This window comes from Crotalus tigris, unplaced genomic scaffold (assembly GCF_016545835.1).
Source record: "Crotalus tigris isolate CLP2741 ecotype Arizona unplaced genomic scaffold, ASM1654583v1 scf7180000017950.1190679, whole genome shotgun sequence".
NCBI classification, from domain to species: domain Eukaryota; kingdom Metazoa; phylum Chordata; class Lepidosauria; order Squamata; family Viperidae; genus Crotalus; species Crotalus tigris.
Genome location: NW_024096740.1, coordinates 36,009 through 89,522, shown reverse-complemented (window position 1 = coordinate 89,522; position 53,514 = coordinate 36,009). Strand labels below are relative to the sequence as shown.

The 53,514-nt window shown below is 46.9% G+C and overlaps 2 protein-coding genes across 10 annotated transcripts; both read right to left on the bottom strand.

Moving 5' to 3' along the window:
- Positions 1-2,413: 2,413 nt before the first annotated feature.
- LOC120308812 (zinc finger protein 496-like) lies at positions 2,414-11,900 on the bottom strand. 6 transcript variants are annotated; one of them, XM_039345326.1, is made up of 4 exons: positions 11,581-11,900; positions 6,682-6,779; positions 4,382-5,475; positions 2,414-2,967 (listed from the first exon to the last, which is right to left on the bottom strand). In XM_039345326.1, exons 3-4 carry the CDS (start codon positions 5,141-5,143, stop codon positions 2,821-2,823), a joined length of 909 nt encoding a protein of 302 aa, XP_039201260.1. In that variant the 5' UTR covers positions 5,144-5,475; positions 6,682-6,779; positions 11,581-11,900; the 3' UTR covers positions 2,414-2,820. The 6 variants fall into 6 exon arrangements, with proteins under 6 accessions (XP_039201260.1, XP_039201258.1, XP_039201259.1 ...); XM_039345324.1 differs by lacking the exon at positions 11,581-11,900 and adding an exon at positions 8,434-8,498; XM_039345325.1 differs by lacking the exon at positions 11,581-11,900 and adding an exon at positions 8,035-8,410.
- An 8,252-nt stretch (positions 11,901-20,152) lies between these two features.
- LOC120308795 (zinc finger protein 2-like) lies at positions 20,153-49,361 on the bottom strand. Of its 4 annotated transcripts, XM_039345287.1 has the most exons (8): positions 49,199-49,361; positions 41,345-41,388; positions 35,992-36,417; positions 32,483-32,609; positions 31,283-31,375; positions 27,732-27,896; positions 25,487-25,603; positions 20,153-21,607 (listed from the first exon to the last, which is right to left on the bottom strand). In XM_039345287.1, the coding sequence occupies exons 3-8, from the start codon at positions 36,250-36,252 to the stop codon at positions 20,451-20,453; spliced, it is 1,920 nt and encodes a 639-aa protein (XP_039201221.1). In that variant the 5' UTR covers positions 36,253-36,417; positions 41,345-41,388; positions 49,199-49,361; the 3' UTR covers positions 20,153-20,450. The 4 variants fall into 4 exon arrangements, with proteins under 4 accessions (XP_039201221.1, XP_039201223.1, XP_039201224.1 ...); XM_039345289.1 differs by lacking the exon at positions 31,283-31,375; XM_039345290.1 differs by lacking the exon at positions 31,283-31,375 and having other exon boundaries at positions 27,732-27,893.
- Between the last annotated feature and the right edge of the window lie 4,153 nt (positions 49,362-53,514).

The window sequence follows — 53,514 nt, the reverse complement described above, 5'->3', positions numbered from 1 at the left end:
AATGGGAGGGAAAACAGCCGTGTGCCAGGATGAATCCACCCACAAGGGACCTCGGAAGTTAGCAGGCAGATGGTTGAGATGGCAGTTGTCATCTCCAAGGAATGGCGTTGTGTGCCCACAGAAAGAGCTCGTAGTGCCGCCTTTGGCACAGCGTGCCATAGGTCGCTACACCATGGCCTTAGATCATTGATGGCGAGCCTTTTAGAGGGATCCGAGTGCCCAAACTGCAACCCAAACCTTACTTATGTATCGTGGGTGCAGGGGGATGTGGCCTCCCATGGGCTGGGTGCTGGCCCCCCCATTGGTGGGGATGCTGCGTGGTAACGGCAGGCTGGGTGGTGGGACTCAAGGTTCAATAATCCCTTCCAACTTTCGAGATCTTTTTTTACCACGAAAGTTGAAAATTGATTGATTGATTGAACAACCTTTTTTTTTTTGTTTCTTGCACACGGCCTGGTGTGAGGCCAAGCGAAAAGGTTTTATAAAACCCAAGCTGCAAGGCATAGGATGGCGATGGCACGCGTGCGCAGAGAGGGACTCGGCATGCCACCTGTGACGTTCAACACTATCGGCGTAGATTCAGCTATCATGCTTATCTTACTCACAGTTTACTCTAAAGGAAAATTCTAACCCTGATTGTCTTTCGAAGGACAGATAGTAAAGCTGAAGTCAAATATTCGGGGGCACCTAACTAATAATAGAGGATCAATAGAAAAGACCCTTAATGTGGGAAGATGGAAGGCAAATGGAGAAGGAGACGCAGAGGATGATATGATTAGTGTGGTGGCATAATGAATAAGATTTGGGAAACATCTGGAAGACAGTGGAGGATAAGGGTGTGTGGAATGCTAGAGTCCAGGGGTCCCCAACCTATTGGCCCTGGCCCAGTACCAGGCTGTACGGGTCTTGTACAGCGGGCCGCAGAAATGGGCGGCCCTGGGTGCGCCATGTGATAGGGTACGCATTCCCCCTCGCGCTAGCCCCGACGGGCCGTTGCACATGGGGCGCATGCGTGGAACAAGAACGCTAGCGCAGGGGGGCGGCATTCCCCGTTTGTGCATGATGCAAACAGGCCCGCTAGCCGCGGCTGTGTGTCCGAGGGCCCATTTGGCTTGCACAAATGGGGCCGCCACCGCAGGGGGGTCTGCACGGTCAATTCCATGCACTTGCGCAAATGGGGCTAGCAGACCGTGGGGGTGCAAGCCATCGGCATGTCGCATGCTAGCCAGCGCAGCTGCATGCGCGAACTCGGCCACTAGTACTGCAATAGGAGACGTGTGGCCCTGTTGGGTGGTGCACACACGCAGAACTTGGAAGCTGGCTCTCCCCTCCGGGCCGTGAGCCCGGAAAAGTTGAGAACTCGCTATATCCACAGGGTCACAAAGAGGCAGACATGAGTAGCAACTGAGTCCATTAACGATAGCCTTATATATAAGTAAACAATTTCCTTGTGCTCTTTCCCCTACAGAACTTTCTAATATCAGATAACATCTAAGGACAGAGATCGAACGATGAAATACAGACTGCGCTCAAGGTTGACTCAGCCGTCAATCCTTCCTGAGGTCGGTGAAATGAGGACCCAGATGTTGGGAGGCAATAGGCATGACTCTGTAAACCACTTAGAGAGGGCTGTGAAGCACCGTGAAGCGTATATAAGCTAATTGCTATTTATATGCCCAGAGGTAGGCCCACCTGGCTCTTTTATGACTCATGAAATCAACTCCAGAATTCCTGAGCCAGCCATGCTGAGGGGAAAGGAGAGGTTTCCAAGCTGAGCCAGGCTGTTCCTCAGGAATTCTGGGAGTTGAAGTCCCACGAGTCATAAAAGAGCCAAGGTGGCCTACCCCTGGTCTAAGGGCTATTCTAAGTGCTATTTATATGGCCCAGGGGTAGGCCACCTTGGCTCTTTTATAACTTGTGGACTTCAACTCCCAGAATTCCTGAGCCAGCCATGCTGAGGGGAAAGGGAGAGGTTTCCAAGCTGAGCCATGCTGACTGAGGAATTCTGGCAGTTGAAGTCCACGAGTCACAAAAGAGCCAAGGTTGCCTACCCCTGGATTAGAGTATATACATCCCATCAAGAGAGTAGAAGAGTTCAACTCCCGGAATTCCTGAGTCAGCCATGCTGAGGGGAAAGGGAGAGATTTCCAAGCTGAGCCATGCTGGCTCAGGAATTCTGGGAGTTGAAGTCCACGAGTCACAAAAGAGCCAACGTTGCCTACCCCTGGTATGGCTCACCCATCAGCTGCTGCCCTCTCAGCTTCTCCACCTATCTTCTCCCTTTCCCAAGAGGTCAATCTTTGGGTATAGGTGGTCCTCTTTTAACGACTCGTCAGTTAGCAACTGTTTGAAGTTACAATAGACCTCTGCAGACCTATCGTTTAGTCCTCGGCCTACAACCACAACTGCTCTTAGCCGACACATTTTGTTAAGTGAGTTTTGCCCCATTTTAAGACCTTTCTTGCCACGGTTGTTAAGCGAGTCAATGAGGCTGATCAATTAGTATCATGATTGTTAAATGAATTCGACTTCCTTGTTGACTTTGCTTGTCAGAAGATCGCAAAAGGTGATCATGTGACCACGTGCAACCACCGATAGAAATGAGTCGCCAAGCGTCTGAATTTTGATCACTTGACCACCGGGATGCTGCAACGGTCGTAAGTGTGAAACACGGCCGTAAGTCACTTTTTGGGCGCTATTGTAACTTCGGTCGATAAATAACTGTCGTAAGTCAAGGACCATCTGTATTCGATATACATAAGGACTGCTTGTACGCTTCCAGCATCCAATCAACGTAGAAGTGCTCTCTCCCGCCCTTTACTACAGTGAGTACCTACCCACTCCGTTGGGATCCTGACTGTCTTTCAGTTCAGCTTCTCCACACAGGTGGCTGTTGGATCCAGAGTCTGCCAGGGAGTCTCCGGCCTCAGGGGAGATCACCACCACCGCGGCGCACGGTTCCAGCACCTAAGACAGAAGAGGCAGCTCCCATAAGCCAGAACTCAGCATCTTTTTTACACCAGTTTTGGTCACCACGATGTAAAAAAGATGCTGAGACTCTAGAAAGAGTACAGAGAAGAGCAACAAAGATGATCAGGGGACTGGAGGCTAAAACATATAAGGAACGGTTGCTAGAATTGGGTATGCTAGTTTAACGAAGAGAAGGACAAGGGGGGACACGAAAGCAGTGTTCCAGTATCTCAGGGACTGCCCCAAAGAAGAGAGAGTCAAGCTATTCTCCAAGGCTCCTGAAGGCAGGACAAGAAGCAACGGATGGAAACTAATCAAGGAGAGAAGCAACCTAGAACTGAGGAGAAACTTCCTGACAGTTACAACAATTAACCAGTGGAACCACCTGCCTCCAGAAACAGTGAATGCTCCAACACTGGAAGTTTTTAAGAAGAGACTGGACAGCCATTTCTCCAAAATGGTGTAGGGTTTCCTGCCTGAGCAGGGGGTTGGACTCGATGACCTCCAAGTCCCTTCCAACATTATTATTATCATTATTATTATTATTATTATTATTATTATTATTATTATTATTATTATAGTTGTCACTTAACAAAACAGAAATAAGCCTGAGCAGCAGTGCAGCAATACATTTGTAAAGTGCGGCATCGCACGACTATGCCGGCTTAACAGAAGTCACAACAGTTTTGATTGCTGTCCTTAAGCCAGTGGTTCTCAACTTTTTTAATGCCGCGCCCCCCAACCGGTCGTAAGTTGAGGACTACTCAACCGGTCGTAAGTCGAGGACTAAACTGGTGCAGCACCGTTTGCAGAATGGGACTTTTGGCGGGCTCAGCAGGGCAGAGACAGCCTGGACAATTCCTATTGGCTTTTGAAAGCCAATAGAATTAGACTCTATTCAAGAGGGTCTATTCTATTGGCTTTCAAAAGCCAATAGAATAAAAGGGAGCAGCACAGCTAAGGAAAAGAGGGGGAAAAATGGCGGACTGCGTTGTTTGGCGACCCCCGTGAAATGGTCGTTCGACCCCAAATGGGGTTCCGACCCACAGGTTGAGAACCGCTGCCTTAAGCGAACCCCACAGGGTAGTCAATGCGCAAATGTCACATATCTGGCTTTGATCGCAGAAACCCAGCCTGAAGCCAGCAGCCAGCATTTCCTCCCAAAGGGGAAATATTGCATCGTAACAGTTAAGGGGCCACAGCAGGAGTGAGAGATTCTGGTCCCCCTCCAGCTGGGGGACTCTGGACCAGTTCCTCTCATCCAGTCCACCCTGCTTGCAGTGGGTGGTGGTGGGAAGAAAAATGGGAGGAGATAATTTCTGAATGAAAGTCGGGTTACACACCTAATAAATTAAAAAAAAAACATTGGAGTTGATGCCGATTCTCGACTCCCACATCAGAGAGAGATTACCTTGATCTCTTGTTGCTGGATCCTGAGGAAGTCTTCCGCGAGGCCCACTGCCTGGGAACAAGCTTGAGGACAGCGGTCCCTGACCCAGCCCTGCATCCCTGGAGGTAGGACGGCCAGGAACTGCTCCAGGATCACCTGCTCCAGGATCTGCTCTTTGGAGTGCTTCTCTGGCATCAGCCACTGACAGCAACATTCCCGGAGTCTCTTGCAAACTTCTTGAGGTCCTTCAGCTTCCTGGTAACTGTACTGCCGAAAACGTTGGCGCTTAGCTTCGGTCAAGAGAGCCTCTTCATCCACATCCTTCATCGGCCTGTTTTCTTCAGCCTCGGGACCGTAAAGGATCGGAGGGGGGAAGTCACCGTGGTTGACCACCAAGAACTGGGGAACCCCTTCTCCGTTCGACCACTGGCTGGTGTTGGCGACAGACTCGTAGGAGTCCCAGGGAAAAGGCTTGGACTGGTGTGGAGTCCCAAACCCGGAAGGTAAAGGCTGGATCGCCTTCAAGAATTCCTGCCACTGGGCTTCCCAGCGTTGAGCCAAACCCTCCTCTGATCCTTGGATCATCTCTTGGGGAGCCATCCAGCCCAAGAACTCTCCTATGGTCCCGACCTGAATGACCCGAGGGACCGTCCGTTCCCCATCGGCTTCTAGGGGCCTCACTTGGGCTTCCTCCTCGGGCTTCCTCGTAGGGTTCATGCCGTGCCCCAGAACATTCTGGAAGGAGAGACAGGCGGCTTCCCCAGCCCTCAGTTCAGTAGCCATCTTTGTGGCTAACGTTTCCCAAAGGGCAACGTCCACATAGAGTGGAGGAAAGGTCCCCGTTTGAGGCCGACGGGAGCTTTTCAGAGCTGCAACGATGAGGATTTCCAAGCCAAGTTAAGTTCCCTAGACAACCGTGGGCCTCTTCTTTGAAAGATCGCTTTAAAAAGAAAGGTAAATGATTCCAAAAAGGATGAACCGGATGGATCTTCTGGTGAGGCCCACAAGCTTTGGAAGATTTCAGTCACACACACACAAAAAATCACTGGAGGAAGGGACCAACAGCATTTCTGATCAGCAGAGAGACTGTTTTTCCTTCAAGAAAGCAGCTGGTTCTAAAAGAGAAACCGTACTTTAAAATGTTGGAATATAAACTCTGATCATCCCCAGATATTTTAAGTACATATTAATCGCATTTACCTAGCCACCCGCCTCACGTGAGCTGAGTGAACCGTGGCACTCCTTTTGTGAGTTCGGGAAAATTCAACAGCATGCGTACTTTTTTAGACAAATTCACCAGCTTCTAATCCACATATTATTCTACAACGTGATGTTAGATTTCTTTAGTCTTCGACCAACAGAACAATTATTGCTTATTTATTCGTTTTTTTAAAAAACGGTGTGGCTGCCCGGCTTAAAATGGCATTTTAAGGCAGTCCTCGACTTATGACCACAATTGAGCCCAAAATTTCCACTGCTAAACAAGACAGTTGCTGAGCGAGTTTTGCCTCATTTTATAACCTTTCTTGAATCACTTAAGGGCTGTTAAGGGAATCTGGCTTCCCCATTGACTTTGCTTGTCAAAAGGGGATCACATCATCCCCGGGACAACTGCAACCATCATAAATATGAGTCAGTTGCCAAGCATCCAAATTTTGATCACATGACCATGGGGGTGCGGCAATGGTCATAAGTTTGAAAAAATGGTCATAAGTCACTTTTTCCAGTACTCTTGTAATTTCTAACGGTCAGTAAACAAATGGTTCTCTTTCCTTCCCTTTTTCTCTTGTAATTTGACTGCAAAATCTTATGGAAAGAACTACCTTACTATTGCAGGGGTAGGTAACCTTGGCTCTTTTATGACTCATCGACTTCAACTCCCAGAATTCCTGAGCCAGCATGGCTCAGCTTGGAAACCTCTCCCTTTCCCCTCAGCATGGCTGGCTCAGGAATTCTGGGAGTTGAAGTCCACGAGTCACAAAAGAGCCAAGATGGCCTACACCTGCCCTAGGCTATATAAATAACACTTAGAATAGCCCTTAGACCAGGGGTAGGCAACCTTGGCTCTTTTATGACTCGTGGACTTCAACTCCCAGAATTCCTGGGTGAGCATGGCTCAGCTTGGAAACCTCTCCCTTTCCCCTCAGCATGGCTGGCTCAGGAATTCTGGGAGTTGAAGTCCACCAGTCATAAAAGAGCCAAGGTGGCCTACCCTCGTTCTAGTGTAGTCTATGCATCTCCCTTCCCAATAATGAATTAAATGGGATTCACTCCCAAGTAAATGAACCAAGGAATGTAAAACGTTAACCTGAAATATTTACAAGAATGATCTTGTTGCCTTCCTGTCCTCTCAGTTCCTCCAGAATTTCAAGACAGGCAATAATGGGTCCCTTCTCAGCTGCTTCTCCCCGAAACAACTCTGCAGGGTAGGTTAGATCAAAAAAGGAATAGCTCTTTTAAATTCCAGTCTCGCTGGTCTAAGTCGAACAATTTAAACATGTTGAGAAACAGATACAATCCTTCCTGTTCAGGCTCTTCAGTTTAAGATGCATCACCCGCCAAGATTTTGATCTTTTTATAACGTTTTTTTTTAAACAAACTACTTAATGTTTTAAAGTTATTTTTAGAGGTTTACAGCATCCTGTGTAAACGGTTAACATTTTTTAAAAAATAAATTTTACTCCCCACTGGGATTTTTTTCTAATAGGAGAAAAAGTTGACTGCACCATTTCTAAATATATAAATCAGGGTCTAGAGGAAAAAAGGACTAGGGGTGACATGACAGCACTATTCCAGTATTTGAGGGGCTGCCATATTGAAGAGGAAAGAGGAAAGAAAGAAAGAAAGAAAGAAAGAAAGAAAGAAAGAAAGAAAGAAAGAAAGAAAGAAAGAAAGAAAGAAAGAAAGAAAGAAAGAAAGAAAGAATCAAGGAAAGAGGCAATCTGGAATTAAGGAGAAACTTTCTAACAGAGAACAATTAACCAGTGGAACAGCTTGCCACCAGAAGTTGTGGGTGCTGCATCACTGGAAGTTTTTAAGAAAAGACTGGACAGCCATTTGTCTGAAATGGTATAGGCCAGGGGAGGCAACCTTGGCTCTTTTATGACTCGCGGACTTCAACTCCCAGAATTCCTGAGCCAGCCGTGCTGAGGGGAAAGGGAGAGGTTCCCAAGCTGAGCCATGCTGGCTCAGGAATTCTGGGAGTTGAAGTCCATGAATCATAGAAGAGCCAAGGTTGCCTACCTCTGGTATAGGCCCTATAGCAATGTTTCTCAACCTTGACAATTTTAAGGCATGTGGACTTCAACTCCCAGAATTCCACAGCCAGCAATGCTGGCTGTGGAATTCTGGGAGTTGAAGTCCACATGCCTTAAAATTGTCAAGGTTGAGAAACACTGCCCTATAGGGTCTCCTGCTTGAACAGAGAGTTGGACTACAAGACCTCCAAGGTCCCTTCCAGCTCTATTGTGCTTGAAATTGAAAATCTTAAAACATAACATTTTAGGTACCTCATCTCCAGCACACCCTGGCAAACTTCCTCTCACCAGCAACCAAGACCATTTTTAATACAGCCTGTAAATGCTATTCTTTTTCTTGTTGTTTTATTTGGGTGTTAACTTTAAAGATCTGCTTCTCCACAGCTAGAAACAAATTCTGAAGCATGCATAGCTTACCCCACTGCAACTGAGGTGTCAAGGAAGGATGGGAAATTACGAAAAAGCATTTTAAGCTCCTCTTGCTGTGGTCTTCAAGCCCGTGGCTGCCCTTGCCTTGCCCGCATCCCAATTCATAGCGGCAAGGAGATAATTCTATAACTTTCTATCAGGGCAAGCACCTCAGCCTGTTGCGGCAGGAAGAGAAGTCTGGTTTTAAAAAGCCGCGGAATCAAGGAGAAAACGGGAAAATAAAAGGTACCCGGGAGAGAAACTGAAGCTGCCGGGATAGACTGCCAGCTGAAAATGTATCTAAGCAACGCACAAAAGAGTGCAAGAGAGTGCAAGGATCCCAGGTAAGCGAGACCAGACTCTGCAAAAACCCTGAAGGTCTAGTTTTGCCCGCAGCATGATTCTCACCTGCGCATTATGCTTCTTCCCACAATCTGTGAGACCCTTGGCGGAGATGTGGGGGCGGGTGGGGGGGGGAGTTGGCTGTTGTCTCTTGTTGGTCTGATAGTTTCCTACAAGGCAGGGTGGCTGAGCACAGGAAGAGGCCTTGCCGAGTTTTATGCCCACCCATCCTCCAGCCCCAAGGTTACTCCAGCCTCTCTAGGAAGTAGGAGTGGCTGTGGTGTAACCCTTTAGTGTGCTTTCCTACGCACCGCCAAGGGAGAGCAATCCCATGGCCTCCTATTGAGATGCACACGGAGAACAGTTTGACTGGGATCCTTTTCTTTGAAGAGAGGGACAATTCCATAAGGCCAGGGGACAATAGAGACCTGAGCAATTAGGCTCCTGGGATTTCTAGCACAGCTGGAGAAGAGGGTCCCCTGGATCAGGGGTAGGCAACCTTGGCTCTTTTGATGACTCGTGGACTTCAACTCCCAGAATTCCTGAGCCAGCCATGCTGAGGGGAAAGAGAGAGGTTTACAAGCTGAGCCATGCTCACCCAGGAATTCTGGGAGTTGAAGTCCACGAGTCATAAAAGAGCCAAGGCTGCCTATCTCTGGCCTAGGCTGCTTTATGACTCGTGGACTTCAACTCCCAGAATCCCTGAGCCAGCATGGCTCAGCTTAGAAACCTCTCCCTTTCCCCTCAGCATGGCTGTCTCAGGAATTCTGGGAGTTGAAGTCCACGAGTCATAAAAGAGCCAAGGTAGCCTACCCCTGCCCTGGACAATCAAAAAGAGAAGAGCTTTTAATTTCCCAAGCATCTCTCAGAGGGATCGGCATCAGGAGGAACATTGCACCTCCTTCTAGTTCAGGGTTTCCCAGCCTTTAAGACACGTGGACTTCAACTCCCAGAATTCCTTGGCCGGCGAAGCTGTAACAAGATTGGCTTGCTTCTCAAGAGTGTTAGCATTTTCAACTAAACTGTTGTATCCTTTAATTAAAGCTCTCCAGAGGACAACTAGTTTTGCCTGACACTTCATAGTATTTTTGATCACATTAGATGCTCATTGAGATTTAAATAGCAGAGTTGGAAGGGACCTTGGAGGTCTTCTAGTCCAACCCCCTGCTCAAGCAGGAGAACGGTCCTATGGCTCTTGAAAGCCTCCAGCGATGGAGCACCCAACCAGCCATTCCACTAGTTTATTGTTCTCACTGTTAGGAAGTTGCTCCTTAATTCCAGGTTGCTTCTGTCTTGATTACTTTCCATCCATTGTTTCTTGTCTTGCCTTCCGGAAAGTAGATTGAACAGTCCCCCCTCCCCTTTCTTTGTGGCAGCCCCTCAAATATGCTATGTTATCCTTAGTCCTTCTTTTCACCAGTGCAACTGAATACTCTGTGGTGTGCAGAGATTCAAAGCATGGCAGCTATGCAGCTTTATTCTATTTTTTTTTAAAAAAAATTCTCCTAGGTCAGTGGTTCTCAACCTTTTTAATGCTGCGACCCCTAACCGGTCATAAGTCAAGGACTCCTCAACTGGTGCAGCACCGTTTGCAGAATGGGACTTTTGGCAGGCTCAGCAGAGCAGAGACAGCCCGGACAATTCCTATTGGCTTTTGAAAGCCAATAGAATTTGACTCTATTCAAGAGAGTCTATTCTATTGGCTTTCAAAAGCCAATAGAATAAAAGGGAGTAGCACAGCTAAGGAAAAAGGGGGGGAAATGGCGGACTGCGTTGTTTGGCGACCCCCGTGAAATGGTCGTTTGACCCCAAATGGGGTCACGACCCACGGGTTGAGAACCGCTGTTCTAGGTGCATCTTTCCAGATGTGTTGGAGTAGAGCAGTCCCCCCCCCCCAATTTAGGCAACTTTAAGCCATGTGGAGTTCAAGTCCTAGAATTCTCCAGGCAGCATGGCTGGCTGAGGAATTCTGGGAATTGAGTCCACACAGTTTAAAATTGCCAAGGTTGAAAAACATGGAATAGTTTTCCTATTCAGCCAAGTGGACCATATAGAAGGCGCCCAATTCAGAAGCCTGCAAGCATGTTGCTCATTCAACCACAGCACCCTTTAAAATCTACCTTCCAATGATCACAACTCCTTGGGAGTGATGGTATTTGTAGTCCACCGCATTTGGCAATTTAAGGAAACCCAGTGTTTGATGAATTCCTAAGCGTGGAACTGCAAGGGTTACATTGCAGAGCTATTAGTACCCTACCTGTGAAAAATGTGGGCCTTAGCTGAGGTTATTATTATTACATTTATTTACCACCCATCTTGCATAGCACATGGCTGGTGTGTGGCTTCCTCCCTCAACACATTTTTTTTATATTTTCTATTATTTCATGATTGTTATACTCCTTCATTTTTAACTTTGTTCCCCCCCCTCCAAAGTCTCAGGTGAGATGGATAGCTATATACAATTATTAAATGAATTAAGAAGCACAATGATCCAGTCCAGAATTGCTTCTGCCCCCTGCAAAAATATTGGGGGGGGGGGAAATACAGATTTGCAATCCAAGTTTGCACTCCTAGCATTCAGCAGGATTGCAACTCGCAGCTCCACACTCCTAAGTAATGATCAGTCCGGCGGGGCAGAAATTGCATGCCTCACGCTGAATCCATTGCGGCTCTCTAGTTTCCAGATAAAGCAGCAACGGCAGGATCCTTGAACACGTGCAGAGTATTCCTTGACACGACACGGCTGAAGCAAAGCTGAACCGCTCTGCTATCTTCTCTTAGCGGCATTCCCGCGCAAGGCCCGCGGGGGTTCTCCAATCTGGGAGACTCATGGACTTCAACTCCCAGAATTCCTGAGCCAGCCATGCTGAGGGGAAAGGGAGAGGTTTCCAAGCTGAGCCATGCTGACTGAGGAATTCTGGCAGTTGAAGTCCACGAGTCACAAAAGAGCCAAGGTTGCCTACCCCTGGATTAGAGTATATACATCCCATCAAGAGAGTAGAAGAGTTCAACTCCCGGAATTCCTGAGTCAGCCATGCTGAGGGGAAAGGGAGAGATTTCCAAGCTGAGCCATGCTGGCTCAGGAATTCTGGGAGTTGAAGTCCACGAGTCACAAAAGAGCCAACGTTGAGCTTCCTGCTCAGAGTCACAGACGAAAAAAGACGCCAGCGCTCTCCTAAGCGCGAGGTCGCCCGCGAGCCGAAGATAACTTACCATCCGCAGCGGAGCTCCAAAGGGTTAAACCAACTGCACCGCGATGCCTAGAGAGGCCCAGAACGACAAGGCACATGGTGGCATGGAAATAACGAGGCAACTTCCGGTCCAGCCGCCTTTCTTTGATCTGTGACGTTATAATTCCAGGGTTGGTTTTTGTTGTTGTTGTTGTTTACTATTTTATTTACGGTGCGCATTGCCATCAGGGAAGCTGAGGCACAAGCCTTAGAGCTATAATATGAATTCAGGCAAATCTAAGCAAAAAAAAAGTTTAAACCTCATGGGAGTTGATTAGAGGACTGGAAGCTAAAGCATATAAGGAACGGTTGCTGGAATTGGGTATGTCTAGCTGAACGAAGAGAATAGTAATAGTAGTAAAGTTGGAAGTGACCTTAGAGGTCATCTAGTCCAACCCCTTGCTCAGGCAGGAAACCCTACACCATTTCGGAGAAATGGCTGTCCAGTCTCTTCTTAAAAACTTCCAGTGTTGGAGCGTTCACCGCTTCTGGAGGCAGATTGTTCCACTGGTTAATTGTTCTCACTGTCAGGAAGTTTATCCTTAGTTCTAGGTTGCTTCTCTCCTGGATTAGTTTCCACCCGTTGCTTCTTGTCCTGCCTTCAGGTGCTTTGGAAAATAGCTTGATTCCCTCTTCTTTATGGCAGCCCCTTAGATATTGGAATACTGCTATCATATCCCCCCTTGTCCTTCTCTTCGTTAAACTAGGGATGAGAGGGGACATGATAGCAGTGTTCCAATATCTCAGGGGCTGCCACAAAGAAGTGGGAGTCAAGCTATTCTCCAAAGCGCCTGAAGGCAGGACAAGAAGCAACGGATGGAAACTAATCCAGGAGAGAAGCAACCTAGAACTAAGGAGAAACTTCCTGACAGTTAGAACAATTAACCAGTGGAACAACCTGCCTCCAGAAGCGGTGAATGCTCCAACACTGGAAGTTTTTAAGAAGAGACTGGACAGCCATTTGTCTGAAATGGTATAGAGTTTCCTACCTGAGCAGGGGGTTGGACTAGGAGACCTCCAAGGTCCCTTCCAACTTTACTATGATGATAATGATGATGATGCAACCAGAACTCACATCAGAAGCATCCTTAACCTCAGAAAGCTGATTAGCAACACTTACTTAAATTTCCTCAACCTTCCGTCATTAAACGGAAGGTTTGGGTTCTTGCTTATTTATGCAAAGCGTTCCTTCAGTAATTGCAACGCCCTGCTTTTGCGTTCTTGCTGCGATATTTTCCCGCTCAGCAGTTTTGAAAAGCTGTCACGGCAATCTACCATTTTCTACCCCCCCCCCAAAAAAAGATTCAAGAATGACTTCTGTAGCTGTGAGCTATGTCCATCATTGGCTGCAGAAGGCTGAACCAGGGAGACTGCCTACCTTCACGCGATGTAATAATGTTGTGTTTGTTGTCATTGTGAGTTGGGGGGGGGGAATGCACGAAGGGAGGCTTAGCCAATCTCATTGTACACATGTTGTACTTTGACAATAAAAGTTATTATTATTATTATTATTTTTAAAATTTATAAGCCGCCCCACTCCCGAAGGACTCTGGGCGGCTAACAATAAAAAACACATAAAACATAACAAACAACAATACAAAAACAATCATCCAGGGGTAACGTTTTATAAACCCCAGGCCTGCTGGAAAAGCCAGGTCTTAAGTAGCTTACGGAAGACCAACAGGGTGGGAGCGGTCCTAATCTCCGGGGGGAGCTGATTCCAAAGCGTGGGTGCCATCACAGAGAAGGCCCTCCTGCGCGGCCCCGCCAAATGGCACTGCTTGGCCGACGGGGCCCGAAGGAGGCCCAGCCTGTGGGATCTAACCGGACGTAGGGAACTATGAGGTAGTAGGCGGTCTCGCAAATAGCCTGGCCATGGGCCATATAGGGCTTTAAAGGTAATGACCAACACCTTGAATTGGACCCGGAGACCAATAGGCAACCAGTGCAGCTCACGGAGGATAGGTGTAATGTGGGTGTATTGAGGAGCACCCACTATCACTCGCGCGGCTGCATTCTGGACCAACTGTAGTCTCCGAATACTTTTCAAGGGTAGCCCCATGTAGAGCGCATTGCAGTAGTCCAAAGTTGATTTGATTTGCACCATATCCCTACTGCACTATATCGCTACCTATGGCATGGGTGCCGGACGCGGCACTCGGAGCCCTCTCTGTGGGCACATGTGCCGTTGCCCCAGCCTTACCTCCCTCTGTGACCCCCTCCTCTCCAGCAGCCCCCCTGAAGGAGAGTCACCCCTGAGCATGGCCACATGGAGCAGCACAGCCAAGGACATGGCAAGCAGGCAGAGTAGATAAGACTCTGCCCTCACACCCCATCATGCAGTTGATGCTGCAGGGTGCGGGCAGAGGGTGTGGCCGCCATAGCGCTGCTGGGCTGCCTGGGCGATCTGCGGAGGGCCCTGCAGGTGGTGAGTGGTCCTGTGGGCAGGCAGGGCAGGGGATGTGGGGGGCAGAGCAGGCGGGTGGAGCAGGGGCGGGGCCAGTTTTTGGGCACTCAGTCTCTTAAAGGTTTGCCATCACTGCCGTAGTGCATGCAATGTAGTTCAGAAGGGAGGGAAGGAGAAAGGAAGGGAAAGGAAGAGGAGAGGAGAGCAGGAGGGAGGGAAGAGAAGAAAGGAAAAGAGAAGATAGGGAAGAAGAGAAGAAAAAGGGAAGAGAAGGGTGGAAGAGAAAGGGAGAAAAAGGAAAGAGAAGGAAGGAAAAGAGGAAGAGAAGAGGAAAAGGGGTGGGAAGGAAGAGAAGGGAGAGAGAAAGGGAAGGAGGAAAAGAGATAAGGAAAGAAGGGAGGGAGAATGAGGGAAGAAGGTGAGAGGAGGAAGAGAAGGAAAAAAGGGAAGAGGGGAGGAAGGGAGGAGAGGATGAACATGAGGGAGGCAGGAACGAAGAGGAGGAAGAGAGGGAGGGAGGAAGGATTTTTGATGACCTTGGCCTGATTCCACAAGGAATGGGGAAGCTGGCAGGAAGTTAGAAGTTGCTCCGGCTCCCATTGCTTGTTGGCTGGCTCATGCTCATTCTGTTCTCTGTTTAGAAATGAAATCACAGCTCCCCCAAACAGGGGCCGAATTGTCGAGTTAGTACAGAGGTGTCAAACTCAATTTCATTGAGGGCCCCATCAGCATTGCGGTTGTCCTGGGGGAGGCGGGTAGGTGTGGCCAGGGTGGGCACGGCCTACTGGGTGGGCATGGCTGGAGTGGGTGTGGCCTACTGGGTGGGCACGGCCAGCTCTACATCGTTCGCATCAAGGGTGCCTGTGGGGGCCTGGGCAGGAGTGGGACAGATCTGAGGGTCTCTGGCAGAAGGGGGTGAGACCAGGGCAAGCGCCAAGGCATGGTCCACTGGAAGAGCCTGCCGAAACCCGTCCCCCGGTCCATCAAGCCGGATATGTGAAGTAGGCGAGGGCCATTTGCTGGCCACTTCCAGGCGATGGTGCATTTCTTCATTCCTCACAAAGGGTGACATCTCCCCAGCATGCACCCAGGGGACGGGGCCAATGCAGGAGGGGCTGGTTCCTCGCTGTTTCCAGACAGCCTTGTGGAGCTAAGACTGAATGCATTTCAGCATAGATGGTCACCACAAAATTGTACATTGGCTCCTGGCCGGCCTGGGCCGGGGCCAAGGCAGCGGGGGTCGTTCCCTCACTGTTTCCAGGATGACTTCACGGGCCACATGAAACCACATCGCGGGCCGCATCTGCCCCCCCCCCCCGGCCTTGTGTTTGACATGTCTGAGTTAGTAGAACATACAAATGTTAAAACTGTGGACAGAAATGACCATTTCATTACTCTTTTATTTGCAAAGCATCTTCCCTTTACACTGAAAGATGATTACCATACAATCCTTTTAAAGCTGCCCATGCATATGAAAGGCAATCAGCTACAAGAACCAGCTACTTTCGAAAAAGCACAGATTTGACACAATTCCTACAAAAGAGCAAAATCAAGGGACAAGTTTAAGAGGAGGGGGATCTCTTTACGTTTGGGAAACTGAGCAGACTTGTTGCTCAGAAGCAATTCTCTTTGCATTCTCACATTACGCCACGTCACTTGTTTTAAAAGATCCTTCCATTTGCAAGTCCCTTTAAAAAAAAAAAATCTGGTAGTCCTTGACTTATAACCCAAAATTTCTGTGGCTAAATGCGAGAGTTGTTAAAATGAGTTTTGCCCCATTTTATGAGATTTCCTGCCGCTCTTGTTAAGTAAATCGTTGCTGTTGTTAAGTTAGTAACACGGTTGTTACGTGAATCTGGCTTCCTCATTGACTTTGCTCGCCCTGGGACACGGCAACCGTCATAAGTATAAATCAGTTGCCAAGCAGCTGAATTTTGATCATGTGACTGTGAGGATGCTCCAACAGTCGTAAGTGTGAATGGCCATAAGTCGCTTTCTTTTCCAGTGCCGTTGTAATTTTGAACCGTCACTAAACGAACGGTTGTAAGTTGAGGACTATCTGCATTGCAACATTTTCAGAATAGACTCTCTCCATCCAAGATCTTTCCCCTTCCACTGCGAGTTTTTCAGAAGGGTTACAGTGATTAGTTTTCAGTTGCCTTTTTTTCAAAATCCAAAATTAACTTGCACATTCAAGGTAATCAAAGTGCTGGATTTTACACTGTAACTAAGGAGCTTATCATGCTGGAAAGACCTCAGGGTTACAATAAAAGAGAGAGAGAGACTAACGTAATATAAATAGCAAAAACCTAAAACTAAATATGGATAACAAACGCAATCTAAAATTAAAATATACATAACGTACAATAGAATCAGAAACTCAATGTCAGGGTTTAAAACTCAGAAGAGGTTGGATGAACATGACAGCGATTTGAGAAAAATTCTGTTCATAGATTTAAAATTTCAAGTACCTTTGGTAAATGACCCAAATCCACCCTTCTGTCAAAATCCAATTATATTTCATCTCTAGCTCTTTAGAAGGCCAGATCCTGAAGTTGAAATTCCAGTACTTTGGCCACCTAATGAGAAGCAAGGACTCACTGGAGAAGGGCCTAATGCTGGGAAAGATCGAGGGCAATAGAAGAAGGGGACGACAGAGAATGAGGTGGCTGGAGGAGTCCCTGAAGCAGTAGGCGTGGGCTTAAACGGACTCCAGAAGATGGTAGAGGACAGGAAGGCCTGGAGGAACGTTTTCCATGGGGTCGTGATGGGTCGGACAGGACTTCGCAACTAACAACAGGTTTGGGTAATGAAACGCCTGCAAGAAAACAACCAAGCTCCGAGAGCGCCGAGGACTCCTCTCGTGTTCAAATCTGGTCCCACCTTAGATCTCTACACCAGATTCCAACATTCTAGTCTGAGCGTTCCAGAGGCGACTGTCAAATTTGGCAACTGCGTGTGACAGGCATCGTTTGGCAGTTTATTCCCGTTAAAGCAACTGCATTCGAGTCGTTAAGCCACCGACCGGCCAGATCTAGTTTGCAAAACTGGGGCATTTTCGTAATTGTTTGAAATGGACTCCTGGTGCCGTCTCGACTCAAAAGATGGCGACTCTATTGTCTACATGCACAACAATAGCTAGTTTGGTGTAGTGGTGAAGGCACCAGGCTAGAAACTTTTTCCCTGAAATTAACTTGCAATATTCAAGGGAATCAAAGTATCAATCAGAATAGAGCTGGAAGGGACCTTGGAGGTCTTCTAGTCCAACCCTCTGCTCAAGCAGGAGACCCTATACCATTTCAGACAATGGGCTGGCCAGCCTTTTCTTAAAAACCTCCAGTGAAGGCAAAGCTGTTCCCCTGGTTAATCGTTCTGTCAGGAAATTTCTCCTTAGTTCTAGCTTGTTTGTCTCCTTGGTTAGTTTCCATCCGTTGTTTCTTGTCCTGTCTTCTGGTGCTTTGGAAAATATGTTGAGCCCCTCCTCTTTGGGTCAGCTCCTCAAATATTGGAATACTGCTATCCTGTCCCCCCCAGTCCTTCTTTTCTCTAGATTAGCCATATCCAATTCCTGCAACCGTTCTTCATATATTTTAATCTCCAGCCCCTTAATGGTCTTAGTCAGGGGTAGGCAACCTTGGCTCTTTTATGACTCGTGAATTTCAACTCCCAGAATTTCTGAGCCAGCCATGCTGAGGCAAAAAGGAGAGTTTCCAAGCTGAACCAGGCTGGCTCAGGAATTCTGGGAGTTGAAGTCCACGAGTCATGAGGGGGCCATAGTTCCCTCATGCTGGCTCAGGAATTCTGGGAGTTGAAGTCCACAAGTCATAAAAGAGCCAAGGTTGCCTGCCCCTGGTCTTAGTTGATCTTCTCTGCACTTTTCCCAGAATCTCAACATCTCTTTTTTTTGTAATGTGGTGACCAAAACTGGATGCAGTATTCCAGGTGTGGCCTTACTAAGGACTTATAAAGCGGTACTAATACTTCACGTGATTTTGATTCTAGGCCTCTGTTTATACAAAGTGCTGGGCTGTGGTTCCACCTTAGCCACAATCAAAATCTGTCGGCGTGACCGTGGGCCAGTCCCTCTCTTTCAGCCCAACCCACCTCACAAAGCTGTTGTTGTTGTTGTACAGAAAACAGGAGGAGGAAGGAGTATGTATGCATTTGTAAAAAAAATAATAATAGGGGCGGGATTTTAAAAATCATAAATAAATAAAGCCAGCCTTCCCTGGGATTTTTTTCCTCAAGACAAGCAACTCCTCAGATAAGCGACGCCTCAGACAAGCAAACAGAGGAGATTCTGTTTCCATTGCAGAGGTTTTCCTGCGCCAGAATTGTGCCCGGGTCACGTTGGAAATCTCACTCACGGGCATTTGAGGGGTTTAATGTCTGGCTAGAAAACATAACACAGCATTTATCCCTCTTTTTCTCAGGTTCCTGCAAGGGTCGGTCTGTCTTTCGTTAAACCTGTATAAGACGGCAATCTTAAATCGGGTTTGATCATTACGACTTTCTGCAGCTGTAGACAAGCACATCAATTCCCACTAAAAATAAAACTGGCCATAACATGCTTAATTCCTGTGCTGCTTTAGAGATGACAGCTTTGTTTTTTAAAAAAAGCATGCTGAAAATCTAACGCGGTCCTGGCTATTCATGCATCCACACTTATCCATTACGGGGTTCATGATTTTGGCAGCATCGCTTCAGGGCTTTTCAAACTTGGCAGCTTTCAAAGGGGTGGACTTCAACTCCCAGAATGGCTGGGGAATCCTGAGTTGTAATAATAATAGTAGTAGTAAAGTTGGAAGGGACCTTGGAGGTCATCTAGTCCAATCCCCTGCTCAGGCAGGAAACCCTACAGCATTTCGGACAAATGGCTGTCCAGTTTCTTCTTAAACACTTCCAGTGTTGGAGCATTCACCGCTTCTGGAGGCAGGTGGTTCCACTGGTTAATTGTTCTAACTGTCAGGAAGTTTCTCCTTAGTTCCAGGTTGCCGGGGAACTCTGGGAGTCGAAGTCCAGTCGTCTTAAAGCTGACAAGATTGAGAAACTCCCTCCTTTAAAAGACCTCTTCTTTGAAAACCAAACAATACAAATGTGTCTTTGCGGAACAGCGGCCTTGCGTCACGTCCACCTTGCTTTTTTTTTTTTTTTTTTAGATTTCTTTGGACCGCCTGTTCCTCACCCGCCATCTTGTTTGCATATTTAACTTTCTCCTCAGCTGACAAAAAAGGCTATCCCTTTTTGAATAGACCTTCTGCCATGTCCCTCTCAAACCTGGGTTTGTTAGAGGGAGTCAGAGCGAGCGGAAGAGGTTCAACATCTCTCTCCTGATTCAGCTAAAAAGGATCCCGTTTAAAAAAAACCACCCGTCTTTCAAGGCAGGACTTGGACCGCCTTTCAACGGCTTCGGTTCAATTATTCTCTTTGCTTCCATGTGGACTGAGAAGGGAGCCTGGGGGGGGACCAAACCCTGCAAGCTGAACTTGCTACCTCAGGAGCAAAATTTTTAAACCCTCAAGCTCTTCGTATTTTCCTCTCCTCCTGGAGCTTACTCTCTAAATCAGGGGTGTCAAACTCAATTTCACTGAGGGCCGCATCAGCATTGCGGTTGTCCTCGGGGGGGGGGCGGTGGCCAGGGTGGGTGAGGCCTACTGGGTGGGCGTGGATGGAGTGGGTGTGGCCTACTGGGTGGGCATGGCCAGCTCTACATTGTTCGCGTCAAGGGTGCCTGTGGGGGCCTGGGCAGGAGTGGGACAGATCTGAGGGTCTCTGGCAGAAAGGGGGGGGGGGACCAGGGCAGAGCCCATCAAGCCGGATCTGTGAAGTACGTGAGGGCCATTTTCTGGCCACTTCCAGGCGATGGTGCATTTCTTCATTCCTCACAAAGGGTGACACCTCCCCAGCATGCACCCAGGGGATGGGGCCGATGCGGCAGGGGCTGGTTCCTCGCTGTTTCCAGATGGCCTTGTGGAGCTAAGACTGAATGCGTTTCAACCTAGATGGCCAGCACAAAATTGTACATTGGCTCCCGGCCGTCCTGGGCCAGGGCCAAGGCAGCGGGGGCCGTTCCCTCACTGTTTCCAGGACGGCTTCGCAGGCCACATGAAACCACTTCGCGGGCCGCATCCGGCCCCCGGGCCTTGTGTTTGACATGTCTGCCCTAAATTGAGTCTTTGTAGAAAGAAAGAAAGATATATATATATATATATATATATATATATATATATATATATATGTATCTCCAATCACTGCCTCAAGCCGAAGGATGAAGACGTCCAGGGATGTCATGCTTCTTTGTGGAACTGAAAGACACTGGTCTCTTTCCCCCCCAAAAATAAGAAACAAAAATCCCTGCTTTGCGATTTCGGATCAATAAACCCGTCCTTGGAAATAAAAAAAAAAATACGTGTTTCGTTTTTCTCTTTCCTGTCCGTTCGAAACCCTCACAGGGCTAAAGTCCTGTCCTCTGTGAATTCCTTCATCACCAGGATGGCCTGCTCGCCCACCGAGGTCTCCTGAATTGTCCACAGGTTCGGCATGCCTGCCTCTCCGGCCTCAGCGGGAGACGTGTATGTCGAAAGGGGCCAGGGAAACGGCTCGGCGGGGTGAGCGTACTGGTAATAGCTCCCCTGGGCAAAGCTCCCGATATCCAAGAAGATATTGGTCCCGACGGAGGCCTTCGCCCCGCCCTTGGCTTCCAAGGTCTTGTGGCGCTTGGCGTCGTGCGTGTTCTGGTGCCGGATGAGGTGGGAGCTCTGGTTGAAGCTCTTCCCGCACTCGGTGCACCGGTAGGGCTTCTCTCCCGTGTGGATTTTCTGGTGCCGGAGGAGCGTGGCCAGGTCGTTGAAGCTCTTCCCGCACTCGGTGCATTTGTAGGGCTTTTCCCCCGTGTGGATCCTCTGGTGGCGGAGGAGGGTCCGACGGTCGCTGAAGCTCTTCCCGCACTCCGAGCACTCGAAGGGCCGCTCCCCGGTGTGCACGCGCCAGTGGGCCTCCAGGTTGGACTTGTCGCAGAAGCTCTTGCTGCAGCTGGAGCACTGGTAGGGCTTCTCCCCGGTGTGGCTCCGCCAGTGGGTCTTCAGGCTGTACTTGTTGTAGAAGCTCTTGCTGCAGCTGGAGCAGTGGAAGGTCTTCTCCCGGCTCTCCACGTGGGTCTTCTGATGGGTGATCAGGTTGGTGGTCCGATTGAAACTCTTCCCGCACTCGGGGCACTTGTAGGGCTTCTCCCCGGTGTGGATCCTCTGATGGCGGAGGAAGCTGGTCTTGTCGCAAAAGCCCTTGGTGCAGACGGTGCATTTGTAGGGCTTCTCGCCCGTGTGGATCCGCTGGTGGACTTTCAGGCTGGCCTTCCGGGTGAAGCTTTTCCCGCACACTTTGCACTGATTCTTCCTCTTGCCCTTGTAGGTCTTCGGCTGGGCCAGCACGGCACTGTGGTCGCTTCCCTGGGAACTGTCTTTATTCAGCCGCTCTTTGGGCTGGCTTTCTTTCTTCTTTCCCGGCTCTTTGAGGTTCCCAAAGTGGCTGACTGCGTCTTCGTCCTCCGTGTCTTCTGACAGCACCCCGTAGGGCTCCCATTCACTTCCGCTTTCACCGAGGTCACCTAGTTGGAGAGAGAAAAAGAGAGAGGGGGGGGGGAAGAGGAAGAAAGAGAAAAAATGGAGAAAGAAAGAAAGAGAAAAAGAAACAAAAAGAAACAGAAAGAAAGAAAAAAGAAAGGAAAAAGAGAAAGAGAGAAGCAGACAGACAGAAAGAAAGAAACAGAAAGAGACAGAGAAAAAGAAAAAGAAAGAAAGAAAGAGAGAAAGGGAGAAAAAGAGAAACAAGAAAGAAGCAGAAAGACAGAAAAAAGACAGAAAGAAAGAGACAGAGAAAGAAAGAAAGAGAAAAAGAGAGACAGAAAGAAAAAGAGAAAGGGAAAAAGAAATGGAGAAAGAGACAAGCAGACAGACAGAAAGAGAAAGAGACAGCAGGAAAGAGAGAGAGAAAAGAAAAAAGAAGCAGAGAGACAAAAAAGACAGAAAAAGAGAAAAAGGGAGAAAAAGAGAGAAAGAAAGAAAGAAAGAAAGAAAGAAAGAAAGAAAGAAAGAAAGAAAGAGAGAGACAGAAAAAAAAAGAGAAAGGGAAAAGAGAAAGAGAAATGGAGAAAGAGACAAGCAGACAGACAGAGAAAGAGACAGAGAGAAGGAAAAAGAGAAAGAAAAAGAGAAAGGGAGAAAAGAAAAAAGAGAAGCAGAGAGACAAAGAAAAAAGACAGAAAGAAAAAGAGACAGAGAAAGAGGGAGAGAAAGAAAGAAAGAAAGAAAAAGAAAGAAAGAAAGAAAGAAAGAAAGAAAGAAAGAAAGAAAGAAAGAAAGAAAGAAAGAAAAGACAAATTCTGTATTACAAAGGGGCAAAATCAAACAGGTTTGCCAGATGTATCAATGTGGCCACTGAGGAGCTGAAAATGGATTTTTTTTTTTTGAAATATTAAAGCAAAACAAGGGATAAGGAGGGTGAATTATATTTCAACTTACTGAGAATGTTATCTAGTTAAGGGATGCTATTTGAGAAAAATATTGTCCCTGTTCAGGTAAAACATGAAAGAGTGCCCAACCACAGAATAAGGCAACTCAGAAATAAATAAAAGGGCAATCCGTAAATGTACAAAACATTTTTTTAAAAAAAAAAATAGAGATAGTCCGTGATTTACAACATCAATAATTCATTAAGTGGTGCGGTGCTTAAGTGAGATATCATGTCACCCCGCTCCATTTCATGACCTTTTCTGCCACAGTTAGAGCAAATCACTACGGTTATTAAACAAGATGCCCCCCCCCCCGACTATGACTCGCGACCTTCTCTGCTGGCTTCTCCATTGACTTTGCTTGTCAGAAATGGTCTGGAAAGGTTGCAAATGGCAATCACGTGACTGTGTGTGTGAGAGGGTGCTGTTAAGGGTCATAGATCTGAGGACTGGTTCTAGGTCGCTTATTTCAACGCTGACATCATTTCAAAATTCACAAAACGAACAGTCATACTTAAAGCCTTAAAAGGAAGCCTTATGAAATTTTGCAGAACTTTAACAGAATACCCAAGTTGGATGGGACCTTGGTCCTACATTTAGGCAAGAAAAACCAAATGCACAAGTACAGCATAGGTGGCACCATGCTCAATATTAGTAACTGTGAGAGGGACCTCGGAGTCCTAGTAGACAATCACCTAAATATGAGCCAGCCGTGTGCTACAGCTGCCAAAAAGGCCAACACAATGTTAGGCTGCATTAACAGAGGGATAGAATCAAGATCACGTGAAGTATTAATGCCACTTTACAAGGCCTTGGTAAAGCCACACTTGGAATACTGCATCCAGTTTTGGTCATCACGATGTAAAAAAGATGTTGAGACTCTAGAAAGAGTACAGAGAAGAGCAACAAAGATGATTAGGGGACTGGAGGCTAAAACATATAAGGAACGGTTGCTAGAATTGGGTATGTCTAGCTTAACGAAGAGAAGGACGAGGGGGGACATGATAGCCGTGTTCCAATATCTCAGGGGCTACCCCAAAGAAGAGGGAGTCAAGCTATTCTCCAAAGCCCCTGAAGGCAGGACAAGAAGTAATGGGTGGAAACTAACCAAGGAGAGAAGCAACCTAGAACTAAGGAGAAACTTCCTGACAGTGAGAACAATTAATCAGTGGAACAGCCTGCCTCCAGAAGCGGTGAATGCTCCAACACTGGAAGTTTTTAAGAAGAGACTGGACAGCCATTTGTCCAAAATGGTGTAGGGTTTCCTGCCTGAGCAGGGGGTTGGACTAGATGACCTCCAAGGTCCCTTCCAACTTTACTACTATTACTATTACTAATATAGTTCATCATCAACCCCCTGCTCAAGCAGGAGACCCTATGCCAGTGGTGGCGAACCTATGGCATGCGTGCCAGAGGCGGCACTCAGAGCCCTCTCTGTGGGCACACGCGCCATGCCTTGGAGATGGCAACCGTCCGTCTTCAAACCAGCCGCCCGCTAACTCGCTGAGGTCCCACGTGGGCGGATGCATCCTGACACGGCTGGTTTCCCTCCCCCTGTCCTGTCCCTCCTGGCCTCGCACGCTCTCCTTTCTCCGGGCATGACCCACTGTATCGCCTCAGCTGTTGGCCAGCCATCCAGCTCAGAGACGGCTTCTTTGAACTGCTGGTGCCGGGCTGCGGAGCCCCAGAGTGTGTGGGTCGAGGGGCATGCACTCGCTGGCCTCTGTCTGCAGGGGCTGATAGTGTCAGGCAGCAGTCGCCCCGGTCCTTGCCTTGCCCCATGGCAATGGCACCCCCGCCCTGCCTCACGTCAACTCACAGGATGAGCCTCCTGCCTACCGCCCCATCTGCCAGAGACCCCCCTGGATCTCCCCCAACCCTGCCCACTCCCCCCACAGGTGTACCTCCCCATGAGAAACACGCACACCTTGGCCACACCCACCCAGTCTGCCATGACCACTACAGCCACGCCCACTCAGTGGGCCACGCCCACCTGGCACCCGGTGATAAATAAGTGGGTTTTGGGTTGCAGTTTGGGCACTCGGTCTCGAAAAGGTTCGCCATCACTGCCCTATGCCATTTCAGACAAATGGCTGTCCAGTCTCTTCTTAAAAACTTCCAGTGTTGGAGCATTCACCGCTTCTGGAGGCAGGTTGTTCCACTGGTTAATTGTTCTCACTGTCAGGAAATTTCTCCTTAGTTCTAGGTTGCTTCTCTCCTTGATTAGTTTCCATCCGTTGCTTCTTATATTTCCTTCTGTTGCTTTGGAAAATAAGATTGGCCCCCTCCCCTTTATGGCAGCCCCTCAAATATTGGAACACTGCTATCCTGTCCCCCCTCATCCTTCTCTTCATTAAACTAGACCAGTGGTTCTCAACCTTTTTAATGCCGTGACCCCCAACCGGTCGTAAGTCGAGGACTACTCAACTGGTGCAGCACCGTTTGCAGAATGGGACTTTTGGCGGGCTCAGCAGGGCAGAGACAGCCCGGACAATTCCTATTGGCTTTTGGAAAGCCAATAGAATTAGACTCTATTCAAGAGAGTCTATTCTATTGGCTTTCAAAAGCCGATAGAATAAAAGGGAGTAGCACAGCTAAGGAAAAGGGGGAAAAAATGGCGGACTGCGTTGTTTGGCGACCCCCGTGAAATGGTCATTCGACCCCAAATGGGGTCCCGACCCACAGGTTGAGAACCACTGAACTAGACATACCCAATTTCAGAAACCGTTCTTCATATATTTTAACCTCCAAGTCCCTAATCATCTTAATTGCTCTTCTCTGTACTCTTTCTAAAATCTCAACATTTTTTTTTTATAATTTCAAGAAAGACATCAATTAACCTATGATCTTTGGGGAACTCTGCTTTGGGTATGTAAAAATAGCTTTTTCTGGTGCCAAAATGACCTCTCTGGAGCAGGCATTCTTGTTGACGGGGCCAGGGTGGGGAGCAGTCTCCCCATTTTTGTGGATACTCACTTTCAGCCGTCCCCATCACAAAAGACAGCTTTCCTTGTGATCTTCCTGGCAATGCCTGCAGGGGCTCCTTGAGGTCTCCAGTACTCTCAGAGTCGGCTCCAGCAACTGTCTCGTCCTCTTTCAGCCACCGAGAAAAGCAAGAGAGAGGGAATGTTGGAAAAAAAAAAAACCTTACTGCTTTAGCTCAGGGGTGCCCAACCCCTGATCCGTGGACCGGTACTGGGCCGTGGCATACCAACAACTGGTCTGCACAAACAAGCAAGGCCCCCTCCGTGGGATGCAGGCAGCACACAAAACCACACACACTCTCTGGTCCGTGGAAAAATCTTTCTCCACAGAAACGGTCCCTGGTGCCCAAAGGGTTGGGAGTCTCTGCTTTAGCTCTTTCCAGGATGTAAACTAGCGGTTCTCATTTCCCGAAACAATTTTTCAAACTTGCTTATTTTAACAAGTTTCTTTGGTTTAAAAGGAGGGGGGGAAAGCCCATTCGTCCAGGATTAAAACAAACAAACAAAACAACAGCTGAAGTGCAAGCAAAGCACCACAAAAGAATGTGCATTTTATGTTATGTTATCTTATCTTATCTTATCTTATCTTATCTTATCTCATGTTATCTGGTGGTGCAATGGTTAGAATCAGTACTGCAAATTAACTCTGCCCACAGCTAGGAGTTCGATCCTAACCGGCTCAATGTTGACTGAGCCTTCATCCTTCCGAGGTCGGTAAAACGAGGACCCAGATTGTTGGGGGCAAATATGCTCACTCTATAAACTGCTTAGAGAGGGCTGTAAAGCACTGTGAAGCAGTCTATAAGTCTAAGGCAGTGATGGCGAACCTTTTAGAGACCGAGTGCCCAAACTGCAACCCCAAACCCACTTATTTATCACTGGGTGCCAGGTGGGTGTGGCCCACTGGGTGGGCGTGGGCTGTGGTGGTCAGGGCAGACTGGGTGGGTGTGGCCAAGGTGGGCGTGGTCACCTTGATATTGCTCATGGGGAAGGATGCCTGTGGGGGGCAGGCAGTGTTCGGGGAGATCCAGGGGGTCTCTGGCAGGTGGGGCAGTGGGCAGGAGTCTCGTCCTGTGGGGTGAGGCGAGGCAAGGTGAGACAGGGCTGGGGTGCCATTGTCGCAGAGCAAGATGAGGCATGGGCCGGGGCGGCTGCTGCCTGACACCATCAGCCCCCGCACACAGAGGCCAGCGAGCATATGGGGGCCGATGGCATCCATCAGCATCCACAGTCTGCCAGCCCCTCAACCGGCGCATTCTGGGGCTCCACAGTCCGCCACCAGACGTTCAGAGAAGCCGCCTATGAGCTGGACAGATGGCTGACAGCTGAGGAGGCGATGCAGTGGGTTGTGCCTGGGAAAAGGAGAGCATGCAAGGCCAGGAGGGATGGGACGGGGGGGGGAGGGAAACCAGCCGTGCTGGGATGCATCCTGCTACGTGGGATCTCGGCGAGTTAGCGGGCGGCTGGTTGAAGAGAGACAGTTGCCATCTCCGGAGCATAGTACATGTGCCCACAGAGAGGGCTCTGAGTGCCGCCTCTGGCACGCATGCCATAGGTTCACCACCATTGGTCTAAGGCAGTGGTTCTCAACCTTTTTAATGCCGCGACACCCAACCGGTCGTAAATCGAGGACTACTCAACCGGTTGTAAGTCGAGGACTACTCAACTGGTGCAGCACCGTTTGCAGAATGGGACTTTTGGCGGGCTCAGCAGGGCAGAGACAGCCTGGACAATTCCTATTGGCTTTTGAAAGCCAATAGAATTAGACTCTATTCAAGAGAGTCTATTCTATTGGCTTTCAAAAGCCAATAGAATAAAAGGGAGTAGCACAGCTAAGGAAAAGGGGGGAAAAAATGGCGGACTGCGTTGTTTGGCGACCCCCGTGAAATGGTCGTTCGACCCCAAATGGGGTCCCGACCCACAGGTTGAGAACCACTGGTCTAAGGGCTACTGCTATTGCTGCGTTCCTCAAAATTCTCCATTGTGCACAGGATAGCACAAAAAAAGATAGGAATTGAGGAGAAATCTCTTGGCTGTAACAGACAGCCTCACATTTTGATTTTTCTGCTTTTTTCCCCCCTCTCTCCCAAAACTCCATTTGTTTCATTTCAAGACAGGGCCTCAAGCACTAGCGCACTAGCCAGGAGAGCAGGATCTGATGCTACTGCGGGCCCGAAATCCCACATCCACGAAAGGCACAATATAAATCCTAAACAAAATCTTTCTTCGTTCAATACCTGTTGGTTTTTTTGGGCCAGTCTCGGTCGTTTGATTCTCTTCTTCTTCTTCCTTCTCCCCCCTCTGATTCCACAGATCGTCTTCCGCTTCTTTGCCCGGATCTTCCTCACTGGAGATTACCCTAACCGGGCACTTCTTGCTCTCACTCCCCCAGGTGTCACCTGCTGGAATCAAGCCCAAGGGAAAAAATTAAGGAGAAGCAGGATTTCCAGCCAGATCCTTTCCCCAATAAAGGTAGTCCTCGACTTACGACAGTTCATTTTGTGAAGTTACGACGGCGCTAAAAAAAAAGCGGACTTAGGGCCATATTTCAGGCTTACGACCATTGCAGCGCCTCCGTGGCGATGTGGCCAAAATTAAAACCCTTGGCGACCGACCCACATTTCTGACGCCTGCAACCTCCCAGGTTCACCCAATTTCCTTTTGCGGCCTTCTGACAAGCAAAGTCAATGGGGGAGCCAGTTGCACTTAACAACCGTGGTTGCTAGCTTAACAACCGCAGGGGTTCGCTTAACCACGGAGGCAGGAAAGGTCGTAAAATGGGGTAAAACCCACTAAACAAATATCTCGCCCGCTTTCCTCCCTTAACGGTTTAGCCCAGGGGTAGGCCACCTTGGCTCTTTGATGACTGGTGGACTTCAACTCCCAGAATTCCTGAGCCAGCACGGCTCAGCTTGGAAACCTCTCCCTTTCCCCTCACCATAGCTGACTCTGGAATTCTGGGAGTTGGTCCACGAGCCATAAAAGGGTCAAGTTTGAGTGCCCCTGCACTAGATTAACAAATAATCCAGGGCAGAGCTAAAACAGTATTCAGAGACCAGGATAGATCTCTCTAAAGCAGGAATAGGCAACCTTGGCTCTTTTATGACTCGCATTCACCGCTTCTGGAGGCAGGTTGTTCCACTGGTTAATTGTTCTAACTGTGAGGAAGTTTCTCCTTAGTTCTAGGTTGCTTCTCTCCTTGATTAGCTTCCATCTGTTGCTTCTTGTCCTGCCGTCAGGCGCTTTGGAGAATATGTTTTGCTTCTCATCCAAGAAGCTTCTTCAGCTCTGACTGGATAGTGGGGCCAGTCAGAGCTGAAGAAGCTTCTTGGATGAGAAGCGAAACATCTTCAAAGAAAAATAAGAAAGTCCAGTTGCTTCCTGAAAAAGCATCTTTGGGATGAATCTTCATTTACATATTGCATTTCATTTTGGGGAGAAATCCATGCAGTTAGTACATTCCAAGGTCCCTCCCAGCTCTATTCTGATTGATTGATTGATTGACTCTCTGACTCTACGCCTAGTCCAGCGGTAGGCAACCTTGGCTCTTTTATGACTCGTGGACTTCAACTCCCAGAATTCCTGAGCCAGCATGGCTCAGCTTGGAAACCTCTCCCTTTCCCCTCAGCGTGGCTGGCTCAGGAATTCTGGGAGTTGAAGTCCACGAGTCATAAAAGAGCCAAGGTTGCTTACCTCTGGCCTAGGCCGCTTTATGACTCGTGGACTTCAACCCCCAGAATTCCTGAGCCAGCATGGCTAAGCTTGGAAACCTCTCCCTTTCCCCTCAGCATGGCTGGCTCAGGAATTCTGGGAGTTGGAGTCCACGAGTCATAAAAGAGCTAAAGTTGCCTACCCCTGGCCTAGCCCAAAAAAGATATTTTCATTTTGACTGAAGAAGTTACTTGTATGAAAACACCTCAGTTTAATAAACTTTGATCCAGTTGCCAATTTAACCCTTTTTAGAAAATGTTGAAAATATTTTTTTTATGATAAAAAATATTGCGGTGCTCTTAACTTGCATTTGTTAGAATTTTATTTCATTTCTCAGGCAGGGAGAATTTTGTCAAACTTTGCAGAGCTCAGGAAATAAGAATCACTTGGATTTGGTGATCCTGTCGGAGGACATCCGTGTTAGGTTTATGGTGGCAAAAATCAGGAGGAATCTAATTTTTCCCAACTAACTTATTTTATTAAAAAGCACCGAGCTTTCCTGAACTTCAAATACCTTCCGCCATTTCATGAATGTGCCTCTTTCCTTTTAAATATGGGCACGAGGTGGATGAAAAAAAATCTACTGTTCCAGAGACAGAGTGACTTTCAAAACAGAAAACGTTTTCTAGATCGTGTCAATCCAGCCATTATTCTCTGGGTGGCTTTTTCTAAAAGTCCAACTTTATTTCCGGAAAATTGCTAGGCCAGCCCTGGAATAATCTGGCTGACATAGTTTGGAAGAGAAAGAGAACATTCCCTGGCAATTCCAAGATTCCAATAAAGAGGAATATTTGAGGCTCAGGGCTGAAATTGGAGGACCTTGGTGCTCTCTTGGTCGCTTTCTTGCAGATGTTTTGCTAGCACTGACAATGTTACCTAGTTGGGTAATGAAACATCTAGTAATAGTAATAGTAGTAAAGTTGGAAGGGACCTTGGAGGTCATCTAGTCCAACCCCCTGCTCAGGCAGGAAAACCTACACCATTTTGGACAAATGGCTGTCCAATCTCTTCTTAAAAACTTCCAGTGTTGGAGCATTTACTGCTTCTGGAGGCAGGTTGTTCCACTGATTAATTGTTCTCACTGTCAGGAAGTTTCTCCTTAGTTCTAGGTTGCTTCCCTCCTTGATTAGTTTCCACCCGTTGCTTCTTGTCCTGCCTTCAGGTGCTTTGGAAAAATAGCTTGATTCCCTCTTCTTTATGGCAGCCCCTGAGATATTGGAAGACTGCTATCATGTCCCCCCTTGTCCTTCTCTTCATTAAACTAGACATACCCAATTCTAGCAACCGTTCTTTATATGTTTTAGCCTCCAGTCCCCTAATCATCTTTGTTGCTCTTCTCTGTACTCTTTCTAGAGTCTCAACATCTTTTTTACATCGTGGTGACCAAAACTGGATGCAGTATTCCAAGTGTGGCTTTACCAAGGCCTTGTAAAGTGGCATTAATACTTCACGTGATCTTGATTCTATCCCTCTGTTAATGCAGCCTAACACTGTGTTGGCCTTTTTGGCAGCTGCCGCACACTGCTGGCTCATATTTAGGTGATTGTCTACTAGGACTCCGAGGTCCTTCTCACAGTTACTACTATTGAGCATGGTGCCACCTACGCTGTACTTGTGCATTTGGTTTTTCTTGCCTAAATGTAGAACCTTGCTTTTTTCACCATTGAATTTCATTTTGTTAGATGGCGCCCAGTGTTCAAGTCTGTCCAGATCCTCCTGTATCTTAAGCCTGTCTTCTGGAGTGTTGGCTATTCCTGCCAGCTTGTGAGAAAGCAACCAAGCTCAGAGACCACCAAGGACCCCTCAATTCCAAAATGGCCCATCTCCAAAACCACAGTTTGGAACGTCCCTCTTACCCTACTTACGTCTTTTTGCTGAACTTCAGTTTCACTGCCGTGCAAAAATGATATTTACTTTAGCTTAAATCTGTGTTACTTGCAATATGATCTCCAGCTGTCCCTCAATCCTAGATGGGGGGGGGGGGGCGGAATGATAACCATGAAAATCAACCAGCTGCTACCCTGAACCTGGCAATTTTGAAGCCACCCCCCCCCCAATGCAAGCGATCGGTCGCTACCTCTTTTCCCATCTCCTTCTTCAGAGTTTGGGCCTTGTCTTTCTTCTTTGTCTTCTAACCAGGAGATGAGCTCAGGTTTGGGAACTAAAGGCCCTTGTAGGAAAGGAAACAAATCACATATTGGGTTTTCTGACGAAATGGATAGGTGGTTGGAGGCTGAGGCAAGTTACCCGTTTCCTTGTGCTAATTTTAAAATGTGAATATGAAAGTCTAATAATAATCATAATAATCATAATAATCATAATAATCATAATAATAATGAACTGCTTCCATCCTGCGACGATACCTGTAATACCATCAAACATCCACCTCTGCCTATCCCAGGTCCTGGGTAAGGACTCGATAGGTAGACAAAATGCCAAATCCATCTGAACATCTGGCTGACTGTGCGATGATCAATAATAATAATAATAATAATAAAAAATAATAATGATGATGATGATGTTGGAAGGGACCTTGGAGGTCATCTAGTCCAACCCCCTGCTCAGGCAGGAAACCTTATCCCATTTCAGACAAATGGCTGTCCAGTCTCTTCTTAAAAACTTCCAGTGTTGGAACATTCACCACTTCTGGAGGCAGGTTGTTCCACTGGTTAATTGCTCTAACTGTCAGGAGGTTTCTCCTTAGTTCTAGGTTGCTTCTCTCCTTGGTTAGTTTCCATCTGTTGCTTCTTGCCCTGCCTTCAGGCGCTTTGGAGAATAGCTTGACTCCCTCTTCTTTGGGGTAGCCCCTGAGATATTGGAACACTGCTATCGTGTCACCCCTTGTCCTTCTCTTCATTAAACTAGACATATCCAATTCCAGCAATCATTCCAGCAATGTGTTTTAGCCTCCAGTCCCCTAATCATCTTTGTTGCTCGTCTCTGTACTCTTTCTAGAGTCTCAACATCTTTTTTACATCGTGATGACCAAAACTGGATGCAATATTCCAAGTATGGTCTTAACTAAGGCATTGTAAAGTGGTATTAACACTTCATGTGATCTTGATTCTATCCCTCTGTTAAGGCAGCCTAGGATTGCCTTGGCATTTTTGGCAGCTGGCTGATATTTATGATATATCATGATATTTATGCCATGATATTTATGATATGTTGTGATATTTATTGTAAGCCACCCTGTTGCTTTCTTGTTCTTCTGTTTGGCTTTGCATGGAGAACCTCATCCTTTACAACGATAAAGAAGGATCAAACAGACTCTTACCCAAAGAGACCACGGTCCCGTAGTTTTCCACCATGACTTCCCGGTAGAGAGCCCTCTGCTCTGGATCCAGCATGCCCCATTCGCCCTTGCTGAAGCGCACAGCCACTTCCTCAAAGGTCACAGGTCCCTGAGATGGAGGGGAGAGAACATCCCTTAGAACAGGGGTCTTCAAACTTGGCCCTTTTATGACGTGTGGACTTCAACTCCCAGAATTCCTCAGCCAGGCACGTGTGCCTGGCTGAGGAATTCTGAGAGTTGAAGTCCACACGTCATAAAAGGGCCAAGTTTGAAGACCCCCTGCCTTAGAGCCACACGATTTGGAGAGCCCCTCCCTCCCGTTAGCTCAGGCCGGCTTTCCCTAAACCAGCGCTTCTCAACCTGTGGGTCGGGACCCCATTTGGGGTCGAACGACCATTTCACGGGGGTCGCCAAACAACGCAGTCGAACGACCATTTCACGGGGGTCGCCAAACAACGCCATTTTTCCCCCCCTTTTCCTTAGCTGTGCTACTCCCTTTTATTCTATTGGCTTTTGAAAGCCAATAGAATAGACTCTCTTGAATAGAGTCTAATTCTATTGGCTTTCAAACGCCAATAGGAATTGTCCAGGCTGTCTCTGCCCTGCTGAGCCCGCCAAAAGTCCCATTCTGCAAACGGTGCTGCACCAGTTGAGTAGTCCTCGACTTACGACCGGTTGAGTAGTCCTCAACTTACGACCGGTTGGGGGGGGGTCACGGCATTAAAAAGGTTGAGAACCACTGCCCTAAACGGCTCTCCTCCAGATAGGGGGCATTACAAGTCCTCAAGGCACAGACTGGCTAGGGGTGAGGGGAGGAGTAGGCCGGTCCAGGTCAAACCACCAAGTTGGAGAAAGTGGTTTAAATATAGATAAATCCTTGACCGATGATGAAGATCGAGATCAGAATTTCTGTGGTGGTCATAAAGCAAGGAGGCATGGGACCACATCACTTAGTGACGGCAATCGGAGCACTCCACCTTGCCGTCATTAAGTGAAGTTCACCGGCCATTAGCCAAGGCCTCACCCGAATCCAAGGCATCCCCAGAGTTGTCCTGCGGTAAGAGAGATGGCCAATACATTTTGCAAAGAAACAAACAAATAAATTAATTCCAGGCTTACTTCCTCCCAGCCTTAACCCTCAGTAAAATGAGATACTTCCTCTCCACCTCCTCCTTACCCACCGATCTTCCCTTAGCCCAGTGTTTCTCAACCTTAACAATTTTAAGGCATGTGGACTTCAACTCCCAGAATTCCACAGCCAGCATTGCTGGCTGTGGAATTCTGGGAGTTGAAGTCCACATGCCTTAAAATTGTCAAGGTTGAGAAACACTGCCTTAGCCTCTAGTCTTTTGACTGCTCTGCACCCCACCTTTGAAGGTGTCAAGTAACCCACAAACTGCACAGCTATGGCTGTCTCAAAGCTGCTTTTTCAAGAGGCAATGGACTTTCTTGTTTTTCTTTGAAGGTTTTTCGCTTCTCATCCAAGAAGCTTCTTCAGCTCTGACTGGATGGTGGGGAATGGAAGGATTTATACTCCTTGCTGGTCATTTGCCTTCTTTTAGAGCAGTGGTTCTCAACCTTTTTAATGCCGCGACCCCCAACCGGTGGTAAGTCGAGGACTACTCAACTGGTCATAAGTCGAGGACTACTCAACTGGTGCAGCACCGTTTGCAGAATGGGACTTTTGGCAGGCTCAGTAGGGCAGACAGCCTGGACAATTCCTATTGGCTTTTGAAAGCCAACAAAATTAGACTCTATTCAAGAGAGTCTATTCTATTGGCTTTCAAAAGCCAATTGAATAAAAGGGAGTAGCACAGCTAAGGAAAAGGGGGGAAAAAATGGCGGACTGCGTTGTTTGGTGACCCCCGTGAAATGGTCGTTCGATCCCAAATGGGGTCCCGACCCACAGGTTGAGAACCACTGGAATAGACCCTCTTGAATAGAGTCTAACCCCCTCATGACTCGTGGACTTCAACTCCCAGAATCCCTGAGCCAGCATGGCTCAGCTTGGAAACTCTCCTTTTTCCCTCAGCATGGCTGGCTCAGGAATTCTGGGAGTTGAGGTTCACGAGTCATAAAAGAGCCAAGGTTGCCTACCCCTCCCCTAGACTTTGACAGTCAGAAGGTCACAAAACAGGATCACAGGATTCTGGGACAGGGCAACCGTCATAAATAAATTCCTGTTGCCAAACCCAAGAATTTTGATCATGTGACCATGGGGGAAGGCTGCTTCCCCTTTTGACTGTGCGGGTCAAAAAGTGGCAAAAGGTGGTCTTGTGACCCTGGGACACTGCAACACCATCACAAATACATGCCAGAAATGGACAGACTGACACTAAAAATGAAAGAGAAAAAAGATTCAGAATAGTTTAGAACAGGGGTAGGCCACCTTCACTCTTTTATGACTTGTGGACTTCAACTCCCAGAATGCTGAGGGGAAAGGGAGAGGTTTCCAAGCTAAGCCATGTTGGCTCAGGAATTCTGGGAGTTGAAGTCCACGAGTCATGAGGGGGCCATAGTTCCCCCATGCTGGCTCAGGAATTCTGGGAGTTGAAGTCCACAAGTCATAAAAGAGCCAAGGTGGCCTACCCCCGGACTAGTGTAACAAAACCTCGGGAGAAGAGGGGTAACCTTGGTGCTCTCTGAGCTCGATTGTTTTCCTGAAGAAGATTCATTACCCAAACTAGTACTGATGACGTTACCTAGTTGGGTAATGAAACATCTGCAAGAAAACAAACAAGCTCAGAGAACACCAAGGACTCCTCATTTCAACCCTGAGCTACAAATTTTCCCCTTTCTCGGTACTTCCAGAGAAGGCCGGAAGTACCTTTTCCAACGCGATTGTATTACAGGACGTAAGCTTCCCTGACCTTGAGCTCACTCACAAAAGCTTCTGCCTGTTAATAAAAATTTGTTAGTCAGGAAAGGTGCCATTGGATTAGTCCTGACTTTTCGTTGGAGCTACAGGCGTCAGATCTGAGATCCATAAACTCCAGGGGCCCAGCTCCTCCATTTTAGAAATGCCAATTTAAAGCCAGAGTTAGGAGATCTGGCTAGGCCAGGGGTAGGCAGCCTTGGCTCTTTTATGACTCATGGACTTCAACTCCCAGAATTCCTGAGCCAGCCATGCTGAGGGAAAAGGGAGAGGTTTCCAAGCTGAGCCAGGCTGACTCAGGAATTCTGGGAGTTGAAGTCCACGAGTCATAAAAGAGCCAAGGTTGCCTACCCCTGGGCTAGATGACCTACAACAGGGGTCTTCAAACTTGGCCCTTTTATGACTCGTGGACTTCAACTCCCAGAATTCCTGAGCCAGCTTGGAAACCTCTCCCTTTCCCCTCAGCGTGGCTGGCTCAGGAATTCTGGGAATTGAAGTCCACGAGTCATAAAAGAGCCAAGGTTGCCTACCCCTGGGCTAGGCTTTCTTAGTAATCCCACCTTCCTCCTGAAACAGCAGATCCCTCCTTGAAAACACCAGGCGCTCCCATGCTCACCTGATCTTCTACATTCCCCAGTAAGAAGTCTTCTAGAAGCTTCTGGTTTTGCATCGGATCCTGGGTTGTGTCCAAGTGGACGGCATTCTCCTCATCCAAGATGGCTGCTCCTTCCTTCCTTCCCTGGTATTTCCTGCTATTCCCAGCCTGGAAGGCAAGAGAGACCTGGGGGACTGTTTGGGGGCTTGCTACGTCTCCTTCACACGTTTCCTCTTCCTGTTTCAGCGTGTCCTTCAGCTCTGGACCTCGCTTGGTCCACATCTTCAGGACCCAACACAGCTGGAATTTGGAGAGACGAGATGCTGAGATGAAAGTTCCTAATTCTGCAATATCAGTTGTTGGTTGCTTGGTAACACCAGATGGAAGATCCGGTCACTAAAGAGGAAAGACTGGTTGATTCCAGCCAGCCAGAAGTTCTTTCCTTACCTGAAAGAGGGAAAAAAATACTATAGTAACTTGACACAAAAAAGCTAGTCTTGTACAGGTAGTCCTCAAATTACAACCGTTCATTTAATGAGGATCCCGAAGTTACAATAGAACTGAAAGAAGTGAGCTATGACCATTTTTAACACTGATCCCCCTGGTCTTGTGAAAAACATTCAGAAGCTTGGCAACTGACTCAAATTTATGACGGTTGCAGTGTCCCGGCGTCACGCGATCATCTTTTACGAACTTCTGAGAAGCCAAATCAATGGGGAAGCTAGATTCACTTAACAGCTAACCACCCAAGAAAGCAGACCTCTTGAAACAGGCATTGTCTCAAAAGGAACTTTTATTGGGGTTTTCTGGAACCGTGAACTGAGATGCGTTACGGTTCTGATCCAGATAGCATAAACTCCACAAAAATGGTTTTAAACAAATATTTATTGTCCAGGAATCCTAAGCAGAGACTTATTTTGCAGTAGATACATCCGGTCATATTCATATCTGTCCATTCTCGTAGAGCAGTGGTTCTCAACCTTTTTAATGCCGCGACCCCCAACCGATCGTAAGTCGAGGACTACTCAACCGGTCGTAAGTCGAGGACTACTCAACTGGTGCAGCACCGTTTGCACAATGGGACTTTTGGTGGGCTCAGCAGGGCAGAGACAGCCTGGACAATTCCTATTGGCTTTTGAAAGCCAATAGAATAAAAGGGAGTAGCACAGCTAAGGAAAAGGGGAAAAAAATGGCGGGCTGCGTTGTTTGGCGACCCCCATGAAATGGTCATTTGACCCCAAATGGGGTCCCGACCCACAGGTTGAGAACCACTGTCGTAGAGTTTATGCTATCTGGATCAGAACTATAACGCATCTCAGTTCATGGTTCCAGAAAAGTAAAAAAGGGATAATTCCCCATCTCAGCGAGGCATGGATACGGATGCTAATCAATGTGTACGTGATGCTTGATAGACAAAGGAGTTTACCACCTTAGCAGATAGCTGGGACATCCTGTAATAAACTTTGAAGCCTCTCCCACTGATTAGATAAGACGTAAGACTAACAACTAGACTACATTTCCCAGAGGCCATCTCTTAAGGAGACAGCGTTTAACCCTTTAAATGCTAAATGCTCTAACACATGGCTTTTCAACCAGTGGTACGCGTACCACTTGTGGTACATTGGCACCTGGCAGGTAGTACGCGACCATCCTAGAAAAGTGGTAGCGGGGGAGGGGAATGAGCTGAACCGGTGGCAGCACCGCACAAGCCTGAGCAAGAGATGGCTGCAGCTGCAGGGCTGTCAGGGCTCAGCAGAATTGCCAGGATCAGTGTCGCTTTCCAGCTGATCAGCACTTCTTTGGGGCTGTCAGGACTCAGTGGAAATGCCAGGATCAGCGCCAGGCTCCAGCTGGAGCTCGGCGCTGATCTTGGTGCTTCTGCTGAGCTCTGAAGAAGCACCAATCAACTGGAAAGCAGCACTGATCCTGACGCTTCTGCTGAGCCCAGAAGAAGCGCCAATCAGCTGGAATGTTGCAGCATCTCCAGGGTCTTGTGATTTACATTCAGATGCTTGGCAACTGATTCATATTTATGATGGTCACAGTGTCCCAGGATCATATAAAATGACCAAAACCTGCAGCAACCACCCAGAAGATGGGGAGGGGGAATAAAAACCAAACAGCCCCCCATCCCACCCCCGCTGCCAATCCTGAACAGGAATGCTCACAACAGTGAAAACCTCGGACAAGAGGAAGAGCGCCACGGGGTGGGCAGGCAGGTGTCTTGCTCGGCTGTGGCTTGGGGGCACTTTTTTCAGTTCCATTGTAACTTCGAACGGTCACTAAGCGAACTGTTGTAAGTTGAGGACTACCTGTAACTTTATCACTTTTTTCCTTTTCTTTTTTTTTTTGATCAAGTTTTTGACACCTTGCTAGGCGACTGGTGGTACTCGGACGTTGCCATAGCCTAAAAGTGGTACAATGGGTGAAAAGGTTGAAAAGCCCTGCTCTAACGCAGTTCTTAATTCCTAAGCTAAACATATGCTCTGGTCAGGGTTACATACTGGTCCAGCGCATAGGGGTTAGTGACAGTAGGGAAGTCAAGGCGAGATCTGGGGAAAATCCTGGCTTGAACGATATAGTTAAACAGGCAATCTTCTTCCTCCCACCAAAATCATAGTGTCCATTTGAAATTCAGCCAATCCACAGATGGCACGATGTTTGGGTAACTGGCACGGTTGGCGTACACCTCAAGGTCTTCTCCAGCTTTCTTTTCTCCATAACTGTCTCCCCGATAAGGGAGGCACATTCCTTTCTCAAGTGGACAGAGGCGGGAGAGGAAAAGTAGAAAGCGAAAGTTATCCCAAACGAAAGCAAACCCCCCCCCCCCCCGAAAAATGGCAGGCCCTAAACAAGAGCACATATGCAGGGAAAACTATAAGGATTTGGGGACCTGACAGCTGGGATCCTGACTGGCTGAAGGTTGACTTAGCCTTCCATCCTTCCGAGGTCGATAAAATGAGGACCCAGATTGCTGGGGGCAATAGGCTGACTCTGTAAACCGCTTAGAGAGGGGTGTAAAAGCACTGTGAAGCGGTATGTAAGTCTAAGGGCTATTGCTACTAGCTCAGGGGTCTTCAAACTTGGCCCTTTTATGACTTGTGGACTTCAACTCCCAGAATTCCTCAGCCAGGCATGCTGGCTGAGGAATTCTGGGAGTTGGAAGTCCACAAGTCGTAACAGGGCCAAGTTTGAGAACCCTTGATTTAGACTAGTGTTTCTCAACCTTGACAATTTTAAGGCATGTGGACTTCAACTCCCAGAATTCCATAGCCAGACTTTCATGCTGTCCCATAGTGCTTTGCAGCAGTCCCTGGGCGGTTTACAATATTTACATTTTTTGTGCATAGGAAATGGTGTCTGTGACCTATTAAATTGCACTCTTTAGAGCAGGGCTAGGCAGCCTTGGCTCTTCTATGACTCGTGGACTTCAGCTCCCAGAATTCCTGAGCCAGCCATGCTGAGGGGAAAGGAGGAGGTTTCCAAGCTGAGCCATGCTGGCTCAGGAATTCTGGGAGTTGAAGTCCACGAGTCATAAAAGAGCCTACCCCTGCTTTAGAGGTGGCCTACCCCTGCTTTAGAGAGATCTATCCTGGTCTCTGAATACTACCTGTTTTAGCTCTGCCCTGGATTATTTGTTAATCTAGTGCAGGGGTACTCAAACTTGGCCCTTTTATGACTTGTGTGGACTTCAACTCCCAGAATTCCTCAGCTAAGCACGCTGGCTGAGGAATCCTGGCAATTGGAAGTCCACAAGTCATAAAAGGGCCACGTTTGAAGACCCCTGTACTAGCTTAACGACTGCAATGATTCACTTAACAGCTGTGGCAAGAAAGATTGCAAAACGGGACATAATTCATTTAATAACTGTCTTGCTTAGCAACCAAAATTCAGGGCCCATTTGCCCAGGTGGCCAAAGTTTGAGAAACGCTGCTTTAAGCACTGACTTGGTTACCTTAAGTGACTGGGAATTAAAATGGAGGCAGGCGAGACAATGAACAGATGCCGTTCCTATCGCTTCTTCCAGCCCATCAGAATAAAAAAACAAAACAAATGGGAGACGGTTGTTCAGGTCTCCATCAATCCCTTGCAGGCTCACAACCCCCCCCCCCACTGAGGATATGGTCCATTGTACAGCTACTCCTCGTCTTACAACCCGTTTGTTTCGTAGCCGTTCAAAGTTACAACGGCACTGGAAAAAGTGACTTTATGACCATTTTCCATACTTATAACCGTTGCAGCAACCCCCACGGTCACATGATCAACATTTGGAGGCTTGGCAATGGGTTTATATTAATGACGGTCGCAGTGTCCAGGGGAGGGGAGGGGTGTCATGGGATCCCCTTTTGCGACGTTCTGACCAGCGAAGTCCAGGGGGGAAGCCAGATTCAATGAACAACTGTGTTGCTAACTTAACAACAGTAGTGATTCAGTTAACAACTCTGGCAGGACAGGTCCTAAAATAGGGCAAAACTCACAACTGTCTCACTTCGCCACATACATTTTGGGCTGGTTGAGGCGTACCTCAGCTGAGGCCTACCTATATAATTAGAGCAGACTCCCTAACAACCTGCACCAAATATATATATATAAAGCAATTACAACTTGCCTCCAGAAGTTGTGAATGCTCTAACACTGGAGTTTTTAAAGAAGAGGCTGGACAGTCACTTGTCTGAGATGGTATAGGTCAGGGGTAGGCAACATCGGCTCTTTTATGACTCACGGACTTCAACTCCCAGAATTCCTGAGCCAGCAAGGCTCAGCTTGGAAACCTCTCCCTTTCCCCTCAGCATGGCTGGCTGAGGAATTCTGGGAGTTGAAGTCCGTGAGTCATAAAAGAGCCAAGGTTGCCTACCCCTGGTATAGGTTCTCTTGCTTGAGCAGGGGGCTGGACTAGAAGACCTCCAAGGTCTCATTCTATTCTATTCTATTCTATTCTATTCTATTCTATTCTATTCTATTCTATTCTATTCTATTCTATTCTATTCTATTGTTTTCTATTTTCTATTCTGTATTCTCTCTTCTGTATTCTCTATTCTATTCTATTCTATTCTATTCTATTCTATTCTATTCTACTCATGCAATCAATGAAGAAAACACACTGATGCAAATAACTTAAGAGGGGTTCTCTTTGCAAGGACCTCCCTCGTCTTGCATTTGTTTGTGTGTTGTGTGTGGAATGGGCTCTCTGTGCAATCAGCAGCTGCCTCATTGCAGCCCCATCTGCTTCCTTATGGAAGGCTTCGGCTCAAACTAAAACAGGGCCATCCATTGAAGCCTTAACCCTGTCTTGTTCCCTCGGATTTCATAGCTGTTCTCTTCCGCATTCTTGAATTTCTCTGTTTTCCCCCCTCCTCAAACTTAAGAAACTTACCAGATCCCGCCCAGCCATTGACCCCCAGGGTGGAAAATTTTTTCCTAAGGTAGAAAAAAAAAGGGAGGGGGGAGAAATAGTGTTAAAAGCAGGAAGTGACCTAAACCCATTTTACAACCCAGCTTCCTACAAGACACCCTAGGAATAGAAGACTCGGTCAATTTAACCCTTAGTGAGAATTTATCCCAGGAAAGCAATGTTCTGGGGAAAGGGTCTTTATAAAGACCACTGAACCAGATGCTCTCAAATGAAGCTGGATTGCCAGCCCCATCATCCCCAGCTGGCAGGCCCATATGCAGATTGCAGAGTGATGGGAGTTGTAGTCCAGCACATCTGGAGGGTAGTCAAGTCGGTAAAAACCGAACAGCCAGAGTTAAAACTTTGTGCATAAAATACAAATGCGATTTATGAAAAATGACTCCAAATTACGCCCAAGACTAGCTTCTGTGGTTTGTTCTAAAATTCTGGAGTTGTTTCCCCCTTTCAAGAGTAGTGGACTACAGAATACAATTATATTTAAAAAGAAAACCTGACACAAGTTGCATTTTTTTAATTAGAAACCATTCTTATACACAGTCTTATACACAGAATCATGCTACCTGCAAAATTTGGGTTTTAGAGTCCACATTTTCACTTGATGAAGAACTACAATATTGGCTTAATGCAGGATTTCCTGCTGCAATTTCCTCTTAGTGGTTTTCTTTTAATTAAGCATTTTTAGCTTACAGATCCACAAGAACACATGGATTTTGATTGGAAAATGGATATGAAATATTTGACAATACTATAAGCATCTAACAGAATAACAAGTGCTGGAAGGGACAGTAGAGGTCTTCTAGTCCAACCCCCTGCTCAATCAGGAGACCCTATACCATTTTAGACAAAGGGCTGTCCAGTCTCTTTTTAAAAACCTCCACAACTTCTGGAGGCCAGTTGTTCCACATTCTAATAATCCATCACAATGTATTAATTTTATAGTTCAGATTTACTGCTTATCTGCATTACCACCTAGTTCTTATTTTCTTTCAAAATAATGGGCAACATGAAGAAATACAGGTTGTCCTCAACTTACAACTCTTTGTTTAACAACCTTTCAATGTTACAGTGGCACTGGAAGAAGGGACTTATGCATTGCACTTATGACAGTCGCAGGATCCCCATAGTCAGGTGATCAAAATTTGCGTGCTTGGCAACCTGCATGTATTAATGATGAAATACAGAACCCCTGGGTCATGTGATCACCATTTGTGACACCGTAGCCAGCTTCTGACAAACAAAATGACAAGCTCAGAATCCAAAAAGATCTTGACAGACTTGAACAATGGGTCCTATCCAACAACATGAAATTTGATGTGGAGAAAAGTGAGGTTTTACACCTAGGCAGGAAAAACCATGGGTACAAGTACAGATTAGGCGAAACCTGGCTCAAAACCAGCAACTGTGAGAGGGATCTTGGAATCCGAGTGGACGATCACTTAAATATGAGCCAGCGTTGTGCAGCAGCAGCCAAAACAGCTAATACAATTCTTGGTTGTATAAACCAGTGGTCCTCAACCTGTGGGTCGGGTCCCCATTTGGGGTCGAACGACGATTTCACGGGGGTCACCAAACAATGCAGTCCGCCATTTTTTTCCCCTTTTCCTTAGCTGTGCTACTCCCTTTTATTCTACTGGCTTTTGAAAGCCAATAGAATAGACTCTCTTGAATAGAGTCTAATTCTATTGGCTTTCAAAGGCCAATAGGAATTGTCCAGGCTGTCTCTGCCCTGTTGAGCCCGCCAAAAATCCATTCTGCAAACGGTGCTGCACCAGTTGAGTAGTCCTCGACTTACGACCGGTTGAGGGTCGCGGCATTAAAAAGGTTGAGAACCACTGGTATAAACAGAGGCATAGAATCAAGATCACGCGAAGTATTAGTACCGCTTTATAAAGCCTTAGTAAGGCCACATCTGGAGTACTGCATCCAGTTTTGGTCACCACATTACAAAAAAGATTTTGAGACTTTGGAAAAAGTGCCAAGAAGAGTAACCAAAATGATTAAAGGCCTGGAGACAAAAAACATATGAAGAACACTTGCAGGAATTGGGTATGTCTAGTTTAATGAAGAGAAGGATGAAGGGTGACATGATAGCTGTGTTCCAATATCTCAGAGGCTGCCACAAAGAAGAGGGAGTCAAGCTATTTTCCAAGGCGCCTGAAGGCAGGACAAGAAGTAACAGGTGGAAATTAATCCAGGAGAGAAGCAACCTAGAACTAAGGAGAAACTTCCTGACAGTTAGAACAATTAACCAGTGGAACAACTTGCCTCCAGAAGTGGTGAATGCTCCAACACGGGAAGTTTTTAAGAAGAAACTGGACAGGCGTTTGTCTGAAATGGTATAGGGCAGTGGTTCTCAACCTTTTTATACAGCGACCCCTGGTCACACGGACGCGCCGCCCCCATGCGCGGCACGCATGCGCGGCGGCGCCCCCTGAAGGAGAAAAATGGCGCATCGCGTTGTTTGGCGACCCCCGTAAAATGGTCGTTCGACCCCAAATGGGGTCGCGACCCATAGGTTGAGAACCGCTGGTATAGGGTTTCCTGCCTGAGCAGGGGGTTGGACTAGATGACCTCCAAGGTCCCTTCCAACTTTACTACTACTACTATTACTACTACTACTACTACTATTATTATTATTATTAAATAATTGTTTAATTATTTGCTCATATGCACTGCACTGATGACACTATTTAACCATCTCATCCTCTGCCATCCCCTTCTCCTTTTGCCAGTATCTCAGGAGTTGCCATAAAGAAGGAGTCAAGCTATTCTCAAAGCACCTTAAGGCAGGAGAAGAAACAATGGATGGAAACTAATCAAGGAGAGAAGCAACCTAGAACTAAGGATGTTCTGAAAATGAGGACAATTAAGCTAGCCTTCAGAAGTTGTGGGTGCTTCATGTTTGGAGGTTTTTAAGAAGAGACTGGACAGTCACTTGTCTGCAATGGTTAGGGCAGGGGTAGGCAACCTTGGCTCTTTTATGACTCGTGGACTTCAACTCCCAGAATTCCTGAGCCAGCATGGCTCAGCTTGGAAACCTCTCCCTTTCCCCTCAGCATGGCTGGCTCAGGAATTCTGGGAGTTGAAGTCCATGAGCCATAAAAGGGCCAAGTTTGAAGACTCTTGTCCTAGACAGTCACTTCTCTGAAATGATATAGGGCAGGGTTAGGCCACCTTGGCTCTTTTATGACTCGTGGACTTCAACTCCCAGAATTCCTGAGCCAGCATGGCTCAGCTTGGAAACCTCTTCCTTTCCTCTCAGCGTGGCTGGCTCAGGAATTCTGGGAGTTGAAGTCCACGAGTCATAAAAGAGCCAAGGTTGCCTACCCCTGGTGTAGGGTCCCCTGCTTGAGCAGGGGGTTGGACTAGAACACCTCCAAGGTCCCTTCCAGCTCTATTCCGGGTGTGAATCTGATTCTGAAATGTGGACATTCCGCAACCAGCATGTATTTATGATGGTTGAGGTGTCCTGGGGTCATGTGAATGCCATTTCACATGACCCAGTCAGCTTCTGACAAACAAAAGTCAATGGGGAAAGCCAGAATCACTTAACGACTGGGGCAAAAAAGGTAAAACTTGGCATAACTCACTTAATGACTGCATCACTTAGTGACAACAATTCCAATTCCAGCTGTGGTTGTGAGTCGAGGATTAGTTGTATTGCAGTGACATTATTTTCAAGTTCGTGCCAAGGTTTAGATTCTTTTCACATCCTTTTTCTCATGATCTGCTAGCATCAAAGCTGCTTTTAGTGTAATTACACCCACCCATGTCTGGAAGAGTTGTTTCTGTTCAAAACCTGCATTTCACTATAATCAACCCAGCTGGTGGGCAAGTCAATCTTTTGACTTGAAAACACATATATTGTATATGTGTATATACACAAGGAAAGGAAAATAAAAAAGATGGGGGGAAGCTAAGTTACCACATGGCTATTTTGCAATTATAAAAACAATGAGCCACTGGGAAAAGATATCATTATTTTTATATGCTCAATTCATTGTTTTTAAATTGCTGTTGACCTATTTTTCTTAATGGTTAGTAATTTATCTCCAAAATAAGAGTGTAAATGTGAAAGCAAAGAAAAACTCACATACTATATCTAAATATTAACGGGATAAATCCTTCTTAGTGATCTGACTTCTTTTAAAGAACAGCTAACATCCAAAATAAAGTCTGTCCCCTTTAAAGTTTAGTGGTGTTAAAGTTGATCGAAATCCTAACTTTTTAGGAGAGCAAATCCGGAACAGTTTTTCAGTGTTATTACAAACTGCTCAGAGAATTTTTTCTATTAGACAGTAAAACAATAAAAACACACACAAAAAGGTACAATCCCCAATACTGTAGAGCAGAGGTCTTCAAACTTGGCCATTTTATGACTTGTGGACTTCAACTCCCAGGGATGCTGGCTGAGGAATTCTGGGAGTTGAAGTCCACAAGTCATCAAAGGGTCAAGTTTGCAGACCCCTGCTGTTGAGCATTATATTTATTAAGATCACCAAAAAGCTATTAATGGTTATGTAGCTTTTGGCAAAAATTTAAGTGAAATGATACAAAAACAGGGGAATACACAAACGACTCCCAGCTTAATCTTATTGCTCATCTGATTGCAAAATTTTTAACCTACTGGGATGGGTGTGTTTTTTTTCCCCCAGGGATTAACACACAAGTATCCTTGCTTTCGTTAAATCAGCATTTCTCAACGTTTGTGTGACGGCGACCCCCGTCACACGGACGCGCCGCGCATGCGCGGCGGCACCCCGAGGGGGGGAAATGGCGGATCGCATTGTTTGGCAACCCCCGTAAAATGGTCGTTCGACCCCAAATGGGGTTGCGACCCATAGGTTGAGAACCGCTGCATTAAATAAAAGGAATCCGGTTGTATGAAGACGTGCGGAGCACAGCTAATCCTGTTGGCCAATACTTGACATGTGGTCCCAGCCCAAATTAATATAAAGATAACTAAACCTCAGAAGGAAAATGGCACTTTTATTTTGAAAGTTGAACAGACTAACATTATCACCCTAACCCAGGGGTAGGCAACCTTGGCTCTTTTATGACTCGTGGACTTCAACTCCCAGAATTCCTCAGCCAGCCATGCTGAGGGGAAAGGGAGAAGTTTCCAAGCTGAGCCATGCTGGCTCAGGAATTCTGGGAGTTGAAGTCCATGAGTCCTAAATGAGCAAAGGTTGCCTACCCCTGCCCTAATCCTAACTAACTTTGAGAATTCAAATCAACCACACAACCAAACAAGCAATAGCACCAACCTTCAATCAGCCCACAGCCCACACACCTGCACTTCACCTTCAAATGACCCTCACCTGATGTGACCCACCCCATCACAAGACCCATCACAAGACCTACCGACCACACAAAGCAGTGGTTCTCAACCTGTGGGTCGGGACCCCATTTGGGGTCGAACGATCATTTCACAGGGATCGCCAAACAACGCAGTCCGCCATTTTTCCCCCCTTTTCCTTAGCTGTGCTACTCCCTTTTATTCTATTGGCTTTTGAAAGCCAATAGAATAGACTCTCTTGAATAGAGTCTAATTCTATTAGCTTTCAAAAGCCAATAGGAATTGTCCAGGCTGTCTCTGCCCTGCAGAGCCCACCAAAAGTCCCATTCTGCAAACGGTGCTGCACCAGTTGAGTAGTCCTCGACTTATGACCGGTTGGGGGGTCGCGGCATTAAAAAGGTTGAGAACCACTGACACAAAGCCCTTATAAGGAGAAGAACACCAGTGCTGAAGTTCTCTATACTTTGCTGAAGATGTTCCCTAGCCTGGTAATGAAATGTTCAGAAAGTAACCCATAAGTTCGGAGAATGAACCTCCACCCTCATCCTACACCTGAGCTACACATATTTGCCACTACTGTCATTTTGCAACTTTCCCAGCCTGGCTTCTGGCAAGCAAAGTCAATTGGGGAAAGCGGATTCAGTTAGTGACTGCATGATTCACTTATCAACTGCTCCAACTTTTTTTTTTCCTTCTCCCCAGGCTTTTGTTAGCAAAGGAGAAAAGAAAACTTAAATGCAGGCGAGTGTTTTCCTCTAGTCTCGGCTCACGGCAAGCTGAAAAAGTAACAGAAATCACAGATGCCAAATTATCCTGACCACACAGAGATTTGTGACCAAGACTGAATTTCTCACATTCTGCTGGGCTTTAGATTATATTCATTTGAAGAAATTTTTTTAGGAAGGCTTTCAGGGCAAAATCGTCCCCAAAATCAACTTTATAAAAAGCAATCGTGTATCTGGCCCATTTCAGCTCTTTATAACAGTCTTCAATCAGTACCTGGACCGGCAATGCAATGCCAGTTTTTCAACCCAAACTTGATGAGAAATTTCCAAATCAGCAATCAGATATATATATATATATATATATATATATATATATATATATATATATATATATATATATATATATAATATATATATATATATATATATATATATATATATAGCTTTCCCCAATCCCTTTAGATTTGTAATCCCCTCTCTCCTCCGGGAGTACATCCCCCGCCATTTTCATCCTCACCACATCCCTGTAAGCTGGACTGAAAGGAAAATGTGAAAGACTTTCCCTCAGTCCTTGCCCCCAACCTGGACCTGGTTCTCCAAGTCCAGCACCTTCCCCACAACCCTACTACAGCTAGTCCTCGACTTACAACAGTTCATTTAGTGACCACACTTGAAAAAGCGACTTGTGACCATTTTTCACATTTATGACCTTCGCAGCATCCTCATGGTCACGTGATCAAAATTCAGACGCTTGGCCAACTCATATTTATGACGGTTGCAGTGTCCCGGGTTCATGTGATTATCTTTTGTGACCCTTTTGGTAGGCAAAGTCAATGTGGAGGCCAGATTCACTTAACAATCGTGTTAACTAACAACTGTAGAGATTCGCTTAACAACTGTGGCAAGAAAGGTCGTAAAATGGGGCAAAAGTCATGCTGGCAGCCATGACCTCTGGCAGAAGCAGGCGATGGAGCTTCTCAGGCCTCAGTCAAGATGGATCCCAATGTTCGTCCCAGGAGATGGTCCTCCACAACCTCGGGACCCTCCACCCCCAAGACCCCCACCTCTTGGACCTGCAAATCCAACCAGATCTCTCAATACAAGTAGTCCTCGCTTTACAACCGTTTGTTTTGGGACCCTTTGGAGTTGCAATGGCGCTGACGTACAACCTCTCCTCCCATTTATGACCATCCCAGCATCCTTACCGCCACGTGATCAAAATTTGGGCGCTTTTCAACCGGTAGGTATTTATGACCAATTCCCCACCTTCCCAGCCAGCTTCTGACAAGGTAAATCAAGGGAGGGAAGCCGGATTTGTTTAACGACTGCATGATTCACTTAATAACCAGAAGTGATTTGCTTAACCACCGTGGCAAAAAAAGGGGTCATAAAAATCAGGAGAGACTCGCTGAACAGCCGCCTCGCTTAGCAATGGAAATTCCGATCCTCGTTGTGGTCATAAGTCGAGGACTGCCTCTATTCTTACTCTAACCCCCCTTCCCCTCCCCGGCAGGGCTATAGGGGAGCTGAGAACACGGAATCCATGCAATGAATGGGCACTGCAAAAGGAGCTGGTGCAAAGGCCACAATGCCAGGCAGCAACAATGCCCTAAGCTCGGATGGCATCCGGAGAAGTGAAGGGTGAAAGTAGGATCCTTTCTTGCAATCTCCCCAAGTGCGCCTCCCCGGTTTCGGAAATCCCCGCCAGCGATCTTTGGGGGGGGGGATCCCACCAAGAGGGCAACATCTGGGCTCCTTCCACCACCCAGCCATGGCTCTCCCTTGCTTTACCTCCTTTCTCCCTTGTAGCCCCGATCTCCTCCTCCGCTTTCCTTCGAGGCGCCGCCGTCGGAGGGGCTCCAGCCCTCCGGAGCGAAGCCGGAGCAGCAGAAGCTCCCGCGGGAGGAAAGGCGCTGTGCAAGGCGAGCCTTCCTCCCCGCCCCGGAGCTCGAGTGGTTAAAGAGATAGAGGTGCCACCCCTAGAAAAGCAGGAAGTAGCAGCCGGTGGGGGAGAGGAATGCCAATAGCACAGGGTAACTTCCGGCTCCTTTTTTTTTTCTTTTTCTTTTTGCGAAGCGGAGTGGTAGAGCCGGAGTCTCTAACCCTGGCAACTTTTAAGACTTGTGGACTTCAAGTCCCAGAATTCCTCAGAGAGAGCATGGCTGGCTGAAGAATTCTGGGAGTTGGAGTCCCCAAGTCTTAAAGGTGCCAAGGTTGGAGACCCCTGGGATAGAGGATTTTCTCTGCAGTGTGTGTGTGTGTGAGAGAGAGAGAGGGAGGGAGGGAGAGAAAAAGAGAGAGAGAGAGATCTGCGTATCTTGGATTAATTATACATATAAAAGGAAACTTGAGTTTTCACTGCATTAAAGAAGAAAGTCCTCTAAATGTTCGATATTTTTTCTTCCTTTCAATCATGATTTTTGGAGATTACCTGGACAAGTCCGTGTGTGTGTGTGTGTGTGTGTGTGTGTGTGTGTGTGTGTGTGTGTGTGTGTGTGTGTGTGTGTGTGTGTGTGTGTGTGTGTGTGTGTGTGTGTGTGTAGTGGGCAGCGTGCAAATTAAGTGAATGAATAGTATGTCCATGGAGAGTCTCAGTCACCCAGGTCATGGTTGTCCCAAAGCAACTGGACTTTCTTGTTTTTCTCTGAAGAAGTTTTGCTTCTCGTCCAAGAAGCTTCTTCAACTCTGACTGGATGGTGGGGAACGGAAGGATGTATACTCCTTGCAGGCAGCTGGTCATTTGCATCCTTTTAGCAAGTCAAGGCCACCTGGAGGCTTATCTATGTCGACAGGGTCACCTGAGTAGTGCAAATGGGTGTAGAGCCATCTTGGAACTGTTGAAAGGACTGTGTTGTAGACTGAAGATAGATGATGTCCTATTTTTTGTTTATGGATCACCCTCCCATATTGCTTTTTAGGGCTTTGGAACTCACCTTCCTCTCCCACATATACAATGGGAGGACATTAGAAGCTTGGGAAAATAATAATAACAACAACAAAGTTGGAAGGGACCTTGGAGGTCATCTAGTGAAGGGTCCTTTATTGGCTCTGTGCCATTCCTATTTCTAAATCTTAACTAATAAACACTTCAAAAGTTACCCAACAAGTATTCTGTTGGCTCTACTTCAATCCTATTCCTAAAAGTTAACTAATAGGTATCCTAAAAGACTTCTATTGGCTTTGTCTTAGCCCTAATTGTATCTTCACAATATGTCTTCTATGATATGCCTGACAGTCGGCTCTTGTTTTCTACATTGAAAGGGGCCCCAGCTGTCCACACTCCCTTTATTTTTTATTATACAGGCTTTACAAATGCACATCTCCCTTCTTTCTGAGTTCGTGCCATAAACTTGCATTTTTATAGTAAATGGCCCTTCACATCTAATTTGCAGATGACACTATACTGGGGGAAATAGCCAATACCTTACAAAATAGGCTCAAGATCCAGAAAGATCTTGATAGACTTGAACACTGGGCCCTGTCCAACAAGATGCAATTCAGTGGTGAGAAAAATGCGGTTTTGTACTTAGGCAAGAAAAAACAAATGCACAGGTATAGAATAGGTGGGTACCTGGCACAAGAGCATTAGCTGTGGGAGGGATCTCGGCGTCCTAGTGGACAACCATTAAAGTATGAGCTAGCAGTGTGCTACAGCGGCCAAAAAACCCCCCAAAGAATCCTACCTAGACTGTATCAACAGAGGGACAGAATCAAGATTATGTGAAGTGTTAGTACCACTTTATACAGCCTTGGTAGGATTACACTTTGAATATGGTGTCCAGTTCTGCTCACTACAATGTAAAAAAGATGTTGAGACTCTGGAAAGAATGCAGAGAGGAGCAACAAAGATGTCAGGATGAAACTTTGGCAGCTACATGCCTCTTGAGTTTTAACTTGCTTTTAGATTAAGGGGGTGGGAGTGTTATTTTCAAGTGGGTTAGATGGACAAACGAAACTTCGATTCTGCTGAAGACCGTGAGAGCCTGAAACCTTTTCAAGGACACCAGAACAGGTGTGGATTTGAAGCAGACAGTTCCCATAACGCAGTGTTTCTCTACCTTGACAATTTTAAGGCATGTAGACTTCAACTCCCAGAATTCCACAGCCAGCAATGCTGGCTGTGGAATTCTGGGAGTTGAAGTCCACATGCCTTAAAATTGTCAAAGTGGAGAAGCACTGCCATAACGGGTGGATGATCATTAAAGAGAGATTCAACCTAGAACTAAGGGGAAAATTTCCTAACAGTGAGCACAACTAATCAGTGGAACACTGGAGGTTTTTAAGAGATTAGACACCCATTTCTCTGTAATCCTATAGGGTCACCTGCTTGGATAGAGGGTTGATCTAGAAGACCACCAAGGTTCCTTCCAACTTGATTATTTTTTATTCTGTTACCCCTGAGCCGTAGAAGTGGGTTCCAGATGCATTGAAATGCAGCCACCCACCCCTATTACTCTCAGAAGGTGGGAGCTGCTGTTTTCCAAACTGGAAATTACATCAAGGAGCTTCAGAGTGCAAAATATTCAGTGCTTTTATTACTATTTGAGTATTTGAGTGGGAAGGTCCAGCTCTCCTGCAGTTGTGTCGGCAGCTTGCAAGTGCTTGAATTTTGATCACATGAACACAGGGGCGATGTCACACTTGCAACACTCAAGAAGTCCAGAAAACATCCCATTGTTTAGTTTGTGAATAGGTGAATTTTTGCAGGTTACCAAAAAAAGTCCTTGACTTACGACCACAATTGATCTCGCTGTCAGGATGAAACTTTGGCAGCTACATGCCTCTGCGTTTCAACTTGCTTTTAGATTAAGGGAGTGGGAGTGTTACTTTCAAGTGGGTTAGATGGAGAAACGAAACTTCTTCGATTCCGCTGAAGACCGTGAGAGCCTGAAACCTTTTCAAGGACACCAGAACAGGTGTGGATTTGAAGCAGATGGTTCCCATAACAAAGTGAACTTGTTTATATGGACTATGTAAAACATTGAGGGTTTGGCTGAGGAAATTATTGTTTAAGTGTATGAATTGGTGTTGGAACCTTAGAGTTAGTTTTGCTTTGACAATACTATGCAGTGTATTCAATAAACAGTAAGATTTTCGGAGATAAAATGAACCGGGAGTTTTATTCTGGATTCTCAAGCCGGATGTTGACACTCACCTTGCCAATCACTGACTGGAATCAACCCTGGATAAAAGAGATTAATCAGCACAACACCGTACCTCACTCGCACAATCCTGTCAGATCATGCAAAAGGATACGATGGGCAATGATATTGAAAATCAACAAGAGGTCAAATAGGACAGTGTTTCTCAACCCTAGCCACTTTTAGATGAGTGGACTTCAACTCCCAGAATTCCCCAGCCAGCACAGAATTCTGGGAGTTGAAGTCCACTCATCTTAAAGTGACTAAAGTTGAGAAACACTGAAATCAATCACCCAAAAGCATGAACAATGCCATGTCCAGATCTCAATCCGGAGGGTAACAGCGGTTCTTTTATGACTCGTGGACTTCAACTCCCAGAATTCCTGAGCCAGCCATGCTGAGGGGAAAGGGAGAGGTTTCCAAGCTGAGCCATGGTGGCTCAGGAATTCTGGGAGTTGAAGTCCACGAGTCATAAAAGAGGCAAGGTTGCCTAGCCCTGTACTAGAACTCTCTCACTCAAACAAGAATTCACCACCCCCAGAACCCACCCACTCAATTTAACAAGCCGGAATTGTCATAAAAACAAGGTGGCCCTTTATTATATCTTTGTGCCATTGCTTAAATCAGTGGTTCTCAACCTGTGGGTCGGGACCCCATTTGGGGTCGAATGACCATTTCACGGGGGTCACCAAACAATACAGTCTGCCATTTTTTCCCCCTTTTCCTTAGCTGTGCTACTCCCTTTTATTCTATTGGCTTTTGAAAGCCAATAGAATAGACTCTCTTGAATAGAGTCTAATTCTATTGGCTTTCAAAAGCCAATAGGAATTGTCCAGGCTGTCTCTGCCCTGCTGAGCCCGCCAAAAGTCCCATTCTGCAAACAGTGCTGCACCAGTTGAGTAGTCCTCGACTTACGACCAATTGAGTAGTCCTCGACTTACAACCGGTTGGGGGGTCACGGCATTA

Excerpts from the sequence above, each read along its gene's own strand:
- LOC120308812 (XM_039345326.1), bottom strand. The coding sequence starts at position 5,143 with ATGGCTACTGAACTGAGGGCTGGGGAAGCCGCCTGTCTCTCCTTCCAG. Across the intron at positions 2,968-4,381 it reads TCCAGCAACAAGAGATCAAG|GTGCTGGAACCGTGCGCCGC; the intron begins GTAATCTCTCTC and ends CTTCTGTCTTAG.
- LOC120308795 (XM_039345287.1), bottom strand. The coding sequence starts at position 36,252 with ATGTGGACCAAGCGAGGTCCAGAGCTGAAGGACACGCTGAAACAGGAA. Across the intron at positions 27,897-31,282 it reads AGAAGGAGATGGGAAAAGAG|CAGGTGACACCTGGGGGAGT; the intron begins GTAGCGACCGAT and ends GCTTGATTCCAG. Across the intron at positions 25,604-27,731 it reads TGGCCCAAAAAAACCAACAG|AGGACGAGACAGTTGCTGGA; the intron begins GTATTGAACGAA and ends GGTGGCTGAAAG.